Here is a 61,931-nt window from a genome sequence, read left to right as displayed (position 1 = left end):
GGTCCCCCTCCCTTCCACTCCCACGGAAAGGACCACCACCATCACCACCACCGACAGGAGGACAAGTCTATCTTCTCTCTCTTTGGCAAGAAGGATGACTCGAAGCACCCCAAGCACCCTAAGCATCACAAGGGTCCCAAGGGACCTGCACCCCCTCACATCTACCTCCACCCTTCCCTCTTCAGCTCAGACGTAGCCCTGCTCCGTGAAGGCGAGGCTGACAAGAACAAGCTAGGCAAGGCCCCCGGTGGACCCGAGGGCATCGAAGTCTATGCCATCTTCTCCCGCGAAGAGGCCACCGAGACCATCACCGCCGAGGATGGCGAGACCGACAGCAAGAAGGCCGACATCTGTGTGCACCGCGCTCCCAATGGAGTCTCCATCGGAGCCTTCCGACCTCCTCCTCCCCACCACGGCAAGAATGGGACAGACTCGCACCCTCCCCCTCCTCCTCCTCCACCCCACAAAGGAGAGAAGGGAGACCGACCATTCCCCCCTCATCCCAAGGATCAGTATGCCGACATCTCGGCCAAGATCCATGTACCTGCTGGATTGGGACTGCACCTTGATTCGCTGCCCCCTCCTCCTCCTCCTTTCCCTCGTCACTAAGCGGAGCTAAGTGTTTGGCCCGGCCCTTTTCTCAAGTCTGCACTACATCCATACCTACTTGTTCATATCGCCGTTAAACCCAATACCGAAGTCGCCAATACAGAGATCTTTACTATTATCGTTGATGACGGTGCTGACCTTGAGTGGTTCGTTTGTCCAATTCTGTCTGCCTGTGTGCCCATCCATTGAGAGGTCGACGCACACCCTGCAGCTGACACGTCCGCCCGCTCGTCCGTTAGTATGACAGACAGACCGTAGACGCCTGATGCACGTCGTGCTCTGCCGCCTGCCGCTCACCGCACCCTGACCCTGACCTGACCTGACCTCACCCCACCTCACCTCACTCTTTATTCTCATCCGCTCTCCTTCCTCAACTCACCTTACTCTACTCTGACACACCAGCATCACCATTGCCTCAATCCGATCGAACATTACTCTATCGTCTACGAAGAGACTTCCACTTCTCCTTTCCTAGTCGTAATCGCACTCCCTCAGACAGCCACATCAGTAGGCAGGTACGTGGCTTTCTAAGCTCGTTCTTGTGAGGAGGGAAAGACCTCTTGCAATTTGGAATACTGACTAAGCTTGGACCGGTCGTCTCTTCAGCTCGCCGGTACCTCACCCACTCTAGCTGAACGGAAGGACAAAGAGATACAAGACCTCCACTGCTGCGTCACGCGATCATGAGACCGACCATCATGCTCAAACAAGGCGGCATGCTTGTTCTCCTGCTTGTGCCTCTCATGGCTCTCGTCTCTCTCCCTGGTGCCCTGGCCTCTGTCAACGCCGATCCTCTTGACCACACCTCTCTTCACGACCGCGACGACAATCTACTCATCAACGCAGGCACCAACGCCCACGCTCTCCTCCACGCCAACGCCCGCTCCCTCCCTTCCACCGCCCCCACTCTCACCTCTCGCGACTGGCCCTGGCAATCCGAGCTCTCCATTGCCACCTCTGGCGCATCCGCCGCAGTCAGTGCTGCCACTGGTCAGGCTAGTACACAAGTCAGTATTGCTACTCAGATTGCTTCTAGTGAGAAGAGCGTAGCGACGAGTGCGGCTAGTAGTGAGAGGGATGGGGCGGAAAGTACTGCTAGTAGTGAGGAGGAGGGAGCGAAGAGTACTGCGAGTAGCGCTGTAGATGGGGCGACCAAGACGGCGAGTAGTGAGGTGGATGGAGCGACGAGCACTGCTTCGAGCGCTGTAGATGGAGCAAGCTCGACTGCTGCTACTGCGACTACCACCGAGACCGCCTCGACCACAACCTCAGCTTCAAGTACCGACTCTGCCTCTGCTGCAGCTTCAGCCTCGGCAGCTGCCAATGACGATGAGAAGGACGATAGTGCCTCGGATGGATCTTCTTCACTCAAGCCTCCTCGCTCAACTTTCGTCGCCCTCGACCCGATCGTCACAATGGTCCTTGGCTGTACTCTTGTGATTCTCGTCTGGCTTTAGACTGAAAGAGTCTTCGACGGCCTGTCGTCAGAATCAATTGGCTAGGAGCATAGGAGACGTTCTGCTTCGAAGCTGAACAATCGATTGAACACCAAAGCCGAAGATGGCTTGCACGCGAAAGACTCGTCAATGTTTTCATTAATTCATCACCGTTGGCAATACTGTTCATCGCCGTCGTTTATGGAGCCTTAGTCGCTGTTATATTAGAAGAGAGAAGGGGAAAGTGCCAGATCAGTTCCACGTCCGATATCTCGCCATCAATACCCCTCCCACGCCCACGTCTATATCCCGTCGTTCCTGTCAATAGCAGAACTGCCACTTCCTCTTTTAGCCATACTCACGATCCCAAGTAATTCCATACCCAGTCTCCATTCCATCGAGCTGTTTAAGGTCTGCCTCTGAAATTTCAAAGTCGAAGACGTCTGCATTTTCCTCTATGCGCTTTGGATTGGCGGATTTGGGGATGCAGATAAAGCCTCGTTGCAGAGACCAGCGGATGAGGAGTTGAGCGGTGCTCTTGCCGTAGCGCTGGCGCGGGGAGGGGAAGAAGAGAAGGGAGCGTGTGAGAGGGAGTCAGAAGAGGGCAATCCCCCTGCTTGCGCTACTCACATCTGCAATCGTCTTTAGCTCAGGTGAGTTGAGGTGCTCCCCCTTCCCCAGTGGCGAGTAAGCCTGGACCTCGATCTTCTTCTCCCTACACCTCTTGACAATCTCCTCTCTCTGGAAGAACGGGCTGACTTCAATCTGGTTGAGCACCGGCCGGTCCTTTTCGTCCGGAAAGGCCTCTAGGAGCTCATCGATGTGCTTAACACCATAGTTGCTCACACCAACCGATTTGATCTTGCCATCTTTCCTAGCTTGTAGAAGAGCGCGATACGCCTCCAATCTCTTTGCTTTTCCGGGATTGGGAGAATGCAGCAAGAAGAGATCGAAATACTCCAGTCCAGCCGTTTTCAGACTTTTGTCCACACTCTTCATCGCAGCATCGTAACCGTGATTGCTATCCCAGACCTTGGAAGTGATGTAGATCTGCTCGCGCGAGACACCCTTGCCGTCTTTATCGTCCTGGTGCGGCGTGGCGGTTTCCTGGCCTGGACCTGAGCAAAAGGAGCGGACGGCTTCGCCAGTCTCGGCTTCGTTGCCGTACAATTGGGCGGTGTCGATGTGGCGGTACCCAGCTTCGAGGGCAGACTTGATTCCTTTGACGCAGGTCTGACAGAAGAAGCAAAAGAAGGGGGAAAGAGAGGGTTGTCAGTACGTTGGCGGGTGATCTTCCTCTTGGCTCTTGCCCCCCTTGCGTACCTGTCCTCTGTTCATGTACACGCCGAGCCCGAAGCGCGGAATGGACCTGCCATCGTTGAGTAAGATGGTCGATGTGAGGGAGAGTGGTGATGCCATGATAATCTCTGTCTGCAGTGGGTATTGATATGAGATGGTACTTGCTACGAGGAGGTGTGAGTGCTAGTGGGAGTGGCTGTAGAGGAAAGCTTCGTGAAATGTGGAGGTGTGCTTTGAGCACGGGCCTTGCGCAAACATCTTACGGAGCACACGGAGGGAAGCCGCCGAGGTCGACTGCTTTACAAGCTACTCTACAAGCTACGCTACTCAGCATCACCCCTGATTGCGACTCACAATGACCAGCTACAAGCTCCACTAGTAAGTCACCGCAGCGGGACTTCCACAACTGACCATCCCATCTGAACTGACTACCTCCTCTTCTCTTCTCCTCCAGCTGGCCCGAGATTCCGGGCCGAGGGGAGTACATCCGCCTAGCCTTTGAGTATGCCCAAGTACCCTACGAAGAAAACAACGACGTCTCCTCCCTCTCTTCGCTCCTCGCCGATGCTCCTCCAGCGCACTTTGCCGTGCCCATCTTGGAAGTTCGCCAGACGAAAGGCGGGGATTCGAGTTACCTAAGTCAGACTCCCGCAATACTCGCCTACCTCGCCTGTACCCTCCCTGCCTTCTCCTCCTCGAAGAAGTCAGCGCTACGCAGCGCGACCGAAGCGCAGCTCACGCTCACAGCGCTGGACCTCTCGAATGAGGCACACGATACGCACCACCCCATTGCCTCGGCCCTCTACTACGAGGATCAGCGCAAAGAAGCTCTCCGCAGGGCCGAGGACTTTAGGAACACGAGGGTGCCCAAGTTCTTAGAGTGCTTTGAGAAGGCACTTAAGAGGGGTGGAGGCAGGTTGCTAGATGATGTAGAGGAGAGGAAAGATGGGAAGAAGGGAGCGGGGGTGGCTGATTTGACACTTTGGCAAGTGAGTCAAGGAGCGAGCGAGCGAGCGAGCGAGCGGGCGGAGACTGGGAGTCAAGCTGATCAACGACCTCTTGCATACCATCTCTCTCGGCCCCTGGCTTTGACCACGCACAGGTCCTCTCCGGCCTCAGCTTCGCCTTCCCTCGCCTGATGGCCTCGCTGCAGCGCTCGCGCAAGTACCCACACATATTCCGCTTCAAGGAGGACATTGCTGAGCTCGAGCCGGTAAAGGCCTACCTGCACAGCGGAAGGAGAAAGGCATTTGGAGATGGCGTGTTCAGACATTACCCTGAATTGGATGGAGAGGTGGCGCTTGACTAGGGAGGAGAGGAGAAGGCTGCATCGGCGAGGGAATGGTGTACCCTTGATGAAGATGTCACTGCTGCTCAGTCAAGTACTTTGTGGTTCGCGTGTGCTCACACGAATGAGATTGCCATTACCCAACGATCTACGATGTTCTCTTTCTCTTCACTGACCAAAGACATGTTCCACTTCATCGATGCCTCCCACCTTATTGGGACTTCTAGGTCCCAACGGTCCAACCTCCTCTTCATCCTCATCGTCCTCCTCCTCAACGTCATCATCTTCATCCTCTTCATCATCCGCCCCTCCACCCCTCGCGAGTCGCGCTTTCCTCCTAGCCGCCTCCAAATCCATCGCCTCAAAGTCCAGCACAGGACGCAGAGGCTGCGAATCCGAGTAGGCTCTCTGTAGCAATGCTGGTGGACCGCTAGAGGAGGATGAGGGAGAGGACAAGGAGGAAGAGAGGTGCGAATTCGTGTGTGCTGAGGAGCTCGAGCGACGCGGGAGAGGCATGGGTCGAATCTCGCGGTGTAGACTGCCCAGACCACCTGCACTGCTGCCGCTGCCGATTGGACTGCCGGCTCCACCACCAATGGAAGAGGTAGAGGAGGGAGAGCCAAAGCCATGATTGCTACTGAAGCTTGTGCGTGGGCTGTTGCCCGGAGAGGCAGAAGGTCGTGTGATTCGTCCAGCGCCGAGGGCATTGGTTGGCGAGCCTAGACTGCCTACAATGCTGTTCCCACCGCCCACTCTGGACGGCAGAGGTGAAGGCGAGGGAGATCTCGAGCGATCACGATGCTGCTTCTCGGCGGCGGCAGTAGAGGAGAGGAAGCGCATCTCGCGAGGGCTGAGATGTTCCCAATTCGACTTGCCCTCTTCTTCGGGAGGTCCAAGAGAAGAGACGCCATCTGCATTGTCGCCCGAGGTGGGCAAGCCCAAGCTGCCTGCACCTGCTGTTCCACTACCACCTGCAGCCCCAGAGGCATTGTTCGAGTGAGAAAAGTCCAGCTCGCCTATGGAAGCCACGCTCTCCGAGTCTGAGATACTCGAGGATCCATCGTTGCTCTGCCCAAGAATCTCACCGAGGGCATCCCATGCCTGACGAGCGCCTTGTGAAGTCAGACCTCCCCCTGTCCCAGCAGCACCTCCGCTACTCGTCGTAGGAGAAGGAGGAGCGGAATGGGAGGACGGACTGATAATGGAAGGTGAGACTGAAGAGCCCAACTTCACGTCCTGACCTCTGCGTCCATCGTCGATGCTCATGCCACTTCCACTGCGGTAAAAGTGCTCGTCGCTGGTGACAGTGCCAAAGACGTCGTTGAGAATCTCATCATAGTCGCCCAGGTATCCTTCAACGATATCGTCCGGAATATAAGCAGCTGCTCCAGGGCCTGCTGCTCCACCTGCGTTCCTTCCACCTCGCTTGAGCGGTTGCAGGAAGAGATTGGCCTCGAAGAAGCCCCACCGCTGTGGCTGCTGGGGAGCACCATTGGCATCGAGTCCATCCCCATTCGCGTTGCCCTCTTGCTCCCCACCAAAGGGCCCTTCGCTGAGAGCTTGCTCAGCAGGGGTGTTATCCCAGCCATTCTGAGCATTCTTGCGAGGTCCTTGCTGCTTGCCAGCTCCTTGCTGCTGCTGTTGCTGTTGCTGTTGTTGTTGCTGCTGCTGCTGCTGGTTCTGGTCGGCATCGATCCCAAAGCGGCTTGAGATGTAGTACTTGACCAGACTTCTCAAGGCTTGCTCTTGAATGAGACTCTCGTAGATCTCACCATCTTTGTCACTACTCAGCCACTCGTCTCTCAGCTCGGGCCTACAGTTCAGGTAGATGCCAGTGATGACCTTCATGTTGCTTTGACGCCACTTGCGTCCGCAGAAGGGGACTTGACTCTTGATCACTTTCAGTACATAGAGCTGCAGAGTTGGATGAGGAACTTTGAGTGATCGCTTGAGGATAGCAGAAGATTTGTACTGGACCAGCAAGAGAATACGGTGCACCTTTCTCTTGGTGACCTTTTGCAGGATGCGCGTAAAGTTGATGATGGAGAAGAAGTTGCGGAAACAGTACTCGTGGATCAGGCCTGCATCGTCGACCATTGGCTGAGTCATCGAGATGTCTTGCCCCATACTCATGGAGACATCGGCTGGGGCATTGCCGAGCCCATTGACACTGCCAACCGTTGGCTTCACAGCTGGCAAGCCGAGCCCACTGCCAATATCAACATCACCTGCATCTTTGAGACCTTCTGTCTCGCAAAAGGCAAAGAAGTTGTAGTCGGCAGCTTCGTTCACGGCTCTGATACTATTTGCTACCTCTTGCAGGCCAAACATCTTCAGGATGAGCAGCATCGCGTTCGAATCTACCAAGAACTGGCTGAGGTGGTGGAACTTCATGGCATGACTCGCTTTGAACCATTTCAGACTCAGGAGCAAGATGGCGCTGACAGCCTTGGTCGTGATCTCACGATGACGGAGGATGTCGACATCCTCGACCGTTGGTGGCGGAGGAGGCATATCGATATTGCCTTCAGAATTCGGTCCACTTGGGGCTGTGACTGTAGCAAGGAGCAGCTTCAGTAACACCACGACGGCGCTTTGCAAATTGCTCAAGACAGCTTTGTAGAGTAGGTCCACTCGCTGCAGCCGTCGTACATCCGCAACCTGCTGCTGCAGGAGGGAGACTGTCCTGAGGTATCGCTCATTGTCCAACACGGCCAAGAGATGGTCTGCTTCAGCCCTGGCGAGCGTAGCCTGGATCTCAGCCTCTACCTCGACAAGGCGCTCGTACGTTGGTTCGCCTCTGGTCAGGAAGGAATTGTCCGGGTCGACTGGAGCGGACGCGTTGACTCCGGCACCTTCCGAAGAGCCTGCCTCTGACATGGCAGTGGCAGTGAAACGGGGGCTTCCACCGCCTGGCGTGAACGCAGGCGGCGTGCCAGACGTAAGGCGACTGGGCGTGTCACTGCCACCGGCCCCTTGCGGTCCATCAAGACGCGACAGGGACAGAGCATGGAGACCGGCCCAGTTTCTCCCGTCATGACTGCCTGATCGTGTGGAAACACCGTCCGAAGATGAAGCATATTGCGAAGTACCCGTCGACGACAGAAGGGAAGTCTTGGCTGAGCCACCCAGTCTCGTGTTAGGCTTGAGCGACGACCCTTCTTTCTTGCTGATATCACTGCCAGATCCACTGCCGATCTTGCGATGGCGAGTGCGACTAGGCTTCTGCTGCTCAGCTGAGAGTCCCTTTTCCTCTCTTGACAATTCCTCCCTCGTCCGCCACATTTGCCACATCTCGTTGCTGACGTACATGTTCTCGCCGTAGAGACGATCTGCTTCTTCGATCGAGTAAGGTACCATACGATCTCCTTGCACGGATGCTGAGAATGGAAAGACGAAAGGCCGTGACTGATCCGTTTGATACTTCTGCTTGTTTGGTCGAGGAGAGGGAGGAGGTGAAGGGGCGGGAGTAGCGGGACCAGGACCTGCTGCTGCTGCTGCTTCGCCCTCCACCCTTCCCTCCGCAGCATTGTTGTTCTCGCCACTGGCGAAGGTGAGCCTGCGTGGTGCCACGGGCTCCAGGGCAGAAGCCAGCTTCTCAATGGGCAAATCGACGGGCGTGCGTCGAGGTGGAACGTAGGTCGGATACTTGACCGCAAGCTCATCTCTGAACACTTCGAAGTCTTTAGGCGTAGCCTTCGTTGGACGTCGTTTGCGCGGCTTGCCCAGGCTGAGTCGACCTGAAGCCGAAGCAGCGTCGTGGTTGATTGAAGCGGGACCCTCAGAAGGAGGCTGGCCTGGCACTGCTGCTGAGCCAGTGGTCCCTGAGGAAGAGCGCGATCGCCGCATACCGGAGTCAGAGGGAGGAGCTGCGGGCCATTGAGCGTTGGTGTTGGTAGTAGATGACGGCGGAAGCCCTTCCACTCGCCGGGCTAGAGCCTTGCATCTCTCGACATCTTTTTGTCCGCCGAGACAAGTCAGCAACGACTTCCACAAGCACAGCAGTAGCTTCTTGACTGGGAAGCCCTTTGCACTTTTCTCTCTCAATCCAGCCACGACGAGCCACAAGTAGATCGGAAGAGGTGGATCAAGCACCATCAGATCGTCTGGCAGCCGTTCGGCATCATTGCCTTCCTCGTCAGGTCTCCTCCCCGTCTCGATCAGGATGTATAGCTGAGCAAAGCAAAGGGTGAGTGCCAAATTGACTTCGTCCAGGTACTCCGCCTTTGATTGCGGGGTCAGGAGCGGTACATGCTCGTTCGCATTGGGGTTGGCTTCGCCGTTGCTGCTGACTTGACTACCTTGCACATGATCAGGCAGCGAAGTGAGGAAGTCGTGTTTCCACAGGGTCCTCTTGAGAGCCTCGTAGACCTTTGCAATAGCACCTTCCTCTCTTCCGATCTTGGCGTTCAGTTGGATCCAGTGCTCTTGGTGCTCAGCGCCATCGGTATCGGCAAAGGAGCCTTGAAGGAGGTATAGAAACGCTCTGGAGGCGGTAAGGCGCAGGTCTGGATCAGGGCTAATCAGCTCCTCTAGCAGCTTCCTGATGTACTTCTGACGCAGAGAGGACGGGAGAGAAGTCCATGCAGTCGAGCCCTCCGCTGGGCTCGGGCTGCCACCCCCTGATCGTCCTTCCTGACCATCCCCATTCTGCTTCGAAGTCTGCTGTTCTGCCAGGAACCATTGCTCCCAACTTTGCCTGTTCTCCAAAATCTGCGGTGTTTCCACGTAGGACCAGAACTCTTCGATCTCCTTTGAGAGGGTGTCAGCATCGGCGTGCGCTGGAAAGGCGTATTGGGGGGATCTCTGCCTTCCAGCCGCTGCTGTGGCTGCCGCCGATGTTGCTGCAGCATTGCGGATCTGCTCTGCGAGTCTGTTGTTATCTTGACTGTTAGGTACCTGTGGAGATGAGGTCCCAGCCTGAGGCCCTCCACCCCATCGCCGGAATGTAGAACGAGGCTGTTCGGCGACCGGTGGGTCGGCGTTGCGAGCCTCGGCTGGCTGTTGTGGCCTGAGCCCAAACTTCTGAAACACTGAGCGTATCTGGTCAGTAGCCGTAGAGGTTGCTGACGGGGGAGTTGGAGGCGGCGATAGAGCAGTGGCTCTTTGTTGCGCTTGCTGCTGGGACGTAAGGATGCCGTTGGTCACCTGCTCTGGGCCGCTGCCTTGTACAGGCGGCGGTGGCAGGTCCGTAGCGGCATGTAGAGGAGTGGCTTGTGGGAATGAGGATGAGAAGTCTGCAGAGTCTGGGTATGTCAGGGGATCGGCGTGTCCTGCTGCAGGTCCAGAGACTAGGGAAGACGGCTGCGAAGAATCAAGGGGCGCAGCATCTGCGGGGTCTTCGGTAGCTTCTGCTCCAAGGTCGGCAAAGAGGGAAGATTGAGGCACTGTAGAGTCGGCAGAAGGCTCGTCCATCTGAAGGTCATCGATGCGTGAGCTGACGTCGGTGTCACCGAAAGGTGAAGCAGCCACGGGCTCAAAGAAAGGGTCGCCCTCGTCGTCTTGCTCCTCCTCGTCAACGTCTGCAAAAGGGTCCGCTGGACCGGCTGCTTCCTCTGCTGTGGTTTGAGAACCTGAGATGTTGCCCTCTCCAGACTGCCAGTCTTGCCTGGTGGTCCCCTCGGCGCCGGAATCGGATGGTTGTGGGGCTTGCTGATCTGACACCTGCTCGTCAGGAGACAGCTCTGGCAATGCGATGGACGCAGGCGAAGGAGCAGCTGGAGGCTCGTCTATGACGTCTTCGCCTTCATTCTCGGAGCTGTTCGAGGGTTCTGAAGCGTTGACAGCGTCCGATGCATGCCCTGACGTCGCGGCAGCGGTGGTGTCCGGACCTTGTTCCGCTGGCTTGCTGTCTGACACCGGCGAAGTCTCTGGCCCGTTGATTCCTGCGCCGGACAAATCGATCTGAAAGAACCGATCGGTCACGTTCTGGACATTGCCATTGCTATTGCCATGTTCGTCCTCGACTGGGTGGGTCTTCTCAGCGGGGCCTGACATGATGGGCAGCCCCCCTCACGCGAGATGAGATGATGATTGGCCGATGGAGATGCAGCTGAATCAAGGCAAAGTGTCAAGCCAGTCACCGGGGGCAGGGAGTCGAGCTAAGACGATTTAGGCTGCGGGGAGTGCCATGCTGTGGGGGATACTGATGAGGGATCTGTCGATGGCTCTAAGTCTGTGATGAGGGTGCAGTGATGGTGTCCGAGGTGTTGGACTCTGTATTTCGCTCAATAGCCCCCCCCGACGGAATGCGACTGAGGGAAGATCTGATGCACCCCGCCTCCTCTTCCGCGCAGTGCACCAATACCGCTTGCATTCTAGCCGCACCTCCTGCGCTGACCACTTAGTACAGAAGAAGATCATGGGCAGCTCATTGGAAGCCAACAATTCAATCTTGTTCGTAGCTCGACGTGATAGCTGCTATTCAGGGGCCACTGGATTGGCGCAGCTTGACGCACCCAACGCTAGCAGAGGACGGCGCACGCGACGCAGGCACTCAATTGACTTCGTACGCGGAGCACTTGTCAGAAGGGGTCCGCCAAGACCTTGTCCACATCTCGCCGTTATGGCGGTGTATCCCTTCCTCTTCTAGGAGGATCAGATCAGGATGCGCCTTGGTGGGGTACGTGCGTCAGACTACCAGGTGGCCTGCTGCAGGAATCTGGCTCCACATGACGACAGACTTCGGGTCGCCAGAGTCGTGGGAGAGAGCTGTGCAAAGTGTTGCTGTGCTCAAAGGCTGTGAGTGAGGCCGACGATACGGGCAGCAGCGGAGCAAGCAGATCCTTGTATCTATTTTAATGCCCTGTTCAACGACAAGCTCAGAGCATAGCGTCACCTGGCCTTTGCCGAAGTCGACTTTGGGTTGGTCTCAAGACGCGGGATTGAGAGGGCCAGCAGGGTCCAATCTGCTTCGCAATACAGAGTCTCTCTCTCTCCCCCTCATTTCGAGACCTCCGACTTGTGTGAGCCGATGGTGTGGTACCTGTGTCTGGACGGGCCTGAGCTCAGGGGTAAGCGTCAGTGTCAGGTGTTGTTCCCGACGGAGTGACACTCTGCCCGCCGGGGTTAAGGAGGGAGCACTGCTTCAAGCTATGGGGTCCTGGGTGATGCCTCATCTGTGTCCAGTGTGGGGTCTTGGGTGTGTCTGTCTGTCTGTCTGTCTGTCTGTATCTCCTTGCGTGCTCTCTACCTTCGTCTGGGCTGCCATCTGCACCTGCCCCTGTGCTCCCCCGCCGGTGCCTGCGTGCGTTGATCTGATCGCGTCGGGCCTTAGCTTGGATTTTTGCGGGATGACGTAGTCGCCGACGTAGGAGGCGCCACGTCCGATCGCCCCGGCCCGCCTGTGTCATGAGCCTGGCTGGGTGGGTGGAAGCCTGCCTCCTCCCGTGCATCGTGCACACATCGTCATCGAGCGGCTGCACCGGCAAAGAGCCCGGACACCTTAATTCCATCGCAGCACCATCCGACAGAGCCGAGGATTGACTGCTCCCCCTCCCCCCCTTTCCCCGTCCTCCCTGGGCTCATCTACCCCCTCCTTCGCCCTGCCCGCATCGCGTTATCATCGTCATCCTCACTTTCTCCATCCCTCCACTGAATCACTGTACATTTCTCACGCATTACCGGACAGCACGGCAACACTTCGTTTAGCAGTGGCTCTCGTTGTTAACCGCTATACACCTACCATTAAGGCTTCTGTTCTCAATCAGGGATTTGAGAATAATCTGTATCTCTCTTTCTTTCTGGCTCAATCTTTGACGACTTTCCAAGCAGCTCTTAGCAGAGCCCATAATCCTTGAGCACAGCTGGTAGTGTCTCGGCATCTCCGCTTCGCACCAGGCCCCCTTTGCAAGTAGTCTCGCTGCCAATCGTATTGCACGACCAAGACCAATCGGAAAAGTCCGCACCTGTTCCTATTGGATCAACATAGCTAGCTGTTACCTGCTTTCCGTACGGCAGCCGCCTTCCTTCAAGTGAACGCATTCAAAAAGAGCTCCTGGACACTTCGTAGCCAGAGCCGTCCCCGTGTGTTGCCCTCATGCCAGTGATCGAAAATTTCAAGGCCTTCATTCGTCAGGGCCGCGCTGCAAAGGATAACCAATACGAGGCTGGACAAGGACAGCAGCAGCAAGGGCATACCTCCCGCGGGTCGACATCGTCCCAGGGAGCAGCAGCAGCAGCCTCAAGCTCACAACATCATTCTCAGCACCACGGCCACTCTTCCTCCACTCAGCACAGAAACAACAACATGAGCCACCCTGCGGAAACAACGGGCAGACAGCCCCATGCTCCCATCGGGTCCGCCACCACCACCGCCAATGATGTGTACCACCACGCTGTCAATGACAAGTCGGCTTCAGTCGCAGCAATTTCGCAGGCCATGGCCTCTGGACAGACCGCCGCTGGCGGACACAGGAGTGGCAACCAGGCGGCTTCAGCAGCAGCAGCAGCGGCCGGCGGCGCGCGTCAAACTGATGCTCAACAATACCAGAAGGAGGCAGAGAGAATCGTAGAGGAAGAGCGGCTGGCATCAGAGAAGCTGCCTGTGTATGCTGGCCTCGAGGACCGCTTCACCCTCATTTGCAAGATGGGAGAGTGAGTGTCGTCGGAAGAATCACCTCTCGATTCGATTCAAACGATGCATGGCGATGAAGAAACGTACTGACTGATCTTTTGCCCTCTTCCCGTGTCTGGACAGTGGCGCATTCTCAAATGTCTACAAGGCAAGGGATAAGAAGACTGGTCAGAAAGTCGCTATCAAAGTCGTGCGCAAGTACGAGCTCAACACTTCACAGGTGAGTAGATGTTCCCGTGCTACGGAGGTGGGCGTATCGTGCAGGAGGTGGGGCGAGACGAGGGTGGGCAAGGCAGCCTACAAGCAGTAGCCCAAAGGCGGCAGGCAGCCCTGGACATCGAACTTCTCCAGTTCGCCCGTCGCCAGGCGGTGCGTCCCTGACCACACGTCAGGGGCGTGTTCAATCTACCAGTAGATGCCTCTCTCCCCCCTCTCTCCCCGGGCTTCCCGTTGCCTTTAGTGTCAACCTCCTGCCCCCCCACCTCGAAATCGCCCTCTGCAAGGACGCAGGCTGACAGCCGTGTCACTCTGCCATATTCTCCCACCTACCACCCGTTGTCGCCTTCCCGATCTACCATCCTTCGACTTTCTCTCTTGCCCTCGCTCACCCCTTTGGCCAACCTCGACACGATGATACCAGGACGCCCGCCTGGACCCTCAATGGAGGAAGAAGAACAGGGTTACAGAGGTTCGTATCATCGTCTCGATTTTGGCCACTGGGGACGCAGGGGGAAGCAAGAGCAAAAGCTTCCTATGCAATGTCCCCACCGATATAGTTCGACACCGGTTTCTGACGCAATGTCCTCCCTCCTTCCCTTCCTCATCCTCTTCCCTCACGCTTGTCTCCGCTGCCTTTTCATCGCCATTTCTCGCCCTACCTCACTTTGCCTCGCCCACGTTGCCACATCCCCTTCGTCGCTTGCCTCGCTTCTTCTTTTCGTAATCACCCTCACCCTCACAGAGAGCGAACATTCTCAAAGAAGTACAAATCATGCGCAACTTCAAGCATCCCGGTATTGTGGAACTCTTGGAATTCTCGGAATCACGGGATCATTACTACCTCATTCTGGAGCTGCTAGAGGGTGGTGAGCTCTTCCATCAAATCGTCAAGCTGACTTACTTCTCCGAGGCTCTTGCTCGTCACGTCATCCTACAAGTCGCGAACGGTATTCGCTATCTACACGAGGAGCGTGGAGTAATTCACCGAGATATCAAGCCCGAGAACCTTCTGTTCGAGTCCATCAAGATCATTCCATCCAAGGTCGACAAGGCTCGTCCGTACGACGAGGAGAAGGAGGATGAGGGAGAGTTCATGCCCGGCATCGGAGGTGGTGGTATCGGTGTCGTCAAAATTGCCGACTTTGGTCTCAGCAAAGTCGTCTGGGAGGAGTCGACAATGACGCCCTGTGGTACAGTCGGCTACACAGCGCCGGAGATTGTCAAGGACGAGCGCTACTCCAAGTCCGTCGACATGTGGGCGTTGGGCTGTGTCCTCTACACTCTCCTCTGTGGTTTCCCACCCTTCTACGACGAGTCGATTTCTGTCCTGACAGAAAAGGTGGCAAAGGGATACTACACCTTCTTGAGCCCCTGGTGGGACGACATCTCCGGCTCCGCAAAGGACCTCATCACTCACTTGCTGTGCGTCGACTCCAACCGTCGTTACACCATTGACGAGTTCCTGGCGCACCCATGGTGCAACGTCAAGGATCCCGTGCCGAACCTCGACTCGGCAGACATTGCTCTTGCACACACTTCGGAGATGCCTCTGGACTCACCGCTGCTGCAGTCGATGAAGAAGTCGGCCAACCCACGTTCGTTGATGTCTCCTGGTATCAATCAGCTCAAAGAGGCATTCGACGTCACGTATGCTGTGCATCGTCAAGAGGAGGAGGGAAGGAGGAAGGGCAACGCCAACCTCCACGGTCTCAATGAGGAGGACGAGGAAGATGAAGAGGACTACTCGCACGAAGCGTCTCAACCCGCGGCTGGTGCAGCACCTTCGACGAATAGGGCGGGCGACGCAATGAGGTATCGCCAGGAACAGCAACAGCGCACGCAACAGCAGGCTGCCAATGCCCGCTCCTCGCGCTCTACCCAGCAGCCAGGAGCCGATCAACAGTACCAGGGCCGTGGTGGAGCAGATCGCAAGCTTGCCGAAGCAGCCTTGTACGACGGTCGTGCGGGCACGCGCGACCGTGGCTCTACAGCAGGTGGTTCGGGTGGTAGGAGGAAGAACTTCGAGCTCAACATGGGCAACGCTACTCTCTTGGGTAGGAGGAACAAAGGACCGCAGCCACCCAATGGAGGTTTCAACCTCAGTGGACTCAACCTCGGAGGACCAGAGGCAGGACATGCCGTGCCAGGATCACCGATGCGGGTGGATTAAGACGGCTGTGAGCTCGCTAGCGCAGTCTACGACCTTTGCTCTCACCAGCTCCGTCCTTTTTCCTTCTATTGTGCCCTACTGTTGTGCGCTACGCTACCTCTCTCCCTTTCAAGAGCCTTGTCGCGCTCCCTTCCCTTCTTCTCATGCACTGTTCTCCCGTTTCATTCCGTCTCCATTCTACTACACGGAGCCTCCACACAAAGCTATACATACTCGTCCTCGTACTCGAATCTGGTACTCGGATCCGTATCCAAACTTGTACTCGTACTCGTACTCGTACTTCGTACTTGTACTCAAATCGCACCAACCCTCCCCACCTATTCTACTCTACCATTCAAGCTCATATTCATATTCTCATATTCAAGTTCAATTGCATCGACCTCTTGATCATGGCCCCCTTTTCTTGCTGTGCTGTGCTGTGCATTGACTTGCATAGCCTTGCCTTGCCTTGCCTTGTACTGTGAGCAAGTGAGAATGTGTCAGTCAGGTGGGAAACGGAGGGGACGACGAGTGGAGCGCATTGATCACGAAGTCGGGCGTCGCGATGAAGATATGCGGAAAGATGGTATTCGTATCAGGATGGGAGAGGTACTGAAAGAGACTGAGCGTCTAGCAGGCAGAAGAGAAATAAATATAGTCGTGCTCGTTGCAGTCGTAAAAAAAAGTGTTCCTTCCTCTCAGCTCTACACCCTAGGTCCCAGCTCACTCGCCAGCCCATCCAACGTGCTCCTCATCCTCTTCTCCAATGCCGCATCAGGCTGTAAATCCCTGACCGCCCCCTCGAGCGCATCCAACAGCGCCTTTGCCTCTGCCTGTCTCTTCTCTGCCTCGTCCACATTTCCCACCAATTTAGCATGCACAAGTGCGTTTGCCGCCTCCAGTTCCGCCAATTGTTCCTCGAGAGAGGCGACGCGTTCCCTTCGTCCTTGGAGAGCTTTAGCGTTGAGAGCAGTGGAGATGTCTAGGTCGGGGCGGAAGACGTCCTTCATCTCTTCGTGGTCCAGGGGGAGACCACGGTCTGCACGTCGATCTGCTTCGAGACAGAGCTGCTCGAGGAGGGGGAGACGCTCGTGGAGGTCGTAGGACTCGGTGAGGGAGTGGTGACCGGACTGTGGAGAGAGCGTGCCGGGAGGGAGAGGACATGACGTGGTCAGAGACGCGTGAATTTACCCCAACCGTAGTGCCTTCTCCGCGCTCCGTGAGACGGTCACTCACCTTGATCAGCTCCTTGACGTCCTCCACAAATTTCACCCTAACAGGCTCAATCTCCTCTGCACTCAAAGTGGGAAAAGCCTGGAGGAAGTGCTCCAGTGAGGACTTGCCATCGAGTAGTCCGAGGAAGCGCTCCAGTCCACGCTGTAGTCTTGCTAGCCTGCTCTCATCTATGGGTCCTGCAGTGGACAAGTCCTGCGCTAGCGCTGCCGCGACGACTGTGGAAGAGGAAGGGGCGGCGCCCGCGTCGAGAGAGTCGTCCTCGCCGAGATTGTCGACCTCGTTGGAAGCAAGGTTTGTGACCTGTGCTACTGCCTCGGTAGCAGGCGGAGCGGGCAGACTGCCTCTGGATTTCCTCCCCGTCGTCACGATGCTCTTTCTCGGCGAGCCAGCAGCGCTAGCACCGCCTTGTGAAGCTCGACTTTGTCTACCTCCAGTAGGAGTAGATCCAGCAGCGCTTACTCTTGGTCTCTTGCTCAGTCTTTCTTGCTCTGCATCCGCATTCGCATCCGCGAGCAATGCCTGCTCTACACGCTCCTCATCCTCTTCTGCTATTCCCGCCCCCGCTGCCAATGTACCAGCCGCGTCCTCCTCCTCTCCCTCTTGGCCTTCTTCCGCCGCGTTTGCTTGTGCAACACCCGTTTCCAACCCCAGCAAGCTTCTTCTACCCGCTGCACTGCCAGCAGAAGTCGAGACGCGAGGGGAGCGTTCCACCTGGAAGCGCAGAGGAGAGCTACTGAGCGGTGCGAGCTTGAGCGGAGAGCTGATCGCAGGGAGATACGAGGCGCGGGGTGTTGTGGTAAGACCACCACCAGGAGGAGGAGCAGTGCCAGTGCTAGTGCCAGGCGTGTTGGTAGAGGTAGAGGTGGAAGCTCTGCCGCTCTTGGCTGGCGTTGAGGGCCCTGCTGCTGATGGGCCGGGTGCGGCGCTGGATGTGGAAGGACGTGCTCTGCGTGGAGAGGACATTGCGAAGTGCTATGGAGAGGAAGACTTCGTTCCTCTGAAGAAGCTGAAAATGAGTGGAATAGCGTGCCCTGAGGTGGTTCAATGTTTCGAGGTCGAGGATGAGTATCGAAGCTGAATGGTTCGTGGTGGTAGTAATAGTGGAAGGCGTAGCGTAGCGTGTATCAGCCGCCCCGCCTGCCTACCTGCCTTTACGGAATAACACCCACACGCGTCGGAAGCAGAGGAGGCGCAGGCCATGCGCGACCTGCATGGACCAGCCCACCAGCCAATCGCTTCACTCGGGCCCTCCGTATGGATACAGGTCGTGACACGACATGACGCGAAAAGGCAAGGCAATGCGATGGTTCTGGATCTGAGCACATGGGCTGCATCCTGACTCCTGACATTGTATGCAAGCAAGCAGGTCACCAATTGCAGACCGGAGGAGAGGGGAGAGGAGACAGCGAGAAACGCGTTGACGAGCGTGATCGGGATTCAAGTGATGCCTATTCCATTGCTCAAAGTACCAGCAGAGAGCCTGATAGCGCAAACGTATGTATGGACAGATTGCCACGATCAAAGCAGACGGGGGAAATGGGTGACATACACAGGTCGAAGGATGAAGGAGGGGCAGTACAGAGAAGAGGAGGGGAAGGAGAGGGAGAGGACCGGCTAGATCAAGACCAGGCTCGGTACAGCGGTATGAAGTGTCCAAGAGTGAGATATCTATGGATAAAAGTAAAGGCATCGGCGATCGACGGGTAGGCGATGAAGCACAGCGACTCCCCTGGAGTAGCGCTACGCAGCTTTGTCCTTTGCGAAAAGGGGGTAAAAGTAGTCCCTGACTGATCTACAGCATCGCCACGCCTCCTCCAGCCAGAATGGCCACGAGCGATCCCAGCAGCCCAATCATTCCCACATCGACTGCCAGTCCTCCAGCTCCCGATTTGCTGGTTGATGCAGTCCCACTGCCCGTTGGTGTGAGGGACTGGCTCAGCTGGCTATAGCTCGTCGAGGTAGTAGCTTCATCTGCGTCTGCTGCAGCCGCCGCAGAGGTTCCACCGGTAGCAGTTGCCTTGTAGCTGGTTGCAGTGAGGTAGTTGATGGTAGAAGTCGTCGAGGTGCTAGTGGCAGTACCAACCACGACGGTTCCAGCAGCAGCAGTCGCAGTCGAGTCCACCGTTGGGGGATCTACAGATCCATCCAGCACTGCTTCTGGGTCAGCATCGTATACGATGTCCTCTGTGTCTGAGAAGCAAATGCCATCCACGACGGATCCTACACAGCACCGGACGGTACCTGATGCGGCAGTGTAGGTCTGGTAGCCAACGGCGCATGCGCCGGCAGTGGCTGCTGCAAAGGCAGTGGTGCCGACGTTGTTGTAGATGGAGAGAGCGAGGGAGGCTTCCGAGGATTGTGCTGCATGGATGAAGGACGAAAGAGGCAGGTCCGGGTGCAAGAGTGTCAGTGAAGCTGTCCTGCTGATTGCAGCACTGTCGCCTAGCAGGGTAGCTCACCTGCGTCAAGGTCGGCAGCAGCACGCGCCCTAGGTCTTGCTACGTTGCGGGCGTGAGGGGCCTTTGCATGTGCCGAGTGGCTGGTGGTGAGGGCGACAAGCGCAAGAATGAAGAAGAGGAAGTGCGACTGCATGGTGGGAGAAGATGAAGGGCGAGAACGAGCGGAGGACGAGAGTAAGAGCTAGAGAGTGAGAGAGAGGAGGGAGGGAGAGAAGAGCCCACAAAGGAATGAGAGGGAGCCGATCAAGGAGAGATCCTGCGAGTGATCGTGGTGAATGGGGAGGGAAGAAGAAGAGGAGAAGGATGCGATGCGATGCGAATGGGTCTGACAGGATACAAACAAGAATGTGCGGATGTATGGAAATAGGAATCAGCAGCAGCAGCTCCTGAATTGACAAGCAAAGGCCTGTCTGCCGGCGTGTGTGTGTATGTGCGTGTGCCCCCCTGCCTGCTTCCGTGCTTGCTGCATCTGCGCCTGCCTTCGACGGGAAACACTGCCCACTGCGCCCCGCCGGCAAGCGCAACCGGCAGTCATGGGCGGCCACGCACGGCACGAGGCGTGCAGCCACCGGGGGAAGGGCGTCCTCCCGCTTCCGTTCCGATTGGCGGAAGGAGGGGGTGAGAATTTTGGGAACAGGGGCGCAAGATTCGACGAGGTGATGGGAAGCTGTACATGCAGCACATCGCTGAATGGTAGCTTGGCCTCTGGTCACTCGGCTGTCATGTAAGACCTTGTGTCTGCTTGTAATCGTTCATGGAAGCTCATCATCTGTCCTTGTTCGAAAGGCGGGCCTGGGGTTGGGTTGGTGGAGCGTGAGTCTCCTGCCTCGGCGTCTCAGGTGTGTGTGCGTGCATGGCGTATGAGTGAGCGAGGGTCCTGTGCGGCGTCGGGGTTGGCTGGCTTGTGCATGGCGGCGTGGGAGCTGAGCGAGGAAGCAGTCGGCTGAGGTCCGTGGCTGTGGCTGCGTGTGTGTGTGCGCGCCCTGATTGATTGCCGGCCCTGAAGGAGTGACGCAGCAGCAGCAGCACCAGCCAAGGGTTCACCCACACCGCACATCACCGCCAAGCAGCAGCAGCAGCAGCAGCAGCAGCCCTGCAGGGTCGAAGGGCAGCACACCCACCACCAACGCCCACACAAGAGGCCAGGCCACTCCAGGGCCAATACCGCACCCGCCTTCTTCCCTTCCAGGGCCTTTGCTCATCGTCTTCTTCCTCCTCCTCCTCCTCACCGTGTTCCCTCCTCTTTCACCCCCCCAACACCGCCCTGCTTGATCTGGCCTTTCCTGCTCAGCTTCTCCGATCAAAGATCTTGGGAGCGGACTGGGAATCAAAAGGCGCCAAAGGAAAAAGAAAAAGGGGACCACTGTCACACCTTCTTCCTCAGCAGTGAGCAGCACCTCGCATCATCCTCTCGCGACCAGCCTGCCCCAGAGCAGAGCCATCGAGATTGGTGCATACATCCCTCTACACAACCACCTCCTGTGCCCCTCGTCGCTACCGGTCAGAAGCCGCCGCCGCCCTTTGCACCCCGCTTGGCCTCTCTCCCACGATCTCGAGGAGGTCCAAGCGCTGACAGCCGAGGATTGCTTCTGCAGACCTTCCTAGGAAAAGCTCCTTGGCCCCTTTCGCTTTTATTCCTTCGACCACAGCATTGGCCTCGATCCTCGCAACCACAGCCACAGCTGCAGAGCTTTCGGCGAGCTACCTCGTAGACGGGACCGCCATCGGGGCGCCGTTCCATCATGGCGCGCTCCCACACACGCCATGTCTCCTATCCCCGCCTACTCGTCTTGGGCGTGGCCATCCTGCTCTCGCTCTCGAGCACCCCTGCGCTCGCCCAGTCCGGTGTACTGAACACTTTGACCAAGGTAGCCAGTGCCACGGCCACCGCAACCAGTGTCGCCGCTGCTTCGAATCCTACCATTGAGCTCTCAAATACCCAGGTCCCCTTTGTACTTCAGGGGCCTGCTCCAGCCCATGTGAACCACAGAGGAAGGCCTCGAGTACAGAATGAGTTCTCACAATGCTCAAACCTCAATGGCCTCGACATGGCAGAGCCTCAGAATAGGCTCAACTTGTCGGCAGTCTATGCACAGTACGAAGACTCTCCGGAGAGTAGCGTGCTGGGCGAAGCTCCCCACAAGGCCGTGCTACGGATACTCGGCGTGGGCGAGATCGCCAGTCAGGCATATGGAGCAAATGCGAGCTACTTCAGTGCAATTCAAGCCACCACAAATTACCTCAACTTCGGCGTCTTCAGCAATCTCACCTACCTCTGCGATAACATCTACCCTACTGCCCCAGACACCACTCAGGAGTATGTCGGTCACAGTTCCTGTACATACGGACCTGGAGAGGTCGCGTTTGAAGTCAATGTACCTCTCAATGCCACCTACCAGATGGGGACACTCTGGACTCAGATCCTCCTCATAGACTACTCTCAGCCGGCCCGAGTCATCGCCTGCGTCGACGTCCCCGTGTCCCCTTATCTGGACGAAGATGCGTGGTATTGGACCCTGATGTTCTGGCTGCCGATAGCTCTCTTTGTCGGCTACTTTGTGTCAGTCTCGATGGCTCGTGCCATCACAGCTGCTACGACAAGGTCTAGGGCATTCAAGAATCGTGCGCGAGAAGGAAGCTCGCCTTCCTTCCTGAGGGATCATCTGAACCCTGTCATCATCTCGGCGCTGAGCGGCCAGGGGATGGTCCTTTCACCGGCTCTGCTACGCTTTGCTACTCCCGGCTGCTGGGAGATCCTCTTTCACTTGCAATTCGTGGCGATGCTCGGAATGCTTGCCGTCAGGTGGCCCGATTTCAGCTACCCCTTCTTCCGCCAAGCAGCTTGGGCTTCTCTCCTCGGCAATATGACTCTCATCCCAAACGAAAGCTCATACCAATTCGGTCCAACATTTTCAAATGCCACCCTGCCCACCGGAGATATCGGGACGCAGATGAGCACTCCTTCCAGCATCCTGTACATGGACGCCTCGGTACCGCAAGCACTGCTCAGCCTGGGGGGCAATGGTCCTTATACTGGCCTCTCTGCATTCGCTTCCATGATCGGACTTGACGACTCCGGACTCTTCTCGACGTGTGTCGCCATCTGGCTCATCGTTGTCGCCATCTTTGTAGCAGTGGCCATTGTAGGCTGGTTCATTGACACAATCGCATTGGCAGCGACCAAGCTTCAACGCAGGAGAGAAAATCGACTGGACTACCAATTAGCAGACCCTGGCGCGGCTGGCCTTCACTCGCAGAAAGACGGCGAGCTGTTCATGGATGCCGACGGCAACGTCAAGGATGCGAGGAACTCCTATTATGGATTCCTCGGGTCCTGGCCTCGAGGCTTCAATCCAAGCCCACACCTACACTGGGCTGCTCTGCACGGCAACATTGTGCGAGCAGTGGTCATGTTCCACTTGCCGATCACCATTCTCTCGGTGAATCAGTTCGCCAATGCAAGTGAGAACAATTTCTCCACCAAGTCCGTCATTCTGGCTTCGGTAGCATTCGCCATCATCTCAGTCATCCTCCCTGCATACCTGGTCTGGCGGATCGCATCGAGCCCAGCTCGAAAACTCTACGACGACATTGAGACTCTTCTGGCCCTGGGTCCGGTCTACAACACCTACTCCCCCGGAAGTCAGCTCTTCTATGCCGTGACGCTGTCGTACTCACTGATTGCCGGCATCGTTGTTGGAGCGTCGCAGCGGTCTGGCTCGGCGCAAGCCATCATCCTCCTCGTTCTTGAAGTATCCATGGGCCTCGCATCGATGCTCTGGCTTCCTTGGGGAGAAGGCGGGATGATGGGTCCGATCTGCTTCTTCACCACCGCTCTACGGGTTGGCTCCGTGGTCCTGGTGGTCCTCCTCACCCCGATCGTCGATCTGTCAACGCGAGCCTCGGCATGGATCACCTATGTCGTTCTGCTACTACAAGGCATCTTCTTCGGCGTTCTCACATTGATCTTTCTCGTCAAGATGCTTGAAGCTATCATCAGGATGCTCTGGAGGGTACCCTACGATGAGAAGCTGAATGCTCGAAGTGGCGGAATCGGCGGAGCGATCAGGATGATCTCAAGAAGGAGGGATAAGATTCTCCAGATGTCGAACCCGAAACGAAGCAGGCGAGGTACTTCCAGCGGAGGCTTCAGCATAGGTCACAATAGCTTGTCAGACATGCCCAGCATGAAGAAGGGCGACTCGCTGTCTGGCCGCTCGTCCATGATGCTCGTTGGACCGGAAGGCTACGCCTCAGGAAGAGACGCAAATATCCCCCTCACCCGCTCTAGGCAAGCGTCCTTTGCAAGCTACCTAGACTTTGCCAATGCTGCCAATGCCAATTCGCGCCTGTCACCAGGAGGAGCTGCACCCTTGACCATCGCAGGCCGGCCTACTTCAGCTACATCCCCAGGCGGAGACTTCTTCACTAGCGCTGGCGCCTACAATCAGTACCTCCAGTACGAGCGCAACGACGACGAGAAGCAGATGAACAACAGCGCGCCGCTTTCAGCCCGCTCTCCTGGGGAGGGGCTGCCAACCCCGATCGTTGGCTTCGAGCGTGTCTCAGGCCGGAGAATTGGCGAGACTGGAGCAGAGTACGCCCCGGTGGGCAGGGGACCTGGCGGGCAAGAGCACAAGGAGAAGAGGTCTGCGAGTGGCAAGCAGGCTTCAGAGCTGAGCAGTACAGCCGCTGCTGCCTCGTTTGCCCGAGCTCAATCGCGCCGCGAGGCTCGACTTGCCGCTTCTGGCTCTACCAAGGGCAAAGGTGCAGGCGCGCCATCGCGTCGTCGTTCCAAATTCTTGTCTAGACGAAAGGAACCCTCAGAGGAGGATCACCTCACGTCGGAAGAGGACGAGAGCAATTTGGGCGGAACCTGGGGCACCTCTACCCTCAGCACGCAGCATGGTCCGTGGAACGGTCTTGCTAAGATGCAAGCGGCTTTGAGCAACTGGAAGGAGAAGCTCGGCGGTGGCGGTGATGCAGAGGCAGGCAGAGGTGGCTTGGGCGGAATCTCCGAGGACGAGGGGATGATGTCTCCTGGTCCCTCCAGTGGCTTCCAAGTGATCAGGGCCGCACCCAGGGGTCGAGGTTCTCGCCTTCAGCCTCCAGCAGACAAGGCCGAGAGGGAGCTACAGTACAGCAATGATGACCTGCTAGACTCGACGGCGATGGCGGCCATGGCCTCGAGTTCTCGCCCGCCCTCAAGCCTAGGCCGGAGTGGGGGAGGACAAAACACCCCGCCTTCTGCACTTCCTGCTGCACGCGGAGAGGCAGAGGAGAGCCGTCGCTACTCGACGGGCAACGGCCTGACGATTACCCAAGATCGGGGATACGCTGGCACGCCCGGCTCTGGATCCGCTCCGGGATCAAACGTCTCTGCTGCCCCCGCCCAGCGGCCCCTCTCGGCCACTGCCGCATCTTACTACGACCCAGCAGCAGCGTTTGGCATCCTTGGTGCGGATCTGGCACGCGCACTCACCACTTCTTCCTCTGAGGGACATGTGGAAGAGGAGCTGGGTGGTGCAACATCTGGACGAGGAGGTGCAGGAGGGAGGAAAAAGGCAAAAGACGAAGAGCGCTTCTGGCTGCCGCCAACTCGCTTTGGAACTGGTGGCGAGGGCGTCTATGCTTCTTCTTCTTCTTCTCCTGCTACCGGTGCTGCCTCCGGTGCTGGTGGTGGTGCTGCTGCTACTGCTGCTGCTGGCGCTGCTGGATCGAGGAGCGACAACCGGCAATCCCGCATCGAGTTGCTGGACCCAGAGGAGGACTCGCTCTGGCATGGACTGCGCTGAAGGAAGGACAGGATGTTTATCGACACTCGATACTTCACACTCGATACTCGATACTCGTTATTTCACACTCGACACTCATTGGCCGCACGCACGCATGCTGTGCACAAGGACGTTCCCTACACACGCATTATACTGATTACGCGCGACATGATAGAACATTCCCTCTTCTTTTCGATTGTCCTGACCCCTGATCCCTTTGCAATTCCTTCCTCCTGTATTCAAAGTCTTCGTCCTTACTCTGTCTCTTCTCCTGCCCCTGAGCCCTTCTGGTATTCTTCTGTCCGAGCGAAACTATGTACAATATTCGAATCGAAGCGAAGTCAATTTACAATGAGCAGGCGTCAAGAATTGTGCGTCAGCTTCGGTTTGCTTTGTTCTGGTCTGGTCTGATTTGATCTGATTTGCTTCGGCTGGCAACCGGCACTGCCACCTCAGGCACCACCCGCGGCTCCCATGTACATCGCCATGGGTGCCCCCATCCCTGCAGCCATCCCCTAAACGTCAGTAGAGCCGTTGTTAGTCCGATCCGACCGGATCAGCCTGGTCCCATCATCGCTCTTGCGCAACTTATCGCCTGGCATGAGTCCGAGAGCGCCTGTTACTTGATGTCGCTTGGGAAAGTCGTGCCCCGGGATACTTGGATTTGAGAGGGTGGATGTGAGGAAAGGCGAGGTGAGCTCCGAGGAATTGTAGCGTCTGTGTGGGTGTGAGAGAGTGGGCAAGTGATGAGGAGATGTGAGCTCGAGGAGACGTGTGGAGGACCACAGAAAAGATGTCCTCCTTCACTACATTCGCTACTCACCCAAAAGCGCTTCGGTGTCCTCCTTCATCATCGCCGGGTGCATCGGTGATCTCCTGCTTGGTGGCGGGATTGAGGACGGCAATGGCATTGTGGTCGCTGGGATGATCGGCACGATCGTTCACTACCTCTACTGGGGCGACCGCGGCACTCTTTCCCTTGCCCTTGAGTCGGGCCTTGAGACCTCCCATGAGCTCTTTGCGCTTGCCCGCAATGCCCGTACCCTTTGATGTGCAGCCACACTGCGAGTAAGGTCGACTGTACCTCTTCTTCCACTCCTCTGCGGTGCGCTCAAAAGCCCTGCCCAACTCGGCCTTTTCCACCTTGTCTGCATGGTCGACGAACTTGCCGAGGTGCTGATAGCAGTCCTCGTAGTAGCGGGGCATCAAAAGATGTGTGTGCCATGCAAAATCGATGTCCAGCGTTGGCGCAAAGACCAGTCGAGAATGGGCAAAGCACAGGTGCATGTACATGTGGTAGCGTCTCGTTGCGGCGGAGAGGAGCGTCGTATCCAGGGTCGTTGCAAGGTTGGAAGGGGGCACCCATGAAAGGTTGTCCAGAGATACAATCATCCGCTCCTGTCTGTGGGTGGCTGCCACCAGGTCAAGAGATGCAGGACTGACAGGATTAGATCCAGAGGGCAGGTAGTACGAGAAGAGCAGAGCTGTACGAGCAGCAAGGTCTTCTTTGTTGCCCCCTTTGATCATGATGTCATCTTTTTCCTTCTCGTACTGATGTGCAGAGGCGACGACCTTGTCCTCGAACGTCATTGCCATGGTATTCACATCGCATCCTGCATCAGCAAAGACTTCTTCTGCCAGCTGCGTCCCGAGCACAAGCTTTCCGTAACGATCCTCGCCTTCTTCAACGCAAGGCGCCCCAAAGCGACCAATCTCACCAGCGGTGAGGGTGCGTTGGTATGCAATGAGTCGGTGCAGAGGTGGGCCGTATGGGTCCTTGAAGTAGAAGGAGCCGTTGTCTCGCGGAGAGAGGATACCGCCACGCAGACGCCAGCCTGTCCGATCGTTTGCCCCGCTCGCCCAGGTGTCCAGGTCCGTCAGGAATCTTCGACCACACAAGGTCCCAGGTGTAATGACTTGACCGCATGTCTCGCACTTTGCAGACCAAGCGGGGCCATCTCCTACAGGGGACTGGCCGAGCGTTGCGTAAGAGACGTAGGTTGCCCTAGCACAGCCCGCCCGGGGACATTGCACGTGTGTGCCTTCATCGGAGATTCCTAGCATGTCGCTGTTTGCACCTGGGACGGGAAGTGGGTCAAATGCAGACCCGGTTCTGTCGTTCCAGCTCTGTGCGGCTGCTGAGCTGTCCAGTCTGCCTGTCTGGCCGTTTCCATTTTCTTTATAGGTCGGTCTGAGACAAGCGGCGAGCTGACTGAGGGGAAAAGCCCAGTGAGCAAGAGCTTGCCGTGAAGTGAGTCGTACTGTGTCTTCTCGGAAGCGAGCTGGATTTAGCAAATAGGTATGCCAGATCATTGCGACGTCCAGGGGAGGAAGGAGATGTGTAGGCATAGGCTCGGCTTGGGCGATCGGGTCATTCTCGTCCGCTGAATACGGTGCTCGAGCAAGGCTGAGCACGCCCATCCTAATGGACGGAGGTGGAAGCACGTTGGAGATGTACAGCTCGAATCGCACCAGGGCTCTTGTCAAGAATGCCGTCCAGGCGCTGTCTTCATCGGCAGAGCTCGTCTTTTGAGCCGCTTCCTCATACCCAGGGGCTGCTGCAATCGGATCCGCAGGTCTGCTAGAGCCATTGACGTATGGCGGCGGGGCTACTGCCGAGCCTCCACCCCCGTGATGGCGGGTGCTCCTCCATCGTGACTTGAGATCACGGAAGGCTGCGAGGAGTACGAGGTGGTCATTTAGAGCTTCAGGTGGAAAGAAAGGTTCAATCTTGCTGAAGCCAACTGCATAGGTCTGGTCGTTATCGATGGAGGCATACTCTGTGACTGGCGCGCCTCCTGTGTATGCGGTCATCTTCCACTTTGCTTTGAGTGAGGAGGAGGTGAGATAAGGGGAAACCAGTCGAGAATGCCGAATGTGGGGAAGCATAAATACCCGCTGCTTTCCCCGCATCGCCGGCGTAGATTCCGCCCCTGCCGGTTCCCGGGTTTTGCCGCCGCGCAATGCACCTGATTGCCAAGCCTGCACCCAGGCGCCGGCAGTACAGCAGTGGCATGGCAAGGCTTCGGCTAAATCCTCGCGTCATACACGCCATCGTACAGCGACGTCCCGCTTGAGCCGGCGGGAGATAAGTCCACTCTCGTACGTGGACAGGTCAGGTGGGCGCTCAGACGATGTCAAGTGATATGACAGTGTGGCAGTGCAGATACACATCGGACATCAGTGGCAAGGCGGGACACCGCGCGCATATCATGCACCATTACTCGCGATCAGGATGGCATTGAAAGAGCTGGATCTGATTGCAGTTCTATCACGTGTATTGCTAACATGCTTAGAAGTCTCTATGGTGAGGATGCTCCCGCCTTTGTAATTGCAGCTTCGGACGGCTGTTCTGATGTGCCACCCGGCAAGGACGATACCTCCGAGGCTTCGGTTGATGCCGTCTGCGCCGAATCTGCCGAGCTTACCGCACTGGGCGCTACGGAATTGGTAGAAGGCGTCGATGCGGTGCGCTCGCTGAGGGCAGGGCTTACATCGACCGGTGGGTACACAGGAGGGTGCTCGTAGATGTTGCGTAGTCCTTCGTTCGATCCCGTCAAGAAGAGCCCTTGGCCCACTGGCTGCAGTTCGATACCAGCGCCCCCGTCTTCTTCGGCATACGGGTGTGTCTGGAGCCTCTTGTGTCGTCGTACAGAAAATGCGACTAGTAGTACGATGAGAAGGGCGCCCAGCAGACCTCCGACGACGCCGCCCGCGATGGCCCCGACGTCCTTCTTCTCCTCGGCCAGACCACATGCGTTTCGATTTTCGAGCGGCGTGCCAAATGGGGCTTCTGGTAGACTTCCCTCGCAATTGCAGACCATTGTAGTCGGCGAGGACTCATGTGGCTTGTTATCGCAAGGGAACGCGATACCCATGCCATCGACAACGGAGAAAGCGGTGGGTGAGGGAGGCAGTTGCGTGGCAGGCTGATCAGCCCAGACTTCTCCGGTATTGCCGTGCGAGCCAGCGACGGTCAGACAAGAGCCAGTGACCATCGATCCCGAGCTATTGCCCTTGAACTCAATCAACCGTGCGAGGTTACATTGCTTGCCGAAAGAGGCCTTCCAGGGAACTGTGAAGCGGGCTCTATTGTCTTCGGTCACAACGCCCGGCTTTTCTCCGCATCCACAGACGTAGCTGCCCATCGAAGGGTCATTGAGATCGGGAGCTAATGCATGACGCACGTTGTCGCATTGATAAGAGCCTGGATTGTGTGGAGGAAAGTCGTCGGTCTTCCAGTGCCACAGAGTGTTTACCGTCGTGACGTCCCAGGTACAGGTCTGATTCGAGGCGCCAGATGGGCTACAGCCACTAGCTGGGAGCATGAAGTCGTACTCCTGTTCCAGGAAACCCAAGTAGCATAGCTGGGGGTCGAACGTAGACTGTTGGCCGCCTTTGGTCCAAGAAGTGTCCATTGTGTAAGCCTCAGATTGAGGGGGTGGTCCTGCGCTTGCAACAGGATCCTACGCCGCTATCTGCGCAAGAGGTGCAAGGGTTATAAGCAGGCCCTAGCGCAGGGAAGACAGATATATACGTGCAGAGGACAGGAAGCGAGACTGCCACTATCAAGGATGCAAAAGCTACCACAGCGTGCTCCTTCCCACCACCGTATCATTCAAGGTCCGAGTGAGAGGTGTCCTCGCCAAAGGGGCGCGCAAGATGCTAAAACCGTACGAAACGCAGTGCGGGGTTGATCGCATGCGCTGCGCCGCCATCTTGCATGAGGCCAGCTGCTGCCTCGGCCAAGCCGGCGGCCCCCAGGGTGCGAGGTCTCGCTGCTCGGCTGGTCCAAAGCGACCCTTTCACGACGGCTGTCGGTGTCCGGGCAGTCTGGGCGGGCATGGGAAGGAACCTCGGCTGCTTGGAGATGAGCGTCATCTGGGCATTCCATCACTCCTTCAAGGGCGGAAACTCGCCTTTGCCTTAGCGCCGCCAGGGGTCACCTGCGAGACAGAATTTCTGGCGGAGCTCGGAAAGCGATGCGACTCGGGCGAGATACGGAGTGGGAGCACCAGAGCGGAAAGTACTCCATGATCGAGGGAAGCTGCTGTCGCAGAACAGCTCGCCTAAGGGCAAAGACAAGTAGCCTTTACGGTCAGAGAGAGAGAGAGAGGCAGAGACCAAGCACCTGCTACAGACACCTCTCCCCGCTTGCCAGTCCGCGTCCGTGCGGGCCGACGGCTACCAATCTATCTCTACCGCGTCACCCATATGGTGCTCGCTGCTCACCGCGACAAGGTGAGGTTCACAGTCTTCCCTGTTTTTTGAGCATCACAGTATTGGCTTCACCGGATGATGTACTATGACCCGTCTCGATCAGCCAAGCTGCCCGCACTCTCTGCACTCATTCCCTCTCCGGCATCATCATCTTCGTCGCCTGGTCCCACGTCGCAGCGACCGTTGAAAAGACAGCACCTGGAGGTCTCTACCGACTCTGGCTCTCTCTCCACCGACACCCACAACTCATCAGGATCTTCGACCTCTGTGCACTGGCTGCAGGATACTCTGCAGTATCATCTCGACTATCTTGGTCTGTTGAAGGACAGAGTGAGCGGATGGACCACCCTTCGCGATTGGCTCCTCAGCCGCACGCTGGACAGTGATGACGACCAGAAGTTCCAGCTCGGGACCTTAGCACCTGTTTCGTACTTTGGAGGTGAGTGGGCCCATCAGAAGCATTTGGCGCATACGGCCGGTACATGAAAGAGTCTGACTTGCCGGTCCGCATGACAGAGCTCTTCGAATTCGACCAGCTTCACACAGGGCCATGGGTCTCGTCGCCATCAGCTTCTGGCTCCTCACGTCCAACGGGTCTATCCAAGCGAGACAAAGGGGGCTTCAGGGGCTTTCAGATGCTCGTCGTCAAGCCGGAGCGCTCAGAAAGCAAGCGAGTGCCTCCGATCGAAGGAGTGCACCACTACGCTACGCAGTCGCTGCAGGCTAGCTTTCATCTGGTCCTACTGTCCCTTCCTCGTATGTGGCACAAGATCCAACGTGAGTGTCTAATCGAATTGTCCCTTTGAGTCCGATCTGGCACAAACTCTGGTCTGGAGATGCTGACTCCGCTCTGGCTCCCGGCTTCTCGCAGTCGAAGGAGGATTCGCAACCGTCTCGCTCCTAGCTTATGACGAGGTCTACAGCCATTACGAATACCTCGGCCCCCTATATTCCTCTCCGACGCCAGCGGACCCCAAAGACGATCACACAATGGCTCTTTTGACCTTGGCCCTCTCGCACAATGCGCCTGGCAAGAACAGCATGCTTTGGACCAAGAAGGAGGGCAAAGATGCCCAGCAGGACAAGCGATATCCCGTCCCGTTGGTACTCAAGAGGAAAACGGGCAAAGAGAGCGTGGAAAGGACCTTGTGAGTTGCACATGCCAGAATCACTGAGTTGTCTGAAACACCATACTGATTCCGACCGCTTCCGACCTCCGAATCTCAGTCGTCTGTTAGTTGCGCTGCACGCGCCTCACGATGGATCTGTTCTGCTCGACGCCAACGCACATCACTGCATCACCCTCACCAATTCCTTCCGTTGGTCTGGTTGGAACCGTCGGAAGGGGCAAGAAGAGGCCAAGACCGGCGAGGACCTGTCGAAACCTGTCGGAGGCAGTGTCGAAGAGGTCTCCGTCGCCAAGACGGAACCCACTCAAGTGAATGGGCCGGAAGCAAGTAAGGAAGAGAGCACAAGGAAGGGTAGTTCAGCTCAGGCATGGAACATGGACGACCTAGCAGCGATACTATCATCGGTGAGTGTTGCCACTAGAGCAAGGCACGGATCGCATTGAGCTCGCTGTTCACCACTTAATCTTGTCTCGTCTCCGTCCGTAGATGAAAGAAGAGGAGCTACAACGGCTTGTAGAGCGGCGGAGACTTGACAACGAAAGGTGAGTCTCGCAAGGGAAGCTCAATGCGTCTGGCGAATTGATGCATAATGTATTCTCTGACCTGCGTATGTACCTTCCTACTGCAGTCGCTATATGCTCTACGGTGTTCGTTCACCACTACAGCCTTCGGAAATGCCAAATGCAGTCCCACTCTCTTACTTTCGTCCAGGTACCGATGCGCCTCAGCTCGTACACGAGCAGTGGCACGCCCGTATCAGATCCGTGGCACGGTTCATCGGTCGCCTACACGCCAATCCCCTCGTCTGGCTCGATGAGGCCTCTTCGCGCCTCCAGAATTCCAATATGTCCGGCTGCTTCCACCGCTTCAACGATGTCGTCGCTTCGGGCTACCAAGAGACGCTGGGGTGGCTAGACGACCTGATGAGTCGGGGACTGATCCCTCCTGGTCCGGCGATTGGGCCAACCAAGGTGCGCATGGAGCAGGCGAGAGCCGTCATGGGACTCGCGGAATTTAGGTCAAGGAGAGTATTCTCTCTGCGGGACATCTCTCCCGATAGCATCATCGTTGACAAGGATGATGCCGACGGCATACACGTGAGTCCAAGTGCGCGGGAAGCTGCTACACGAGGGGACGTCCTTGCTCATGGATCTTCTTTTGGCCATTGACCTCGCCCACAGTTCCTCTCATCCGAGCCACTCGAAGAATGCATCCACAAGGAGGACCGCATGGTCCTCCTCGCCAGACTCGCACACACTGCACGCATCCCACCAGCCCTAGTGCATACCCTCCTTCTTCAGCCGTACCGCTCCACCTTCGACCCTGCGAATCCTGAGGTACCAGAAGAAGAGGTGCGCAGGTTCGACTGGATTCTGCATACCATGTTCCTCGATTTCCACTTCTTCTTCATCTTCTACAGGAACGCCGACGCGGTAAAGAGATTCAGGGAGGCGCTACTGCAGCAGGACGCAATGCTGCAGGCCAAATACGGAGAGTACTGGAGCAGAGGTATTGTCAGTCAATGGTGAACGCAGACAGCATTATAATGATGGTATCTAAATTGATTCAGCTGCAGCTTCAGCCAGCAGAGGCTGGGGAGCGAGCTTGCTTAATCCGAATGGTGGACATTGATGATCAACACATCTCTCGACTCAATACGTCGGCCAGACGTGACTCTCAGGACCTGTGGCTCCTTTACCTGGCATGAGTGGGACAGCTCCTGCCCCTGCCTAGCCAACTGTCGATGCAGTTGCGGTGGAAGAAGCAAAGGCAGGGCAACCTTGCAATCATCTGGCCAAGGTCCAACTCCTCCAGACAAATGACACATTCGCGACCCAAGATAGGTGACTCGGCCGGCAGTCGATACACGAGGTAACGACCTGCTTGCACAGAAGCAGCGCCTCCCGCTCCGCCGGTCTCGAGGCAGGTCTGCACATGCATCTCCTGCGCAGACTGATCACCCAACAGCGCAAGCGATGTGTTGCAGACGGGACACTCGTTGAGCTGCGAAGCACGAGAGGTTGCCGAAGAGGAAGCGGTGGAGCCTCCACCGAGATTGAGACTGCCCATCGCTGCCATGCCTCGTACTGTGCTCGACCTGAGAGCTTCGGGAAGCTGGCGCTCGGCGTCACAGGTTCCGCAAATTCTAGACAGCCCGCCCATGCTCTCCCCGAGGAAAAGCTCAGGCTGAGCAGGATCGATCACCAGCTCGTCTGCTGAAAGCTGGGCTCGATAAGCAGAACATTCGGCGCAAAAGATTCGTCCGCAGCGTCTGCAGTGATGCTTGCGTGTGAAGAAGGTGAAACGCTTCGAGCACAGACGGCAGACGGGAGCGTTCACGTCCGGCTCCCAGGTCGGAGCAAGAGACGTCGGCTGCAAGACTGTGTGTGGTCTTGAAGAGAATGGCTGGTGCGACTGAGGCGTCTCGTTCGTCGGCACGCGGAACTCGCTTGCCCGAGCTAAGTCTGCTACTCGTCGCTGAGCAGCAGATGTTGCACCCGCAGTGCGGTCGCCAGACACCGATGTGGAAGAACTGCTCTGGTGACGCACCGATGGCGGTCGCAGGCCGGTGACGGTTTCTGTCGCGCTCGGAGCAGGACCGTCGATGCGAGTGATGACAGATTGGGTATCCTTGAAGGAGTTTGGGTAAATGAAGCCCTCTTCGTCGTCGTCTTCACTCTCTGCATCGTCTTCGCTGCTTGCGGCCTGTCTCAATTGTCCCAATCGCAATGTATACTCCTTCAGTAGTGTCTCTGCTTGCACCTGTCGTTCCTTGTCATCGTCTCCGAAGGCGCTTGATCTGAGCTCTCCGATCGCCATTTCGAGACGCACAATATGATTTGGGATGGTGGCAGGATCGGCCAGCATATCTGCCGGAGTAAGCTGCTCGCCATCTTCGCGGCCTGCCAATGCCCGAGCTCTGTCAAGATAGCTGGCTGTCGAGGGAAGCTCGTCGAGTTCCGACCGAGCTTGCCGAGCTGCTGACAGTTGAGCAGAGGCGACGCGATCTTCCCCGGCCGGAGCAGTCTCGATCTCTGCTGCTTCCAGCCCGTCGCCGAATTCGATGTCTAGACGCCGCCTCATGACGCGGATCCATCTTCTACGGCGCACCCAGTCGGTAGGAAAGGCTTCGTCATCAGCACCAACGCCTGTGCTTGAACCTTGACCCGCAAGAGCCCTTGTGAAGGCAGCTCCCAAACCCTTTCCTTCAAGTAGACGGGCGAGCTGTGGAGGAACCTGCGCAGACCAGGCCTCTTCTGGCGCATCGAAGGATTGTGCATATTGCCAGCCGTCGATGGGATCGACTTGCGGGTGTGTACGGTCGATCTGCCATTCGCTGAGCCAAAAGTGAGAAGGCTCGGCACTACCGCTTCGGCTCTGCTGGAGGACAGATTCCCGTGTTGGCGTGGAAGCTAGGTCTTCTCCGTCGTCAGGTGTAGCCTCAGCAACAGCTCTGTTCGCAACAACAGCGGCCGGGCGAGCTAGTGTACGGCGGTGAGGGAGGCGAAGCTTATAAGGTTCTCGCCGGGTGGGCAGCTGTACATCTTCTCTGCGCATAGGGATCTCGCGAGTCTTTGATGAAGACAGAGGCCCGGCTGGCATCGTGCCGGGAGCCCTTCGATCTGCTTTGCCTGGACGGCCAGCATTCGTTCCGCTCCATCGAGGCCTTCCGCCGCGCACAGCAAGAGTGGACACACGAGTATCCAACCGCTCGTTCTGATGAACGATCACCGGCACAGTGACATGTAGAAGAAGAGGGTTGTAAGTCGGACGAGGAGTGCTGGGCTCGTTGAGAAGGGGCAGTCTTTGAACCTCGTAGGCCTCGAGCACTTGACAGATGTAGACTTCGAATTTGGCTGCAGCCACGTCGAATGCGGTCTCACCACTGGCGTTGCGAGTATAAGGATCGACTTGGCATCTGGCGGTGAGGTAGCGTACGATTGGCAAGTGGCCATTGGATGCGGCATTCATGAGCGGTGTCCATCCTCCCCTTCCGCCTTGCAGATCTACCGAAGCCTTGGCCGTATCCACAAGGTACTTGACGATGTCGAGGTATCCTTTCGAGCAGGCGTTGTGCATCGGTGTCCATCCATCAGCGTCGACTACATCCACGTCAACTTGCGAGGCTGACAGCAAATAGGATAGAGCAGGAAGCTTGCCGCACAAGGCGGCTTTGTGAAGCGCAGTCTTGTCAGTTCAAAGATGGTGGGGTATGCCGTGTCAGTGGAAGAACGGTGACAGCCCACCTCTCTCCTGGAGTACCTCTTACTCACTTCACCTTCTCGGTCCTCCATGCTTGCCAGAGCGCCCATATCTGCTATGAGCCACTTGAGAATGTCCACTCTTCCTTCTTTGGCAGCATAATGGACGGGTGTGAGGCCGGAAGCAGGGTTGGGCGTGTTGGCCAGAGCGAAGGAAGAGACCCGTAGGACCTGCATCGCTTGCGCAAACGACGCCTTGAGGGTGTCAAGGTCACCATTGGCGCACAGGGCATGTAGCGAGTTGTAGTCGATTGACTTTGTCTGTGATTGGGATGGCGGGGGGTCTGTGTGATGTGATGAGGAAGATCCCCGTGGCGGTGGCTGTGGGGTCGCTGCTGCTGCTGCTGCTTTCCTGATGGCGGGCTCACTGTCAGCCTGACTGTTGTTCCCCGCCGCCGTGACGTGGCCTGAATCATCGTCGCTGGTGGCAAGGTGGCCGTTGGATGTGGGGCGTGAGGCTGTCTCTTGCTGCGTGCTGTGACTAGATTGAGAGGAGCTTCCTGCTGTCTGGGTGTATTTCCTCTCCTGTCTTGGACTTGAACCACCCGAAAGAGGATCGTCGCGAGCCCACGCACTTGCAGCGTCGTCGGTCGAGGACGTCGAGGCAAGACAGGGTCTCGTGCTAGCCGAGCGCGAGACGCCGTGGGGCCGCGAGGAAGAGGAGGAAGACCTGGCCATCGAGGACGACGACGGCTTGCTCACCCATGGGTCACTGCGCAAAAGTGAGATCGAGAGCAAAGACAGAACAGCAGTGGTCAGGTATGGCACAGGGGAAGGAAGGCGTCATAGCACAAAGACAGCACCCCCTCGCTGCGTATCATCACTTGGTTGCTACTCACTCGACTGGCGGACTGAGCCGCGGTGAGGGAGACGCCGACATTGAGTGGGACGTCGCAGGCCTCCACCGCGCCACTGTATGGTAGTGGAGAGGAGACGGAGGAGGAGCAGCGGCGGTAGTGCTATGGGTGCAATGTAGGATCTTCCTTGTGGTGATTGGTAGCGAGGGGAGAAGGTCATCACTCACGCCTGTGTGTGGGTGCGAGGTGATGAGCCCCTGATCACCGCTGCACGGCCTGCAGGCGAGAAGCAAGGCGGGGCGGGGCGGCCTGTGCTGCGCTGCGCGTGCGTGTGTTGCTCTGGTGTTGGATTCAGGCCGCCGGCAACGCACACACGCCCTGTCTCCCTACCGGGTCCATCGTCTACCAGGCCAAGAGAGAGAGAGACATCGCAGCCACAGACTGGAAATGACTGTGTTCAAGCATGAACGACTGCAAAAATACAGCAGACTCTCATACAAAGCAAAGCGCATCATCTCCAGCTGAACCTCCAGGCCAGAGGCAATCCTTGGTCGCCCACATCAGCCCATTCTTACGACATCGCTTGCGTTGACCTCCCTAACAAAGGCACCGTCGGGAGACCAGCAAGAGTGGTTCGATCCCCTGGTGCTGCTCACATACTCCATCTGTAGACCATCCCGGGTCTGCCTACGCAATCTGGCGAGACTATAAGCACTGTTCATTTCCTCGCTCTCTGCCTCGCCGCGCTGGGTGGTCTCTGCGGGATGCAGCTGGTGTTCACTGAACCGCCTGCTGCCTGCATCGTTGCGACTTTCAAGTTCACAGTCTTCAGAGGGAAACACCGAGCAAACGTCGGTAGCTAAGGAGCGCTCAGAGAGGCACATCGCCTCTTGATCTGTGCCGGCATGCATATTGTTGGCCGCGAATGTACTACCGGCGTTCCACCTTGCGGCCGACCTACTTGCGAGTCCGCCTGGCTCCTGAATCTGTCTCTGCTGAGTCATGCCACCGGTAGAAGGCTGGCTTTCTCTGCCTCTGTGGGGACCTGCGAAACTTTTGCCCTGAGCACTGCGAGCTGTCCCCCGCTTGAACAGATTGGACGAGGGTCCATTCATAGCGCGTGGTCCACCCTCGTTTGCTGTAGGTCGGAAAGACTGATGACCGTGCGCAGCATCCTGTTCGCACTGTAGCTGTTGCAGACCTACACAGACTTGAATGGCAATGGCCACAAGGATCGTGTCGGGAATGGTCGTCGTCCAGGATAGCAGGAGCTGTAGCACATTGATCACGCAGACCGTTGCGACCTGAAGGCCAGGTATGTGAGAAGGAGTGGTCAACAACGTTCGAGCCGCTCCTTGCTTTCTTTAGGACAAATACTCACATAGTGTACGTTGTGCCGAAAGAGAAGCTGATCAGAGGATTTTGCAGAAGCTCAGATGTCAATGCCACCTACACCGAGACCGTTGCAGCACATTTCTTTCGACGCACCCGGCTTGTCTTGAACATCGTCCATGGTCTGACACTTCCACCCAAAAGCTTCCAGCAGGAGATGACAACCATCACCAGGTCGCAGACAACAGAAGCAACCTTTGGTGCGTACAAATGAGCCGGCAGTAAGCGTTTCTCTTCATTGTGATCGCGCTCACGACAGAGCACTGCGGCATCGACTCACATAATAGAAATTGAACTGGAATATGGGCGGAACCGTCCTGGCGGTGTCGCGCCAGACGCAATATCCACCGGGCTCATTGAGCGCATTGTACTGTAGGGCAAGGAAGGCGTCGCTTAAAGATCTGACACATTCCATATTCACCCATCATTGGAGATCCTCTCCGCGACTCACCTTCTCCAGCGCTGCGGCCAAAGTCATCGACGCCGCCAGCTGTATGGCGACGAGACAGAGTAAACTCCAGCCGATGCGGCGTTTGCGCTCGAAAATGATGTAGCAGCGGAAAGCGAGGGTGAGAGTCACCAGGGACGAGCATAGAAAAATAGAGAGGGACGAGAGCCAGTGCATGACAGTGCAGCCTCGGGCACTGAGCCATCCTTTGGAGTACTGGATGAGCAGGTGACCGATGACTGCAAAGATGGCCAGATACTATGGTACTCCGCGGGCGTCAGCAGCTTCGTAGGCCAGGCGACCCCTCATTCGCAGCGACTCTCACCTTGAGGGAAAAAAATAACATTTCTGCTATGTTAGGTCGCCTGCGCCTCACGATGCGAAGGAGCATCCTCATCTCTCCCCGAATAGTGCGTATGGCCTCTACCAGCATGATCGTCGGAAACACGACCGAGGGTGACGTCAGGAGTGTCTATTGCCGTCCAATCAAACCCGTCGCTAAGAAGCGTCAGCGGCCAGACTCGGACACAGTGCTCCCATCCGAAGGCTCCTCGCGAGCGAAGCCACGCGAGAGACTCACGAAGTGCATCAATTCGTCTGGGCTGCATCTCTCTGCCTGTCGAGATGGGGCGGCCCCACTGTCCATCCCAGTGACGATACCTGATGACATGGCGTGTTAATTGTGAGAGGGAGCAGAACGCAGAAGAGGGAGCGAAGTGAGCCTGGACGAAGGGGCGGAAGGAAGCAAGGTACCCCTCAGCTTGGGTAGACGCCCCAGCCGCCAGGCACACCGGGAGTGCAGTGCCGAAGTCGCTACAGCAATCAGGGCAGGCGATGCAGGGTCGAAATAAGATGTGGATTGCTGCATCCCACGACATCGGCCCCGAGGGCAGGCTACCCACCAACACGTGTCTTGGCAGCCTCAATCCCACTCTACCATCATCGTCCCTGCCGCCCCTGTCGTCGCAGTTGCTGCGTTTTGGCGCCTCTCCTTCTCTTCCGCCCACTTCCTCGCTCCCCTCCATTTCTCGTCCAACACGCCCATCCTGCGTTGCGTCATTTCCTTTTTCAGCTCCGCCACGAGAGCGCCAGCATCATCGTCTTTGGTCCCGCCAGGCTGTCCTGCCATTTGAAGTACGCCATCCAACAGTAGGTAGGGCACGAATTGTTGTTGAGCGGCTACACTCCCCACTGTCGATACGTCTGTTACGCCATCGAGATGCTTCGTGGACTGCTTGAGCCATTGCAATGCAGCTCGGAGGGCATCACTACCCAATCCTCCCCTCATGTAAGCAGCAATGAGAAGATCTGATCGGTTCTCTTCGAACCAGGTGATCAGCCATCGGGGCACATCGAGTCGTTGCCCTTCCGAAGTAGTGAGGAGGAGCAGACGATGCAAGACGACCAGACGATACTTCGGATCAGGTCCAGAGGTGTCCAGATGCATCTTGAGATATCGCCACGCAAGGGTCGAAGTCGGGCCGGTCCAGGAAGACGTCCGGGGCGAAGACTGCAAAAAGGACCAGCTAGCGATGGTAGCAATGTCACTTTCGGTCAAGACGTCCTTGAATGTATCTACAAAGGTGGCATCGTCGACCTCATTGATATCGGCAAGCAGCTTCTGTGTCGCAGCATCTCCGCCACTTTTAGCACCTCCGATGTTTGACGTTGCCTGCAATGCCTTTTGGAGACTCATACATTCTGTTTCGATGTGTGCAGTCAGGGCGCACTTCAGAGCAAGCGAGGAAAAGATGCCGCTTTCGTCCACACCGAGAGCTCGAGCTGTGGAGAATGCCTTGTCGTACTGATCGTTACGCACAAAGAGAGCTACTGCGTCGGCGGCTGACAATGCCATGGTGGGGCTAGCCAGCTCAGGGTAGAGCTGAACAAGCTCCAGCCGCGCGAGGACGAGGTGGTATTCTCTCCTCACGTCGTCCGCTCGCACAATTCCCAGCTCCTTTGAGTCCGGTTGCCAATGTTGGACCGGAACAAAATTTGATAGTGGGGCAGAGCCGTGGTGTCCAGCTTCGCCGTTGCTGGCCTTGTTGATGACAGCATTGGCGAACCAGGCGTCCTTTGAGGCGAGCAGTGAGAGGGCATTGATTGCAGCCAGGTAACTCCGAGCTTGGGCAACAGCGAGTTTGAGATAGCTTTCCACAGCCCGAACACCAGCAACCGAGTGATGTGCATCTGCCAAACGGTGAGCTTGTTGATACATGACTGCACCAGCACTAGTGAAGTCGCCTCGCTGCATGTGGTAAGAGTAGAGGATGTGATAGTAATTAGGCCCCGTAAGAGCTCTTGGATCACAGTTGCGCGCCTTGAAACTGAGGTTGCGTTCAACTTCGGTCTGAAGACCTGCAAAGTTGTATGAAAGAAGGAGAGAGACTTGATCTGCCTCACACATGGCCGACACAAGTGTCCGTAGGCAGTCTCTGCGAAGTACAATTTCTACGCTTGCCATCTCCATGACTATGGCATAGCAAGAGGAGAATCGTTGCAGCGCAAGCTCGGACCGGAATTGTCGGAAGTAGAGGTCAGACAGAGTGTCAGAAGTAGGGTCGACTTTGCGCAGGTTCTCCACAGCGAGGCGAGTGAACAGAGCAATTTGCGCGTCTGCACCGATTGCCTCAAAGAGATCAGCAATGTGACGATAGTAGCCCGACAGCAAGTGATCTTTTGAGCCACCACCACCCGAGACAGAAGATGGCAGAGTACTCAGGAGAAGTCGCGAAGCCTCTTGAGTGGAAGATTCCGTGACTGGCGGCGACAAGGACAGCAGAGCCGGAAGAACGTCGAGGAAAGCCTCGGCAGCCTGAACGTGAAGGACGCCTGTGGCAAGAAGAGCCCTGCCCACCACATATTGCGCGGCAGCAGTGGTCGGGAAAGCCTCGACGAGTTGCAACGCAGCCGATGGATGGCCGGTCTCAACAAGCCGGTGAGCCAACAGACCAATCGTTGACGGCATCGATGCGGAAGGGCCGATAGACCGCTCGCCAATGTCAGTGATCCCAAGGGAAGCCACTGCGGAAGCAATGGAGGCAGCGATAGATTGCGGCTGCCCTGGAACCTCACTATGCGCGTCGCGGCGCCGATGGTGGGAAGGAAGCAAGTCGAGCGAGATGATCTTGTGGAGAAGGTTTGCTGAGTCCTCTGGCACCTGACCATGGGCCCTTCCTACCCGCAGCTGCTTCATTCGCTCAACAACGGCGGTACCCTCATCGTCGTGGCCAGACCCATCTGCACTAGCTTCAACTGCGCCTGGACAGTCAGACAGCTGGACCAGAACGGAAAGGCCGTGACCAATGCTGATCAGACGGCCCAGCAGAAGAGGAAGGCGTTCGAATGAGCGTGTAAAGTCTTCTTGCGTGGCGTGAAGGAAGAGCACGAGGACAGTCAACGAGCGGGCCAAGTTCAACCGCGCTTGCAAGGATTGATATGTTCCATCCGCGGTCAGGGCGCGGCCTATTGCGGTGCTCGGTTGAACAGGCTGCGCGGGTTCGTATGGAGCGGTGGATCCAGCCGCATCTGTGAGCAGATCGGTCAAGGCCCAGAGTGCTGGTTCCAATGCAGACATCTCCCATGCGACATCGTCCGAGATCGCCTGAGGAGGCAAGACGACAGCAACTCTGGAAGCATAAACAGCCTGCAGTCTCATCCGAACGCTGCTCACAGCGAGACTGTCCCCCGTTCCAACTGCGCCATCCCACATGTCAAGTGTGGCTTCCAGAAGATCGCTCTCGAGCGGCGCAGAGGCCAGTGCATCGATTTGCGTGAGCAGTGATGCGACAGCATTGGGTGCGATAGCTTCAAGAAGTGCCGTGGCACACTCGATCGCCTCCATCGAAGCAGACCCCAAGTCGTCTCTACGTGCTTGGCCTTCTCTGCGTGAGCCTGACGCTGACGCATAGAAGGCGCCGAGGGAAGCAGCAAGGTACGTCCGATCAACAGGGTACCTATCGAACGTTTGCGCGGCATCTACTAGCGACTGCTCGGCTGCGAAGAGCAAGCGGTCTCGCATGAGGATTCCAGGAATAGATGTGGGATGCGTTGGGACTAGCGACACTGGCCATCTTCCCTGGGTATCTACCTCCTCCAACAGACCAGCAAAGCGCCTCCATTCTCGACGAATCTGATCAAGATACTGCGGATATAAGAGCGCCCCCGTCTTAGTATCGCTGCGTAGCTCGATGCCACTTGCTACAATGGTAGCAATGTCTTCCGCTGTTGGTGAGATTATTGTTTCGGTCCGGAGAGTCGCGCTATACGTATCCAAAGCCCATGAAAGGGAGGCGGATGAATATCGACCGGCCTCGTAGATGAGAGAGAGGAAAAGTTTTGCTATGCTCTCCGGAGTTCCAGTATCACTGGAGAGTAGGCTATCGAAGCGCGGACCGTAGAGGGCTGCGTACGTCGAAGATGTGTCATACGGAATAGCAGACCAAGCTTCGACCTCATTGTCATCAGCGTCGTCATCTAGATTCAGGGTGACGTTGTGGAGGACCGTCCTCCCGGCGACGTCCCATAGTGACCACATAGCAAGAGAGTCCGCAGTGGTACCTGTCACGCAAGCATCTCTCAATTCGACTCGCAAGTTCCTGGTCTCTGGATGGCATCTCTTCTGCCACACGAGGCGGAGAGCTCCTAGTCCGGATGATGAAGCGGCAACGGATGGCTCTCCCTTGCGGACCAACGCTTTGACATCTTCTTGTAATACCTCCACTCCATATAGGGCGAAGAAAGAACCTGAAGGTAATGGCGCAGGAATATAGACGAGGAGATAGAGCGCGTAATCATATACGTCCTCCTTGCCAGCTGCAAAGGTCCGGATGAGAGGTCTCAGAGGCCCCTCGGAATTGAAGGCGGGTATCTCCTCATGACTAGTGTATTCTCCAGCTGCTGTCGGCAACTCAATGGTACGCAGGCAGGTGTCTGTGACGAGGTCCCATGCTCTCAATTTGCGGTCGCGGGACAGACAAAAGCCGAGCGCTGATGCATCTTCGCGCAGATGTGTGGCCATTGCAATGACATGAGAGGGCGCCGAGGTGTCTGAGCTTGTGTTCGAGACTGACACAGGAGCTGGTGAGGACGGAGAAGACCTCGAGAAGAACTGAGTAAAGCCCTTGAGGAACGAGGCAGAGCGAAGGAGACTCTCCCGGAAGGGACCTTGGTATTCGCCTGACCCATCCGTTGCTCGACTTTGTTCCAGCTTGACCAATGTGCCGTCTTTGCAAGCGACGAGAAGCATTCCTGCTTCAATGGCGTGAAGGGAAGTTGGAGTACGACCGCCGAGTTCTACAGCTGCAGAAGAGCTGCTGGGGCTGGCTATGCTCGCAATCCGATGCTCCGTCGTCCAGTCTTCATCGTGCGTCGGATCACCAATGCTGTTGCCGTGAAGCGGGAAGCAGAGTCGGTACAGCCAGCCTGTCGCGGTCATGACCGTTACGTAGACTTTGTTTGAGGCCATCTCGGGAGATATCGCCATGGAATTCAAGAGGGGTGCCGGAAACAGGAAACGCTGGGGGAATGGCGATGAGAACGGGTGGACTGGCCCTTCCGAGCATGGTAGGCAGCTGACTTCGAGGACGTAACCCTGTTCCAGAGTTCGAAGAACGATGAGGCTCGCGCCGGTTTCATTGTCATGGCCATTGTTGTTGTCATCGTCGCCATGAAGGTAGAATTGGGCGGCAGCGCTTTGAGCGAGGAAGGGCGAGGACGATGTGGACGCAGAAGGGACAGTGTCTTCGTACCCGGGGTGGGATGAGGGCACCGTGTGCACAGCACTTTGGGAAGCCGTAGAGGAGAGATGGTGGGTGAGCAGCCGCAAAGACCTGCCGCTGCTGTCCATGATGATAAATGGAAGCCTGTGACCCGCAGCAGCAGGAGCAAGGGCGGCAAGTAAGGACCGGCGAGGGGATTGTTGTCGTAGCGCCAGACGCGAAGGACTCGACTCGGAACAGCGTTGGCCCAAGCTTTGCCTGGCGTCTCTTGTCTCGGCTCCGAGAGGCTCCAAGCGGCAGCGGAAGGGCGGAGCGCGAAAGATTCAGTCAGAGTCAGAGTCACAGTCCCGGGAGCGAGGCTGCTTGCTTGCACCCTAAGTCACTTCTTCCTGCCAAGAGATCCTCCACTGCCTGCCTCGACCATGGCGGTACCGATGTCTGACCTCAGCCCCAGTGAGCTCCAAGAGCGCCTCGCACGATGGTCAACGCGACTGCAGAGTCTACCCAGCATAGCCTTGCCAACCGACTACCCACGCCCATCCTCGACGCAGTTGGTACAGGCCCTCACCTCCTCTGCGCTCTCTCCTCGCACCAGCAGCGCTCTACTCCGACTGGCACTTCATCATGACCTCGAACTGCATCCCAATGGACAAGCCGACGATAGCGATGATGTCGACGAAGACGACTCCGGCGCCCCATTGCCGCCCACCTCTTTCCATCTCCTCCTCGCAGCATTTACCGTCCTCCTTCACCGCTTCACCGGCGACACTGACATCGTCATCGGCTCTTCTTCGCCCTTTAGCGGAGAGCCACTCATTCTGAGGATCCCTATTGAAGCTGGTGACCCTTTCTGGCAACTGGTACGACGTGTGCAGGCCGTCGAAATGGAGGCAGCCGCAGACAATGCCCCCTACGATGACATTGTCAGGCGGCTAGAGAGGGAGAAGCTTGATAGAGAAGGCGGACAAGGCGCGGGATCTTCAGCCCCTGCTGCGCCCATCTTCCGAGTGCGCTTCTTCGATGAGACGAGTGGCTCCACCAAGAACTTTCTGCAGAGCACCAGCCTCACCACGGACCTCACCGTCTTTGTTACCAGGCCTGGGGTACAGCCCACCGCTGAGGACACCGGACTGGACATGTCCTCCAGCACAGAGACGATCTCGCAGAACAGTGCGCCCACGTCTGCGAGGAGTGCCGCTCGCGAGCCCCTCACTCCAGCGCTTTCAGTGCACATCTCCTACAACTCCCTCCTCTTCTCTTCCGCTCGGGTCAATCTCCTTTTGGCTCAATTATCTCAGATCGTCAACGAAGTATCCCTCAACCCTTCTGTCGCTGTGGGTACAGTCGGCTTGCGCACCTCGGCCGAGAACGCTTTCCTTCCGGACCCAAAAGCCGATCTCGACTTCTGTGGTTACATGGGCAGCATCACCTCCATCTTTGAGCGCAACGCAAGGGCCCACCCAGAGAAGAGGGCCATCGCAGAAAGCCTAGCGTCTGACAACAACGCGGCGCTGGTAGACATGCCACCACCTGCGAGCAAGATCCGCAACATCACTTATGCCCAGCTGGACAGCGCTAGTAACATCCTCGCCCACCATCTCCTCAGGGCAGGCGTGCAGAGGGGAGAAGTAGTCACCACATATGCCTACCGAGGCGCCGATCTCGTGGTCAGCGTACTCGCTACTCTCAAGGCTGGAGCCGTCTTCTCGGTCATCGATCCAGCTTACCCCCCCGGGCGTCAGAACATCTACTTGCAGGTCGCAAAGCCCAGAGCTATTGTGGTACTGGCGAAGGCAGGCTCTCTTCATCCAACTGTCCGCAAGTGTATAGCAGATGAGCTGGAGGTGAGGGTCGAAGTACCTGCGCTGTGCCTCGCAGGAGACGGGAGTCTCACTGGTGGAGAAGGCAGTGACAAGAGAGACGTGCTCGACGACTGCCAGCAGCTTGGGTCCAAGTCTACAAACATCCTGCTTGGCCCAGACAGTCCAGCTACCCTGTCATTCACTTCGGGCTCAACTGGCATCCCAAAAGGCGTATTCGGTCGACACTTTTCCCTTACACACTTTTTTCCGTGGATGGGGGAGCGCTTTGGCATTGGTGCCAATGACCGCTTCACAATGCTGAGCGGTATCGCCCACGATCCCATTCAGCGAGACATGTTTACTCCGCTCTTCTTTGGAGCCGAATTGCACGTGCCCACATCCGATGACATAGGCACTCCAGGTCGACTCGCCGAATGGATGGCGGCGACCAATGCAACTGTGACTCACCTCACTCCGGCAATGGGCCAGCTGCTCTCTGCCCAAGCCAGTGCCTCCATCCCCACACTACGTAATGCCTTCTACGTCGGCGATGTGTTGACCAAACGAGACTGCACTCGACTGCAAGCCCTTGCTTCGAATGTACGCATCATCAACATGTACGGTACGACAGAGACGCAGAGGGCTGTGTCATACTTTGCCATTCCTCCCGTGTCGGAAGCACCTACCTTCCTTGCCACTCAAAAGGACATCATGCCCGCTGGGCAGGGCATGAAGGATGTTCAGTTACTCGTTGTTAATCGCAACCAAAGGACTGCTACTTGCGGCGTCGGTGAACAAGGAGAGATCTATGTTCGCAGCGGTGGATTGGCAGAGGGCTACCTAGCCTCGGTCGAAGACAATGCGGCGAAATTCATGCCAAACTTCCTTGCTCCTGATGTGCACTTCAAGGATACATTGGCTGGAACCGATGTTGGATCATTCTGGAAAGGTGTGAGGGATAGAATGTATCGTACAGGTGATCTAGGAAGATATCTTCCCGATGGGACCGTCGAATGTACGGGGCGAGCCGATGATCAGGTCAAGATCAGGGGATTCAGGATTGAGCTGGGCGAGATCGACACACATCTCAGTCGCCACCCTCACGTTCGCGAGAACGTGACTCTCGTTCGAAGAGACAAGGACGAGGAGAAGGTCTTGGTTTCATACTTTGTGCCTGGTCCTGGAGCCAAAGACTTTGAAGAAGTCAGTAGTGCTGGCGAGGAAGATGCTGCTGCTGCAACAACGGCCAAAAGCCTTGTCAAGGGTATGAAGAGGCATCGCCGCCTCATCAAGGACATACGAGAGCATCTCAAGAAGAAGCTGCCGGCCTACTCGGTGCCTACCCTCTTCGTACCTCTCGGCAGGATGCCGCTCAACCCAAACGGGAAAATCGACAAGCCAGCTTTGCCATTCCCTGACACTGCTCTGGCACAAGATGCTCTGAGCGGAGCCAGCAAGAAGGCTGGCGCTGAGAGCTCTTCCACTCGCGTGCCGACTAAAACAGAGGAGCGTATCGTTTCTTTGTGGGAGAAGCTTCTTCCCAACGCAGCACGACCTCTGCCGCTAGACGAATCATTCTTCGATGTCGGAGGGCACTCCATTCTCGCTACGAGATTGGTCTTCGAGATGCGAAAGGCCTTTGTCGTCAATATCCCTCTAGGGGTGGTCTTTGACCAGCCAACCATTGAGGGTCTGGCAGGAGAGGTGGAAAAGATTCAACAGGGCGCACTGTTATTGGGTGCTGGTGAAGATGAAGTTGGCAAGGCTGTTCGTCCAAACGGTCAAGGCGAAATCGAGCAAGCACTTGCTGGTCAGGACAACTACGCACAAGATCTCCACACTTTGGTTCGAGAACTTGCCGAGACATTCACCAGTCCCACATCACAGTCTACTCAAAAAGTCTTCCTCACCGGAGCTACAGGCTTCTTGGGGGCTTTCATCCTTCGCGACTTGCTAGCTTCTCGATCCCAATACATTACCAAAGTGTATGTCCACGTCCGAGCTGCCAGCTCGGATGCAGCGCTGTCGCGTCTCCGAGAGAGCGGACAGGCTCGCAATGCTTGGAATGAGGCATGGATCACCGAAGGGAGGCTGAAGGTAGTGTTGGGTGATCTCACGGCATCCGCCCGATTGGGAATGAGCGAAAACGACTACATCGAGGTCGCACGAGAAGCTGACGCCGTTCTTCACAATGGGGCTCTCGTCCATTGGATCTACCCTTATGACAAGCTCAAGGCTGCCAACGTCCTCTCCACCTTGTACTGCTTGCAACTCTGTGGGACTGGCAAGCCCAAGACTATGTCGTTCGTATCCTCCACTGCTGCAGTCGAGGCTGATCACTACGTCAGGCTTTCGGACTCGATGAGGCAGCAGGGCAAATTTGAGGGAGTACCCGAGACGGACGACCTGGTAGGGTCTTCACACGGTCTCAAGACTGGATATGGCCAGTCGAAGTGGGTCGCAGAGAAGCTCATCATGACTGCAGCATCGAGGGGCCTTCGTGCGAGCATCGTGCGACCTGGATACGTTGTCGGTGACTCACGAAGCGCTACCACGAACACAGACGACTTCCTGTGGCGACTTGTCAAGGGATCAGAGCAATTGGGACTCATCCCAGATATCCACAACACGATCAACATGGTACCAGTGGATCATGTCGCTCGCATCTGTGCTTTGGCATCTATACAAGCGAGGAATGAGGATGGTAACGTTAAGGGAACAGCTGCACGAGTCTACCATGTTACCGCGCACCCACCAATCAGGTACAACGATCTACTCGGCGCATTGGCAGTCTACGGGTGGGACGTGCGGAAGACCGAGTACGTGGTCTGGCGTTCCAAGCTGGAAGATCACGTCCTCGAGACGCAGGACAATGCTCTTTTCCCCCTGCTCCACTTCGTCTTGGACGATCTGCCCACCTCCACAAAGGCTGCCGAGCTCGACGATCGTCACACACAGTCGCTATTGACTTCCTTCGGAGAGGGCCAAGAGAATCAGACCGTGATTGCAGGTGTGGATCAGGATCTCGTGGGGTTGTACCTTTCGTGGCTGGTAGCTGTCGGTTTCCTCGAGGCACCTGTAAAGGCAGGAAAGAAGCTTCCTGCTATCGCTGGTGGTGAGGGTCTAAGAGCCATTGGTCGGGGCTCTGCAGCGAACTAGAGTGTGCAATGAAAAGAATAGAGAACGCCTTCCTTCGCGTGCACCTCTTCTTTTGTCCGTCTGCTTTCTCGTACGAGAAGAGCTGTCTCACAACTGCGCACGTCATTTGAGACCTCACCTCCCTTGACTTGACCTACGCGCAAAGGTGCCTCTTTGCCCCAACCACTACGAACGAGCCTCCATTCTTGTCTTTCTCGTCGTCTAACACGTGCCCTTAATACAGTGCAAATGGGTGGAAACGACGAGATCTGTGCCGTCAGTCGGGCTGCCCCAGTCTTAGGCGCTCATTGACTCTTCTTCCTGACCCCAACCTTGCCCCTGTGTTTGCGCTCAGATATGTGGGCTTACGCCTGCTGTGATCACCGCCTTCAAACAGGACTTCTTCCACTCTCACAAGAAGTGGCGCTTCCAAGAGCATGAACCGGAGACAGTCGCCCTTGCAGAGCCCAGCATCGAAGGGGGACCCCCTACTTGGTGTCCGATTGATGTACAGGCCTACAGAGCCTTTCACAACAACCTCGCAGTCGTGGGGCACTTCAACGGTACGAGCTCCTACGACGACGATTACAGCAAGCATACGGACCCAGCAGACTGGCCTGATCTCTTGAAGTCGGAAGCAGTGTCTCTCATCTGTAGATTGGAACACAGAGCAGGTGGGCCGCTTGAACACGCCTTTGCGAGCAAGAAGCATCAGGCACTCCGGGTCCCCGGCGGCGAGGCGGATACTTCCAGCTTAGACAGCTTAGACGACGCCAATGAGCGTGGGTGGCCAAGCGCACAAGGGCACGCCTGGGAAGTTCAATTCTCGGATGGGGCTCTCATGGTACACGTTCCATGCTGGGAGTTGCTGCAAGGCGTAGTTCAGTGGAGAACACAAAGTGTAGGACCAACACCTGCCATGACACCGCTGAGATACTGGCGAACGGAGTTTTTAGCCGGTCTCGCAAAGGCTAAAGAGCGTCAACGGCGTGACACCGCCGGTTTTTACTATGGACTTCGGGCCCGACAAGTGCAAGATCCCTCGCCCGACCGTTGGAGACACTTCGACATTGTGGAAGAATTTGTTAAGCACGGCTTTTGCGATGCTTTTATCTTCCTGCACGAAGCGACTGCTCATTATGGTGATTTCGAGCCACACGTGGCGGCAGCCATCAATGACAGCATCGACGGCAAGGGAATAGATTCCGCACGACGTGAAGAAGTGTGGGAGCGTCTGTCTGCATGGGTCTGGCAGCCTCCTTATCTGTGAGTGGAGCGAATGAAAAGTGTCGGTAGCTTACAGTCGCTGAATGCTCATGTGTGGTATAGATTCGAAGTCGAGCATGGCTTTACCTGCGTCAATCACACGTCGCTGCCAGCGGTCAGCTCCCTCTCTTTCGGCAGACTTCCAACGGAAATCCTGCTCGCGATATCTTCCTTCCTCGACCTCACTGAAGTGATTGCCCTGGCGGCCACCTGTCGGGCTATGGCGTGGCAGTGCGCCCAGTCCTTGGACGAAGCTGCACAACGCAAGATGAACGAGAGTTATCCCTGGATGCTGCCGTACACAAAGCGTGAGAGGGACGCCTGGGAGCGCAGTCTCGTGCAGACGAAGGTGAGACTTCGATACTGGCATTTCCAGCGCCATGCAAGAGTGACACTGAACGACTTCGACTCCCTTTCGTGACTTTAGGAGGCCCGGAAGAACTCCCACTTCTCCTGCTTTGTGTATCTGAAGAACTCCATCCGCACTACCACTGGCTTTGCGCGCAACCGAAAGCGTATCTGGGGGTTGGCAAAGTCAGTCGTGGACATGTCGTTGCGAATCGATGCCGAAGGCGAGCACAATCTATTTCGAGAATAAAGCTCCATCCAGAGTAAGAAAGGCCGACTGCGAGCGCAGGCATCTGGTCCCGCCCTCTCTCGACTGCACATGAGAAGGCACCTTGCCTTTAGCACTTTGCACGCGATCAGCTCTCCGGCTTCCTCATCTATGTCCCCCTTTGACTGCCATTTGTCGCATATAATGCGAGAGCTGTGTCCCTGTCGTGGGCTGCTCTGTCATCGGGGCAGAGAAGATCCGGCGTGGCTGTCGGCGCCTTTCGGCCTTTGGCTGCGTCCACGCCCCCGCGTTTGGATCGGAGATTGAACGTCTGCCCCACCGGTTGTCACGGCAAGCCGTGTGTTCCGCGAGAGCCACCGGGCCCCGCCCCCTTCGGCCTTGATTTCCTTTGGCAACCTTGGCATGGCCCAGGTCGCGGCCCGAGTACATATTCTGCAACGAGTCGAGGCCAGACTTTTGTTCCTCTTCCCACACCTCTTGTCTGTTCCTCTTCTCACTCTTTCGGTACTCACAGCAAGGACACACACATCTGTGAAGACCCTGTGCCATTTCTCTCTGCAACTCCCCTCGCCTAGTCATCATGTCGTCTCACCAGCAACAGCAGGCCTCGACGTCAGACACCATTGAGATCTCAAAGGGAGACAAGTCCGCACATGGCACAGCAGACTACCCCGATGCTCTTACAGAGATCACTGAAGATAAGTGGGACGTAGTCGTCATCGGTGCAGGCCCAGCTGGATTGATGACAGCTGTGAGTACAGGGAGGTGACCAGACCAGCGGTACTGCAAGGCTCCGGTCCGCCATTAAATGCGATCTGCGATGCTGAAGACCATGATCTTGCCACTCAATTGCCCCTTCACAGTCTTCGCTTGCTCGCTTCGGTGGTCACAAGGTCCTCGTGGTCGATGAGCGCTCAGAGCCTACAACGGCAGGAAGAGCTGACGGTATCCAGCCCCGTACGATTGAGGTGCTGCGTAACATGGAGCCCCTAGGCTCCGAGTTCGTCCACCGTTCCGCGGCTTCGTATGAGCGGTCCTTCTGGGATCCACGCTCGGACGGTCAGAGGGGGATTGAGCGTACAAGGCGGGTGCAATCCTTCCCCTATGACATGGAGATTCAGGACAACTGCACCCTTGGTCTGCAGCAGGGTATCATCGAGGGCGGCTACCTAAGGGATATGGAAGCACACGGACAGCGTGTGCATCGTCCTTGGGCATACAAGGACTTCAAATTTGTGAATGACAGCACTTACCCTGTGCAAGTATCGCTGGAGAAGATGCAGCCGGTGCAGGAGTCCACCAACGAGGGGGGAGCCCCGATCAGCGTCATCAAGCCCACGGGCCAGATCAAGACTATTCGCACAAAATATCTCGTGGGCTGCGATGGTGGACGCTCCAGGGTACGGACAACGATGGAGGCCAAACATGGCATCACCTTCGATGGAGACTGGGTCGACACGCTTTGGGCAGCCTTGGACTGTGTGGTCGAGACGGACTTCCCTGACGTGAGAAAAATTGCTGCCATCCACTCCAAGTCCCACGGCGCTCTTTACATCTTCCCGCGGGAGAACAACGAAAAGGGAGAAGCGATCATTCGGTGTTATACACAAGTCAACAAGCTTGGTGGCGCCAAGAGTACAGAGTCCGCCCGGGACATGAAGGACAAGGTGACCGCGGATATGGTCATGCGAGCCATCAATGAAATCGCGCATCCATACAAGTTCGAGTTCAAGACCGTCGAATGGTTCACTTGCTACCCCATTGGTCAGCGGCTGGTCTCCAGGTACTCCCTGCCAGGTGGAACTCAGGAGGACGGCGTCAAATTCGACTCTCACCGTGTCTTCATCGCTGGTGACGCTTGCCACACGCACTCGCCAAAGGCCGGGCAGGGCATGAACACGGCCATCATCGATGCACAGGCACTGTCTTGGAGGATTAATCTGGTAGAGAAGGGACTGGGCAGCCGCGAGAAGCTGCTTAGTACTTACCACGAGGAGAGACACAGGACTGGCAAGCAACTCATCGATTTTGATGCAGAGTACGCCGCCCTCTTCTCTGGCGAGATCCCGAAGTCTACACCTGAGCTCATCGGTGCTTCTGAGGAGAAGCTCAAGATTCACTTCTTCAATGTGCAGAGAAGGAACGCCGGCTTCACTACTGGTGCCGGTGTGCTCTACAACGACAACGTTCTGAATTACCGCGACCCTTCCCCATTGGGAATCGCAAAGCCGATCAGCAATAAGCTTGAGTGCGGGCGTAGGCTGCTGCCCAGTTGGGCGACGCGATGGATTTCATCCACCCCGGTGAGGATCATTCACGAGGTGCAATTTACCGCTCCTGGTGGATTCCGTCTGTACGTATGTGGAGGAAAGCTCCCCTCTACAGCGTCGAAGCTGCAAGCTTTCAGCGACTATCTGTCGTCTGCCTCTTCCTTTTACCAGCGTTTCAGGGCCGAGCCTTCCAAGCTGGGTGGTCTCAAGCATGGCGTGTATCACTCGAAGCCGGAGGCGCTCAACTCTGGCCTCAAGGGCTTCACAGAGGAGCAAAATCCCTTTTTCCACTTGCTTCTCATCGTTGCTGCGAATCGCTTCAACTTCGAGCCCAAGGACGTGCAGTCCTTTGGACCTCTGAAGTGCTGGCTGTATGCCGACGATGTGGAAGCGGGAGGCGCAAAGGTGAGCGAGGAGGACGGAGACGAGAGCATCGGTGGTCTACACAGGAAGTGGGGCATCGACGAAGACGAGGGAGCAGTCGTCGTCTGCCGTCCAGATGGGTACGTGGGTTGTGTGGTGCCCTTGGAGGAGCAGGGATGGAAGGCACTGGAGAAGTACTTCGATGGCTTCCTCGAGGAGAGAAAAGCTCATCAGACGACGCTTGTGCAGGCGGCGAGAATGTGAAGGACTTGGCCCGGCGGCGTGCTTGCGAAGTGTCACCCTGAGTAACTTAATCTGACCTGCTTCTGCGAAGGAAGGGAGTGAGTGGTGAGAGTGTGAGTGTCAACCGCCTGTCGTCTCCGAGCGAGGCTACTGTGTCTGCTGCTGCGCCAATGCTTCTGCCACAGGTCGTGCCTCCTCCCCATCGTCGCATTGGCACTCCGCCCAGCCGGCAACGTCGGAGCGCAGAGACGGAAAGAGACGACGCAGGCCGTCACGGAAGGGCTACCGTTTGACCGTGTCCGTACCTCGTGCTCTCGTCCATTGGCAAGAGTTACTGTCGAGGCCAGACCTCTGCGGCACAGGCGGTAGCAGCCTCGCAATGCAGGACTTCCCCTCCTATCTTCTCCGCCACTACTTCCATACCACCGACTGGCATCCCTCCAACTCCTACCTCAACCTCACCTCCCACTCCTCGTCCATCCTTCTTGACTTTCCCATTCCCAATGGCTTGGCTCTTTCCCTCAGCTCCAGCCCTACCTGTGCCTTCTTCTCCACGCACCGCTTGAGAGCGCTGCCGAGCTTGGGGGGCTGCGCCGGCTACGTCGTCGCCAGAACCGAAAAGCCGCTCGCCTTTGGTGGGACGGGATTGCGCGAAGTCCTAGAGAGATTCAGGATCGTTCACATCCCAAAGCGGCGAGATGCGGGCGAAATAAGCGGCAATGGGCCAAAGTCTTCGAGAGGTAGGTAAGGATAAGAGGCTGCGACTCTGGTCCGCTGGCTGACACTGTCCCTCACCGTGACGCTAGACTACCTCCTGTATGGCTGCCTCCATGCACCCACGGCCCGGCTGGATGCCCTCTACACCACTCGGATCTCTCCAGCATGGAACCTTATCATCACTGCCTGCTCTTTTCCACCACAATCACCGTTCGTCTCCAACTTGGCTCCCATGGTCTCGCAAGACCAGCAGGTGTCTGCTACCTCTCCCTCCTCTTCTCAGCAATTACCACCTCCAATGTCACAAGGGCCCACAAGCCCAGGAGCCACAAATCTCCAATTCACGCTGCAGCACGATGCAGGAAAGTGGTTCAATGAGATCTGCTACAGCCTCGATGACGCCTTGTGGGGCTTCCGTACCATGCATCACTTTGAGCCGGGCACGTCCGGCCTGAGTTCGAGCGCTGCTCAGACCCGCACTCTGGAATCGCTTTCGGAGATGTGCCTCGACTCGTCTCTCTCAGACCCGAAGTTGCACTCTGCCAACGCGGGGACGCCAGAAACATCGTCGAACCTTCGACCTTCGCCTGCATCTACCGAAGTCGGAGGAGGTCTACGAGGCAGGTTCTCTGCGGGAGCGGAGCTCTTCTTTAGCGCCGCTGAGAAGTCAGCAGGGCTCAGCACGGGAGTGAGATTCACGACCCTTCCGGAAGGCAATGATGACGGCGAGGAGGGTGTATATGCGGGTATGGATGCAGCAGTGGCCGAGACAGGGGATGCGAGGGCCTGGGTGTCACCGTCTCAGCCGCCGACCACTATCACTGCCACGCTCAATCCTATGATGGGACACTTCAGCACAGCGTATGCTAGCAGACTGGGTCGAGACATCGTAGCCTGCTCGAGGTAAGTGAGGAAACAGGCGGGTGCGGGCTAGGCTCAACTCCACGACAGACTCTGATAATGACCCCACCCGCGTCTATCTTCCAATGACAGATACGACTTCAATGTCTACTCCTACGAGTCTGATCTCACGGTGGGCGGCGAGTACTGGCTACGCTCCGCACATGCATCACCAACATTATCTTCAGCAGCTTCGCAGTCTGTCCTGTCGAAAGATGACCCAGGAGAGAGACCAATCTACTGGTCTGCACCCCCAAGTGTCTCGCAACCGCTGCCCAGAAAGCCTCACTCTCCCGCACCCAGTTTGAGGGAGAGTTTCGAGCCGCCACCCATCTCATCACGTCAAGCCGGGCTCACAGACGATAAGAGCCAACCTCGGGAGACTTTTATGAGGGGCCTGCGCCCGTCAGACAGTACAGCGGGAACGGACGTACAACAGACTAGTGGCTCGAAGCTACAAGGGGCTGGTGGAGAAGACCCTGTGCATCGTCAGTCTCGCACGAATCCTCAAAACGAGGTGACTCGGGGAAATCCACAGGCGGGCGCTGTCATAAGTTCTGAAGCCGATCCTTTGCCGGATGCTCGAGCCACTTCGATGTCAGGTAGAGACGGCTCGATGCCGTCTTCTTCTTCTGCTTCGTCATCACCGTCTGCATTGCTGAAATTCTCTCTATCGTCTTCTATGCTCTTGTCGCTACTTTGGCAAGGACGCCTGAAGAACTGTCTCGTCAGTATCGGCATCAAGGCTGATCTCTCTGCCTCTTCCGTCTCTTCTGGTGGCGGATCGGCATTGGTCAAGAAGCAAAGTGGTGGCGTGAGGGGCGTAGGAATGGGGAGCGTCGTTCGAACAGTGGGCATGGAGATCGTCTACTGGGGCGGTAGCGCTGCTGAGAGTAGTCAAGGGGCAGAAATGGATCCTATGATTTTCAAAGGGATCGCGCCAGGTGCTTTCTCTGCAAGTAGCCCGAGCGGTCCTTTGGGTCACGCAGGGTATGAGGGCGTCGATTAGACTTCAACGATGCTCCGTCTATGGCGAGAAGAAATGAGATGTGTCACATAGACTTGCTTTTGGCAGCGTGTCGTGAAAGACGTGGAAGGCTCTCGTTGTTCACCGTCGTCGGTGAGCTGGGGCGGCAGCGCGCCTGTCAGGAGCTTGATGCTGCTCTTGCCGCCGGGACGGAAGGCGGAGGCGGCGACCAAGGAGCAAGGAGCGGCAGAAGCAGCAGCAGCCAAGAAGCAGGCACCGGGCATTTGCCCTCAGCCACGACGCGCCTCGCGACCAGATGCCGCCCACCGCGAGGCAACACACACGGAAGCCCAGGATTAGAAGGCCCCCTCGCCCATGGTTCAAGCGCCATCTCCTTTGCCTCGTCTGGCCGCCCTTCTTCTTCCCTTTGGAGATCTCCTTTATCGTACTCCTCTTGTCGGCTTCCGCACACCCAGGCCGGGCGCAGGGTCCAGCAGCAGCAGCACTACTGTTCCCGCACTTCCCCACAGGCCATGCATGGTCCCCTGTGGTGATATCCCGCCCTTCCTTGTCCAGACCAGACTCCCCTCACGCTGCTGAGGCCGCCGTCATCGCTGCTCCAGGAAACCTCTTGCCCTCCAACTCTATCATCCTGTGCTCAACGTCGCCTCTCTCCTCCGTCTCCTCCTGGTCGTCCTCGTATCATGTCTTCTCCCTCCGATGCGGAGGAACAGACACTCCATACCAACAGTCACATTTCCTCGCCTACGTCCTCAGGCTCGTCTCCGAGGGCGAGAGCACTTCACTTGTCGAAGAGACCCTTTACCCCTTCCAAGAAACGCTCGCTGGGCCAATTCTCACCCTCCTCACCCGGCTTCAAACTCGCCTTTGCCGATGCGTCACAGTACTCTCCACCTGTGCAGCGAGATCACAACGAGGACCTCGAGGAAGGGGACGAATTCCAAGATGCCCTAGGTGGCAGTCCGGAAGTGCAAGCGGGGACTGCGTCCTCGTCATACGCCACAGAGACGAGCGGTACCGCGTGTGACGAAGCCGAGTTTCAGCGCCTCGCAGCGGATCGCAGCAGCCGCTACTCCGCTGCCACGCACTTCGATGCCGAAGGGGACGAGGCTGGCGCCGGCCTAGGAGGAGGTGGTTCAAGAGAAGATGCCGAGCATCTGACTCTTGAACCAGGCCGGGAAACATCGGAAGGCTGTAGTGCCTGGGAGGCCAGGACTGTCAGCGCAAACAACGGCAGCAAAGACGGCCGGCGTAGCGGCTCGGATTTTGGTAAGGCAGGGAGGCATGCCCCGCCAAGAACACTGCCCCCACCCTCTAGTCTTCTCAACTCCAGCTTCGCACTTCAGCAGCTGAGAGAGACTACCATTCGGGAGGAGCCGACCCCAGACCGACTGGCCGCCGAGCATGCGGGCTCAGCCTGCTCCTCCCTGCTGAATTCGGCCTACAATTCTCTCAACCTCTCTGAGCATGCGGAAGAACGCTTCGACATTCCCAAGTCTGTCTCGATCGAAAACGAGGAATTCGACATCATCAACCCACTTCGCTCTAACATCGCGTCAGTGTATGACAGGAGAGTGGTGGACGAGTCGTCCAGTGCTACCTTGACCCGCTCATCATCTTCGCCCAGGGTCCCAATGGCTCACGACAAAGCGAGTCTGTCTCCCTCAACTCTTCAGAACGGCAGTCACTTTAGCGAGCCATCCGCACCATCGTCGGTGGGCACTTCAGCTTTCCAGAGAAGACAACGTCCCCCCGTCCTCTCCTTCGATGGGGCTGTCGCAGATGAAGAGGCTCTGCTAAACCTTGCCGCCTCATCCGCCGCGTCAAGCTCGTCCGGTGATCCCGAACAAGCGGCTGTGACAAGAAGACTCAGCACTCTCGGACCCAGACTCAGGAAAAACGAGCCAGCTCCATGGGAGCTCGAAGAAGGAGACGACCTTCTTGCTCAAAGTCACTCCGTGGTCTCTACAGCTCTCCACCCACCCCATTCGCCTGGAGCCTTTCTCGATAGCTCTCCGGCACCTTCGTCGCCGTGGTCCAAACTGACTCGCGGCTCACTCGAACAAAGCCGCGGCGACACGCGGGTAAAATCTGGCCCGGGTCTGAGCGTAAGGCTTCGTCGTCCAAGCGGGGAGGTCAACTCACTCAGTGCCTTTGACGGTGATACGCGAAGAAGGGCCGCCTCTGCTTCAGGTTCAGGTCTGCCCTTGGGACCACAAGCCAAGACGAAGTTCGGAAGCAAGCCTTGGTCTACCGAGAGTGACGGTGGCGTCTCACCGCTCTTCACGGGTTGGACCACGCCAGAATTTCTGGCAAGGCCTCGTCAAGGTTCCAAGGCGTCATCGGGATCCGTGGGTCTCAAGTCTCCACATCAGCTTCGAATTGACAGTGGAAGCAGCACTTCAGAAGTGCCGCTCGGCATGCCAGACGTAGTGCAAGTCTCCAGTACAACTTCGACTGCCTCCGCCAACAGCAATGCTACACCCAGCAGCGCCAATCAGCCAAAGAAGACATCCTCCGCCGGCAAAGTCTTGAAAGGACTCGGCTTAGGAGGGAGTGCGACTGGCTCGGGCAGACGAGAAGGCAGTGGCACCGGGAGTGATGGTGACGGATTTGGCGCGAAACAGGTGCGCATCAACAACATCAAGCTCGTGAAGTCGCTTAAGAAGAAGGGAGAACGGGACGAACTCAGCCTTGAGAGGGGCATCAGCAGCGAAGGATATGCGAAAGCCATCGAAGAGGAAGAGAAGGCTAGAGCCAATCTTCTCAAAGGCACACAGGTCCCGCCCGCACGTTCCCAATCTCCTGCTTTGTCTTCTCGGCGACCATCGATCGAGTCGATGAACACTACTGCCTGGAGAGCAGCAGAAGCGAACAGAGGCCTCGTCAACCCTTTCACCAAGCTGGCCCCTGTCAGTGAGCCTCTTTCGGAATCCTCGGAGGTCATTCCGACTCCTCCAGTGACACCAGCAACGCCAAACAGAACTACCAGCCGAAGGAAGTCTGTAGATTATGCTCAAGTTCGTTCCACTTCAGCTAACGACATAGATGTCGATACAGAAGGGCAGGCACAAACGCAGACTAACACAACTTGGAGACAACAGGCAGATGCTCTACCGCGGCAGGCATCTGATGTTGAGCAGTCGATGCCAACTGACGTCTCAACCACGACTGAGCCCCTTCTCGAAGAAGCACCTGGTGTCGAAAGTGGCTACACTGGGTCTGGACACTCAGATGCTGCATTGATGGGGGCTCCGTCTTTCCCTGCAAATGCCTGCCCGTCCACAACGTGTGCCACTACACCTACGTCACAAGACCCTTTGCCTTTTGAGGTCGAAGATGCTGCGGTGGGATCGGCAGGATCGACTGCCTCTCCTCGGCACCAGCGTAAATTCTCACTGCTCTCAAATTCGTCGACAATGACTAGTGGGAGCAGTGTCGCGACAGGCAAGGTTGGCGACAACTCGTCACCACTCTTCGCTTTTCGCGAGGGAACCACCTCTCCCGTGCCGCGAGGTATTGGCGTTGGCTACAAGAAATCGAGCGGGGTAGGGTCACCTTCACTAGGTACAGCACAGCTCCCTCTCAGATCGCCCGCAAGCAACCACTTCAGTGCAAGATCAGTCGCTAAGAGCATGGGAAACCCCGCTCAAGATGACATCACATCCAGGAGTGCGGCGATGCAAGGCGAGAGTGTACATCGGCCTTCTACACCTTCCTCTACAAAGTCAGACCTGAACATCATTGACAGCAAAGTGGGTCCAGGCGGCGGCCCACCAAATCCGATCAGTGGTACGGAGTTATCTACTCCAAGTTCTGAGGACTCCAGCGGAGTCCATCTCGAGAGTCATACCGGTGACAGCACTGACACCTCTACCCTCGAAACTGCTGTTTCGTTCGGTGCACCAGTCGTTTCTTCTCGTGGTACCACTCTTCCCATCCCGGGCTCACATGAGGGAGTGGCATACAAACTGATATCCCTGGAGCAGGCCCAGGCTCAGCGAGTTGGCAAGGACTTGGACTGTGGGCCTGTGTTCGACCCGCAGACCGCGCCTCTCAGGTCTACCGCTGCGGAACGTGCGTACCCTAGCAAGGCTCCTCAGCTCTCGTTATCTCCTGATCCTGTTACGCTAGATCAGCAGCACCACACTACCGGCGAAAGCATGCCAGCGGGCTACTTGCACGCCTCCGGCGGCCATGCCGCACGAGCACTCAAGAACAAGAAGAGCGGTTTGTTGAAGCTATTTGGTCGCAAGCAGGCATCTGAGACTTCAACGCATGACCCTGATCGGCAGCAGGAAGTTTCTCCTGCGATGCCCTCTCTGCCGCGAGGCATGACCACGCGTGATGCGAGCGCTGCGAACGCCGTGGACGATCTGCCATCGCCGTTGCCTTCTTCAACGGAGTCTATCTTCCTCCTCCCTGCTGACGAAGCGTCTGGGGATATGGTGCGAGGTGATAGCGTTCCTGCTCTCGGTGCTCTTCGGCCGATGTCCAGTATCTTTGTCAGCCTTTCCCCTGTCCTCGCAGGCGGAAATTTGCCAATGGAGTCGCTCACAGGAGAAGACGAGGAAGAACCGCCTATTGACGAGGATGGCGCTGTCCGGTCCATGAAGAACGGCGTGAAGGGCCCTCCAGCTCACGCTGCTGTCTCTGCTGGTGTTCGACCTGTCCGTCCACTTCGCCCCGATGGATTTGGCGGTCTAACTGCTTCCTTTACCGCTCGATCCGGAGGATTGCTCTATGACCGGGATTTGACTCCCACACCCATCACCGCCGCACGAAGCTCTTCTCAGGCAGACAACTCGACAGCTGCGCCCCTGCTTGGTCAGACTCCTCTCACTCCCATGACAAGCGAAGGCATCTCTGGTCTTCATTCACCGTGGACCAGTCCCCTACCTCCCGAGGTAGAGCAATACACGGAGCCCTCCCCTACCCAGGCTTGGCCTCCAGCAGGAAGAAGTGATGCGGAGCCATTTCGAAGGGAAGGCGCAGGTACTCCTCACTCAAGTTCGCCGTCATCTCGATTCAATCAAGGCTGGCAAGAGACATTGAGCGCAACGGACAGAGCGGCGGTTGCCTCCTCAATCGGCTCACACTCTTTCACTCTGGCCAACTCAGCCAATCACCCCACTGACCAAGCCTCGCCATCTTTATTGGGGAGTCTGCCAATTGGTCCGGCCTCACAGGGCGCGCAAGCACAGCTGCGAGACAGAATTCGTGTTATCGAATCAAGGATGAGCGAGCTTGCAGCAGAGTTGACCCGCCTGAGGTCCATGTCCCTCCCTCCGGAGTTTACTCCTCCTTCTCCCGACGCGACTCGGGACACACACCCGGAATCAGACATTGGTCATGGCGCTGCAGCCTCATCCGTACCCCCTTGTGCCGCCTGTGGATGTACCTGTGGGTTGACGCAACCATTACAGCCTTCGAACAAGGTGGAAGCGGTGTTGCTGCGGCCCGAGTCGAGAAGCGTCAGTGGCTCTTCCACAGCGAGCCCCAGTGGTGCAAGTCTGATGGACCGGGGCAGAGCAGTGAAGAAGCGGGCCGAAGCTGTTGGTCCTCCTTCCTTCCTTTCCTTCCAGTAGCGAGGGTCTAGTATCGGGTGGGGTCCTCCTTCCTTCCTTTCCTTCCAGTAGCGAGGGTCTAGTATC

At 56.9% G+C, this 61,931-nt stretch overlaps 19 protein-coding genes across 19 annotated transcripts in view; 10 read left to right on the top strand and 9 right to left on the bottom strand.

The window, feature by feature from the left end:
* The window catches only part of BCV69DRAFT_284513 (hypothetical protein), a 1,413-nt gene extending 684 nt beyond the window's left edge, over positions 1-729 (top strand). Inside the window, exon 1 of the mRNA XM_025493065.1 lies at positions 1-729. This exon is cut by the window's left edge and continues 684 nt beyond it. Within this exon, the coding sequence (XP_025346050.1) occupies positions 1-609 (609 nt within the window). The 3' untranslated portion in view covers positions 610-729.
* A 161-nt stretch (positions 730-890) lies between these two features.
* Positions 891-2,423, top strand: BCV69DRAFT_52571 (hypothetical protein). The gene is made up of 3 exons (XM_025495347.1): positions 891-1,124; positions 1,216-2,266; positions 2,408-2,423. Exon 2 carries the CDS (start codon positions 1,293-1,295, stop codon positions 2,064-2,066), a length of 774 nt encoding a protein of 257 aa, XP_025346049.1. The 5' UTR covers positions 891-1,124; positions 1,216-1,292; the 3' UTR covers positions 2,067-2,266; positions 2,408-2,423.
* Positions 2,245-10,629, bottom strand: BCV69DRAFT_278473 (hypothetical protein; the record flags this gene model as incomplete). The annotated part of the gene is made up of 9 exons (XM_025491205.1): positions 2,245-2,261; positions 2,408-2,594; positions 2,676-3,278; positions 3,369-3,476; positions 3,699-3,707; positions 3,756-3,840; positions 4,010-4,054; positions 4,445-4,649; positions 4,809-10,629. 9 exons carry the CDS (start codon positions 10,627-10,629, stop codon positions 2,245-2,247), a joined length of 7,080 nt encoding a protein of 2,359 aa, XP_025346048.1.
* Positions 10,630-12,670: 2,041 nt separating this feature from the next.
* Positions 12,671-15,596, top strand: BCV69DRAFT_251739 (Pkinase-domain-containing protein; the record flags this gene model as incomplete). Its single annotated transcript, XM_025490444.1, has 4 exons — positions 12,671-13,227; positions 13,331-13,427; positions 13,848-13,895; positions 14,169-15,596. 4 exons carry the CDS (start codon positions 12,671-12,673, stop codon positions 15,594-15,596), a joined length of 2,130 nt encoding a protein of 709 aa, XP_025346047.1.
* Positions 15,597-16,279: 683 nt separating this feature from the next.
* BCV69DRAFT_251891 (hypothetical protein) lies at positions 16,280-16,970 on the bottom strand (the record flags this gene model as incomplete). The annotated part of the gene is made up of 2 exons (XM_025490451.1): positions 16,280-16,705; positions 16,812-16,970. Coding segments are annotated over 2 exons (585 nt in total), but the record flags the coding sequence as incomplete, so codon positions are not given.
* A 1,272-nt stretch (positions 16,971-18,242) lies between these two features.
* BCV69DRAFT_284505 (hypothetical protein) lies at positions 18,243-19,602 on the bottom strand. The gene is made up of 2 exons (XM_025493064.1): positions 19,271-19,602; positions 18,243-19,172 (listed from the first exon to the last, which is right to left on the bottom strand). Exons 1-2 carry the CDS (start codon positions 19,401-19,403, stop codon positions 18,604-18,606), a joined length of 702 nt encoding a protein of 233 aa, XP_025346045.1. The 5' UTR covers positions 19,404-19,602; the 3' UTR covers positions 18,243-18,603.
* Positions 19,603-20,836: 1,234 nt separating this feature from the next.
* Positions 20,837-25,464, top strand: BCV69DRAFT_52302 (hypothetical protein). Its single transcript, XM_025495346.1, has one exon. The coding sequence runs from the start codon at positions 21,013-21,015 to the stop codon at positions 25,063-25,065; it is 4,053 nt and encodes a 1,350-aa protein (XP_025346044.1). The 5' UTR covers positions 20,837-21,012; the 3' UTR covers positions 25,066-25,464.
* On the bottom strand, positions 25,089-27,911 carry BCV69DRAFT_284503 (hypothetical protein). The gene is made up of 2 exons (XM_025493063.1): positions 25,868-27,911; positions 25,089-25,761 (listed from the first exon to the last, which is right to left on the bottom strand). Exons 1-2 carry the CDS (start codon positions 27,856-27,858, stop codon positions 25,560-25,562), a joined length of 2,193 nt encoding a protein of 730 aa, XP_025346043.1. The 5' UTR covers positions 27,859-27,911; the 3' UTR covers positions 25,089-25,559.
* A 347-nt stretch (positions 27,912-28,258) lies between these two features.
* Positions 28,259-29,918, bottom strand: BCV69DRAFT_284502 (hypothetical protein). The gene has a single exon (XM_025493062.1). The coding sequence runs from the start codon at positions 29,460-29,462 to the stop codon at positions 28,347-28,349; it is 1,116 nt and encodes a 371-aa protein (XP_025346042.1). The 5' UTR covers positions 29,463-29,918; the 3' UTR covers positions 28,259-28,346.
* A 292-nt stretch (positions 29,919-30,210) lies between these two features.
* Positions 30,211-33,006, top strand: BCV69DRAFT_52240 (hypothetical protein). Its single transcript, XM_025495344.1, has 7 exons — positions 30,211-30,703; positions 30,781-31,041; positions 31,136-31,412; positions 31,492-31,798; positions 31,881-31,936; positions 32,023-32,491; positions 32,576-33,006. Exons 1-7 carry the CDS (start codon positions 30,340-30,342, stop codon positions 32,921-32,923), a joined length of 2,082 nt encoding a protein of 693 aa, XP_025346041.1. The 5' UTR covers positions 30,211-30,339; the 3' UTR covers positions 32,924-33,006.
* Positions 33,007-33,089: 83 nt separating this feature from the next.
* On the bottom strand, positions 33,090-35,707 carry BCV69DRAFT_251674 (hypothetical protein; the record flags this gene model as incomplete). Its single annotated transcript, XM_025490443.1, has 4 exons — positions 33,090-33,872; positions 33,945-34,751; positions 34,860-35,582; positions 35,669-35,707. The coding sequence occupies 4 exons, from the start codon at positions 35,705-35,707 to the stop codon at positions 33,090-33,092; spliced, it is 2,352 nt and encodes a 783-aa protein (XP_025346040.1).
* A 1,130-nt stretch (positions 35,708-36,837) lies between these two features.
* BCV69DRAFT_284500 (hypothetical protein) lies at positions 36,838-37,983 on the bottom strand. Its single transcript, XM_025493061.1, has one exon. It carries the CDS (start codon positions 37,566-37,568, stop codon positions 37,014-37,016), a length of 555 nt encoding a protein of 184 aa, XP_025346039.1. The 5' UTR covers positions 37,569-37,983; the 3' UTR covers positions 36,838-37,013.
* On the bottom strand, positions 37,832-39,044 carry BCV69DRAFT_52216 (hypothetical protein). The gene is made up of 4 exons (XM_025495343.1): positions 38,874-39,044; positions 38,619-38,765; positions 38,297-38,551; positions 37,832-38,215 (listed from the first exon to the last, which is right to left on the bottom strand). The coding sequence occupies exons 1-4, from the start codon at positions 38,961-38,963 to the stop codon at positions 38,096-38,098; spliced, it is 612 nt and encodes a 203-aa protein (XP_025346038.1). The 5' UTR covers positions 38,964-39,044; the 3' UTR covers positions 37,832-38,095.
* Positions 39,045-44,226, bottom strand: BCV69DRAFT_52215 (hypothetical protein). The gene is made up of 2 exons (XM_025495342.1): positions 39,196-44,226; positions 39,045-39,106 (listed from the first exon to the last, which is right to left on the bottom strand). Exon 1 carries the CDS (start codon positions 44,139-44,141, stop codon positions 39,216-39,218), a length of 4,926 nt encoding a protein of 1,641 aa, XP_025346037.1. The 5' UTR covers positions 44,142-44,226; the 3' UTR covers positions 39,045-39,106; positions 39,196-39,215.
* A 175-nt stretch (positions 44,227-44,401) lies between these two features.
* On the top strand, positions 44,402-49,002 carry BCV69DRAFT_284498 (large subunit of L-aminoadipate-semialdehyde dehydrogenase). The gene has a single exon (XM_025493060.1). The coding sequence runs from the start codon at positions 44,436-44,438 to the stop codon at positions 48,972-48,974; it is 4,539 nt and encodes a 1,512-aa protein (XP_025346036.1). The 5' UTR covers positions 44,402-44,435; the 3' UTR covers positions 48,975-49,002.
* A 200-nt stretch (positions 49,003-49,202) lies between these two features.
* Positions 49,203-50,817, top strand: BCV69DRAFT_300669 (hypothetical protein; the record flags this gene model as incomplete). The annotated part of the gene is made up of 4 exons (XM_025494485.1): positions 49,203-49,229; positions 49,309-50,219; positions 50,283-50,568; positions 50,647-50,817. The coding sequence occupies 4 exons, from the start codon at positions 49,203-49,205 to the stop codon at positions 50,815-50,817; spliced, it is 1,395 nt and encodes a 464-aa protein (XP_025346035.1).
* Positions 50,818-51,376: 559 nt separating this feature from the next.
* Positions 51,377-53,693, top strand: BCV69DRAFT_251969 (FAD/NAD(P)-binding domain-containing protein; the record flags this gene model as incomplete). Its single annotated transcript, XM_025490456.1, has 2 exons — positions 51,377-51,547; positions 51,660-53,693. 2 exons carry the CDS (start codon positions 51,377-51,379, stop codon positions 53,691-53,693), a joined length of 2,205 nt encoding a protein of 734 aa, XP_025346034.1.
* Positions 53,694-53,967: 274 nt separating this feature from the next.
* BCV69DRAFT_284493 (hypothetical protein) lies at positions 53,968-56,356 on the top strand. The gene is made up of 3 exons (XM_025493059.1): positions 53,968-54,412; positions 54,479-55,292; positions 55,383-56,356. The coding sequence occupies exons 1-3, from the start codon at positions 54,052-54,054 to the stop codon at positions 56,296-56,298; spliced, it is 2,091 nt and encodes a 696-aa protein (XP_025346033.1). The 5' UTR covers positions 53,968-54,051; the 3' UTR covers positions 56,299-56,356.
* A 1,240-nt stretch (positions 56,357-57,596) lies between these two features.
* On the top strand, positions 57,597-61,931 carry BCV69DRAFT_284492 (hypothetical protein; the record flags this gene model as incomplete). Its single annotated transcript, XM_025493058.1, has 22 exons — positions 57,597-59,484; positions 59,512-59,568; positions 59,593-59,624; positions 59,664-59,703; positions 59,725-59,783; positions 59,814-59,825; positions 59,856-60,004; positions 60,029-60,090; positions 60,112-60,236; positions 60,267-60,310; positions 60,338-60,712; positions 60,740-60,774; positions 60,808-60,978; positions 61,012-61,104; positions 61,138-61,167; positions 61,189-61,239; positions 61,273-61,287; positions 61,315-61,497; positions 61,531-61,649; positions 61,704-61,726; positions 61,757-61,782; positions 61,810-61,931. Coding segments are annotated over 22 exons (3,645 nt in total), but the record flags the coding sequence as incomplete, so codon positions are not given.

The sequence above is a fragment of the Pseudomicrostroma glucosiphilum genome (assembly GCF_003144135.1).
Source record: "Pseudomicrostroma glucosiphilum strain MCA 4718 unplaced genomic scaffold BCV69scaffold_13, whole genome shotgun sequence".
NCBI lineage: Eukaryota > Fungi > Basidiomycota > Exobasidiomycetes > Microstromatales > Microstromataceae > Microstroma > Microstroma glucosiphilum.
Note: the sequence above shows the minus strand (reverse complement) of the source record. Positions and strands in the feature narration are given on the sequence as shown.

Excerpts from the sequence above, each read along its gene's own strand:
- BCV69DRAFT_52571 (XM_025495347.1), top strand. The coding sequence starts at position 1,293 with ATGAGACCGACCATCATGCTCAAACAAGGCGGCATGCTTGTTCTCCTG.
- BCV69DRAFT_284505 (XM_025493064.1), bottom strand. The coding sequence starts at position 19,403 with ATGCAGTCGCACTTCCTCTTCTTCATTCTTGCGCTTGTCGCCCTCACC. Across the intron at positions 19,173-19,270 it reads TGCTGCCGACCTTGACGCAG|CACAATCCTCGGAAGCCTCC; the intron begins GTGAGCTACCCT and ends TCATCCATGCAG.
- BCV69DRAFT_52302 (XM_025495346.1), top strand. The coding sequence starts at position 21,013 with ATGGCGCGCTCCCACACACGCCATGTCTCCTATCCCCGCCTACTCGTC.
- BCV69DRAFT_284503 (XM_025493063.1), bottom strand. The coding sequence starts at position 27,858 with ATGACCGCATACACAGGAGGCGCGCCAGTCACAGAGTATGCCTCCATC. Across the intron at positions 25,762-25,867 it reads GGACACCGAAGCGCTTTTGG|ACGCTACAATTCCTCGGAGC; the intron begins GTGAGTAGCGAA and ends ACACCCACACAG.
- BCV69DRAFT_284502 (XM_025493062.1), bottom strand. The coding sequence starts at position 29,462 with ATGGACACTTCTTGGACCAAAGGCGGCCAACAGTCTACGTTCGACCCC.
- BCV69DRAFT_52240 (XM_025495344.1), top strand. The coding sequence starts at position 30,340 with ATGATGTACTATGACCCGTCTCGATCAGCCAAGCTGCCCGCACTCTCT. Across the intron at positions 30,704-30,780 it reads ACCTGTTTCGTACTTTGGAG|AGCTCTTCGAATTCGACCAG; the intron begins GTGAGTGGGCCC and ends TCCGCATGACAG. Across the intron at positions 31,413-31,491 it reads GAGAGCGTGGAAAGGACCTT|TCGTCTGTTAGTTGCGCTGC; the intron begins GTGAGTTGCACA and ends TCCGAATCTCAG.
- BCV69DRAFT_284500 (XM_025493061.1), bottom strand. The coding sequence starts at position 37,568 with ATGAATGGACCCTCGTCCAATCTGTTCAAGCGGGGGACAGCTCGCAGT.
- BCV69DRAFT_52216 (XM_025495343.1), bottom strand. The coding sequence starts at position 38,963 with ATGTCATCAGGTATCGTCACTGGGATGGACAGTGGGGCCGCCCCATCT. Across the intron at positions 38,766-38,873 it reads CAGACGAATTGATGCACTTC|ACACTCCTGACGTCACCCTC; the intron begins GTGAGTCTCTCG and ends GGACGGCAATAG. Across the intron at positions 38,216-38,296 it reads TGGCCGCAGCGCTGGAGAAG|TACAATGCGCTCAATGAGCC; the intron begins GTGAGTCGCGGA and ends CTTGCCCTACAG.
- BCV69DRAFT_52215 (XM_025495342.1), bottom strand. The coding sequence starts at position 44,141 with ATGGACAGCAGCGGCAGGTCTTTGCGGCTGCTCACCCACCATCTCTCC.
- BCV69DRAFT_284498 (XM_025493060.1), top strand. The coding sequence starts at position 44,436 with ATGGCGGTACCGATGTCTGACCTCAGCCCCAGTGAGCTCCAAGAGCGC.
- BCV69DRAFT_284493 (XM_025493059.1), top strand. The coding sequence starts at position 54,052 with ATGCAGGACTTCCCCTCCTATCTTCTCCGCCACTACTTCCATACCACC. Across the intron at positions 54,413-54,478 it reads TGGGCCAAAGTCTTCGAGAG|ACTACCTCCTGTATGGCTGC; the intron begins GTAGGTAAGGAT and ends CCGTGACGCTAG. Across the intron at positions 55,293-55,382 it reads GACATCGTAGCCTGCTCGAG|ATACGACTTCAATGTCTACT; the intron begins GTAAGTGAGGAA and ends TTCCAATGACAG.